General features: G+C 41.4%; 1 protein-coding gene across 1 annotated transcript; it reads right to left on the reverse strand.

Moving 5' to 3' along the window:
• Positions 1–14,021: 14,021 nt before the first annotated feature.
• LOC139367889 (transmembrane protein 86A) lies at positions 14,022–57,224 on the reverse strand. Its single transcript, XM_071106260.1, has 3 exons — positions 57,059–57,224; positions 29,505–29,769; positions 14,022–18,963 (listed from the first exon to the last, which is right to left on the reverse strand). Exons 1-3 carry the CDS (start codon positions 57,077–57,079, stop codon positions 18,536–18,538), a joined length of 714 nt encoding a protein of 237 aa, XP_070962361.1. The 5' UTR covers positions 57,080–57,224; the 3' UTR covers positions 14,022–18,535.
• Between the last annotated feature and the right edge of the window lie 14,865 nt (positions 57,225–72,089).

Here is a 72,089-nt window from a genome sequence, read left to right on the forward strand (position 1 = left end):
TTTTTGGCATTCAGGCAAAGAGTTCAATATTGGTTTCATCAGACCAGAGAATCTTGCTTCTCATGGTCTGACAGTCTTTAGGTGCCTTTTGGCAAACTCCAAGCAGGCTGTCATGTGCCTTTTACTGAGGAGTGGCTTTCGTCTGGCCACTCTACCTTAAAGGCCTGATTGGTGGAGTGCTGCAGAGATGGTTGTCCTTCTGGAAGGCCCTTCTCCCCGATTGCTCAGTTTGGCCGGGCGGACAGCTCTAGGAAGAGTCTTGGTGGTTCCAAGCTTCTTCCATTTAAGAATGATGAATGAGGCCACTGTGTTCTTGGGGACTTTCAATGCTGCAGAATTATTTTGGTACCTTTCCCCAGACCTGTGCCTCGACACAATCCTGTCTCTGAGCTCCATGGACAATTCCTTCGACCTCATGGCTTGTTTTTTTTCTCTGACATGCACTGTCAACTTTGGGACCTTATATAGACAGGTGTGTGCCTTTCCAAATCATGTCCAATTCATTTAATTTACCACAGGTGGACTCCAATCAAGTTGTAGAAAAATCTCAAGGATGATCAATGGAAACAGGATGCACCTGAGCTCAATTTCGAGTCTCATAGCCAAGGGTCTGAATACTTATGTGAATAAGGTATTTCTGTTTTATGTTTAATAAATTAACAAACATTTCTAAACCTGTTTTCGTTTTGTCATTATGGGGTATTGTGTAGATTGCTGAGGACATTTTTTTATTTAATCAATTTTGGAATAAGGCTGTAATCTAACAAAATGTGGAAAAAGTCAAGCAGTCTGAATACTTTCCGAAGGTGCTGTATATGTAAATCACTTCCTCAATTACCTCGTACCCCTGCACATTGACTTGGTACTCTCTGTATTTAGCCAAGTTACCGTTACTCATTGGGTCTTGTCATGTGTTATTGTTATTCTATTATTTCTCTTTTTTCTCTCTGCATTGTTGGGAAGGACCCCTAAATAAGCATTTGACAGATCGTCTACACCTGTCCAAAAAGCATGTGACAAATAAAATGAGGTTGATTGAGTTCTGAGCAATGCAACAGATCATATTGCAATTGTTACATCTAAACGTTAAACAGGTTCTATCTAGGCCCTTTATATGGAAACAGTACAGAGACAGATATGAAGAACAAGCAACGTTTATTAAAGCTTAAAAGATTAGGTTTGCTTGTTTGATGCAGATAAGTAACACACATTAACAAGAGTACAACAAAATGATTTCTTAGATCTGTTACTTCCACTAGGTAGCTTTCTGAAATAATGCTTTCACAGAGATTCGGCTGACCATGTTCACATTTACATAAACAATAGATATTTTAGAAATACAAATTACTTTACTTAGACAGTCACCATATCGGAGGGATGATGCAAATAAAATGCCTGGACCTCAAACCAGCAAAGCCTCTCCAAACAAACCAACTGAAATCAAAAGGACATTATTGCAGTGACTTTACATAATGAACATCTTGAATATTGTCAGAAGTGAATAAATTCACTGATGGTCAAACTCAACACATACCATTCAGAACAACCGGCCACACCGCAAACATTTCTTCAAGACAGCTTGGACACAAAATGGTTGCTCACAGAAATAATCCAATAGCACCAACACAGTACAGCCTATACACACAAATGACCTTCCAGGTACAAAGCTCTCTCCTGAACATGACCAAGGGGTGCCTTTATACATTTCCTGCATGTCCTCCCCTAATAAGGCTGCCCAAGGAAAACTACAGGCATGTCAACAAAAACACTACAGTGAATACTACAGTATACTATAGTCAAGTCTGCAAAAAACACTACAGTGAATACTACAGTATACTATAGTCAAGTCTGCAAAAAACACTACAGTGAATACTACAGTCAAGACAGCAAAAATAATAGTCAATATCAATCAATCAATCAACCAATCAAATATATTTATAAAGCCCTTTTTACATCAGCCGATGTCACAAAGTGCTATCCAGAAACTCAGCCTAAAACCCCAAACAGAAAGCAATGCAGATGTAGAAGCACGAATACTATAGTCTATAAATATACTAACACTACAGTATTTACACCATAGTACACTATTGTATTTTTCTCATGTGGAAAAGCACTGGCAAAATCATAGAGGAAAATCAGCTTCAGTCTGCTTTACACTAGCCACAGAGAGGAAATTACTTTTCAGCAAGACAATAAACTACAACACAAGGCCAAATCTAACTGTTGATTACCAAGAAGACAGTGAATGTTCCTGAGTGGCCAAGTTACAGCGTTGACATAAATCTGCTTTAAAATCTGTGGCACATTGAAAATGTGTTTGCGTGTCACAGGAGGTTGGTGGCACCTTAATTGGGGAGGCCGGGCTCAATTAAGGTATAAATACATCAAACACATGGTTTCCATGTGTTTGATTCCATTTGCGCAGTTCCAGCCATTATTATGAGTCGTCCTCCTTTCAGCAGCCTCCACTGGTGTGTGTTTCAGTCATCAAATCTCAACCAGTTGAACACTTATGGGAGATTGGAGCAGCGCCTGAGACAGCGTTTTCCCCCACCATCACCATAATCTAACGTAACAGGCGTAGAAGAAACGCCTGAAACTAGATCTCCTACATACTGGCCTTGGCCCAACGCCCTATTAAGACATTTTATGTTGGTGTATAATTTATTTGGGCAGTTACTTGTACCCATGCATTGTTTAATCATGACAATTGTCCATAGTAGAAGATACATGTTTATATTTGAAGCAGAACACACACTGGTTGAATCAAAATTGTTTCTAAGTAATTTCAATAAAATTGTGTTAGACAACCTTGGAATAGATGTTCAATTGATGTCTGTGACCAGTGGGAAGCCTTTTATCATCCAACATAACGCCACTGGTCAGAGTGGTGCATTATTGGCATTGAAGTTAAGTGGAGAACAGAAAATTCATTAGGCACCAAATTGAATAAAACTGACTCAAACAGGGAGGGACTACCTGGACTTATCCAGGTAAAATGTTTTGCTGTTTAACCCAAGATCCTGTTCTGAACATGTGAGTTTGTGGTTCCCTTAAAGGAGTCACATTGTGTTCGTGTATAGAGTCAATGAACCTCCAGATACACAACAACAAATGTGCATACAGCCAAATAATTTGAGGCAGCCATTGAGAGATCATCAAAACTTTAGAGGTGACACTAAATATTATGATCAGGTCAATGTGCATTCTATCTCCACTCAGACACAAACCAAACAAAGATAATGTTAGCTTCAATAGACAGCAAGTGATTGAGAAAGTGATAAAGGAACTCTAAACAAAAGTAGAAAAGTGCTTAGTAGGGAATAGCATATTCATAGACCTCTCCTCTCTCCAACGCCTACTCACTCATTCCATCTCATCACTCACACATCACAGCCCAAACATTGTCTGTCTCTACCACCTCCCAGATGACTCTCACCTACCTTTGTCTAAGTCTCACATAGGCAGAGAACAACAGGGTTGTTGATGGGGAAGGTAAAGTGGTGCTCTACAGCCTGCCATCTGTGGTGCGCTGGGTAGTAGTAGCTAGCTACTGTAGCAGGTAATTTTACCCATGTGTCATATTTCACCACCTAACCTGCTTGGAGATACTGTATATCTCATGTAGGGTGACCAGATGTTCTGAATTGTGTGAGACTATCCCACATTTTGGCCCTTTGTCCCGCAACCAAACAATCATGTCCCGCATTTTATCAACAAATTCAAATTTTGAAAAAAAGGTTGATTTGTCAGTCACTCATTCTGACCAGTGGAGGAAGGGGAAGACCATCCTCCTCAGTACATTTAAAAAAACATTTTTTTTATAGTGAAACATTTAAAAAGTTGTACTTTTTAGATACGACTATACTAAATATAACTATACTAAATATATTCATACAGTGTATGTCATCAAATAATTGTGCAGAAGTTGTTTGTCGTTCTCCTGTGTCCATTTAGTATTTTTTGTCTTTTTTGTATATATTTCAATTCATTTTCAATGTCTTTTTTTTTCATTTTTAGATTAAATATGCCTTCCAGCAACCCACCTCACCCAATGTGATACGGATCTGATATTTTTAGACCTGATAGCCAGAACCTCCAACAGAAGCTAGCCATTAGAAGCTAAACAGCTAATTAGCTACTAGCTATTTAGGCATTGTTTGCCACTGCTAGAAGCCTTTACCTTTTGCACATACACCAGCCACTTTTAGCCTGGATAATACTTGCCAGCCTGCCTGTATCGGACTTTTTTCTCCACTATAACACCGGATTCCTCCCGTAAGCCCTGGACCATTACCCCTGATCATCAAAGCTAGCTAGCTGCCACCAAGTGGCCAAGCTCCGAAGCTAGCTTTGAGCCAGGCCCACCTCCCGGCCTGCTCAGTGATCACTTGGCTATACAGCTGATGCCTCCTGGACTCTTCACTAACACTACTAGAATCCACTACTCCACTGAATTCTTGCATCGGATCATCGCTGCTAGCTAGCTGCTACCGAGTGGCTATAGTGGCTAACACTCTTGTCCCAAAGCTAGCACCAGTTAGCCGCGAGCCAGGCGCATCTCCCGGCTAGCAAACTAAATTACTCCAGCTACAATACCTCTTTTGCCAACTGGCCCGGACCCTTTGTCGACACGGAGCCCTGCCGTTCCATCACGACTGGTCTGCCGACGTAATTCTATCCGGCCTTTGGCGGACATCGGAGCAGACGCTTCTACTAGCCCTGGCCTGCTAACTCTTTATTTTTTTGAACGCTGTGTCTGCCGCTTGCTAGCGTAGTAACGACTACCCAGCGGTTTCCATGTCTCGTCTATTGCTGTTCACTGGACCCTATGATCACTTGGCTACATAGCTGATGCCTGCTGGACTGTTCATTAATCACGGAACTTCATTTTGTTTATTTTTGTTTATCTGTCGGCCCCAGCCTCAAACTCGGGCCCTGTGTGTAGTTAACTGACCCTCTCTGCCCATTCATCGCCATTTTACCTGCTGTTGTTGTCTTAGCTGATTAGCTGTTGTTGTCTTACCCGTTGTTGTCTTAGCTAGCTCTCCCAATGTGATTGCTTTATGCCTCACTTTATGTCTCTCTAATGTCAATATGCCTTGTATACTGTTGTTTAGGATAGTTATTATTGTTTTAGTTTACTGTGGAGCCCCTAGTCCCACTCAACATGCCTCAAATACCTCTTTTGTCCCACCTCCCACACATGCAGTGATGTGGAGGTTAACCCAGGCACTGTGTGTCCCCTTGCGCTCTTATTTGTTCACTTCTGTAACCGTAAAAGCCTTGGTTTCATGCATGTTAACATCAGAAGCCTCCTCGCTAAGTTTTTTACTCACTGCTTTAGCATACTCCGCCAACCCTGATGTCCTAGCCGTGTCTGAATTCTGGCTTAGGAAGGCCACCACAAAATCTGAGATATCCATCCCAAACTTCAACATTTTCCGTCAAGATAGAACTGCCAAAGGGGGAGGAGTTGCAATCTACTGCAGAGATAGCCTGCAAAGTTCTGTCATACTTTCCAGGTCATGCCCAAACAGTTAGAACTTCTAATTTAAAAAATTAATCTCTCCAGAAATAAGTCTCTCACTGTTGCCGCCTGTTATAGACACCCCTCAGCTCCCAGCTGTGCCCTGGACACCATATGTGAATTGATTGCCCCCCATCTATCTTCAGAGTTCCTCCTGTTAGGTGACCTAAACTGGGATATGCTTAACACCCCGGCAGTCCTACAATCTAAGCTAGATGCCCTCAATCTCACACAAATTATCAAGGAACCCACCAGGTACAGCCCTAAATCCGTAAACATGGGCATCCTCATAGATATTATCCTGACCAACTTGCCCTCCAAATTCAACTCTGCTGTTTTCAATCAGGATCTCAGCGATCACTGCCTCATTGCCTGCATCCACTATGGATCCGCGTTCAAACGGTCACCCCTCATCATTGTCAAACGCTCCCTAAAACACTTCTGCGAGCAGGCCTTTCTAATCGACCTGGCCCGGGTATCCTGGAAGGATATTGACCTCCTCCTGTCGGTAGAGCATGCCTGGTCATTCTTTAAAAGTAATTTCCTCACCATCTTAAATAAGCATGTCCCTTTCAAAAAATGTAGAACTAAGAACAGATTTTGCCCTTGGTTCACTCTAGACCTGATTTCCCTCGAACAGCACAAAAACATCCTGTCGCAGACTGCACTAGCATCGAATAGTCCCGCGATATGCAACTTTTCAGGGAAGTCAGGAACCAATACACGCAGTCAGTCAGGAGAGCAAAGGCTAGCTTTTTCAAACAGAAATTTGCGTCCTGTGGCTAACTCCAAAAGCTTTTGGGACACTGTAAAGTCCATGGAGAATAAGAGCACCACCTTCCAGCTGCCCAATGCACTGAGGCTAGGAAACACTGTCACCACCGATAAATCCACGATAATCGAGAATTTCAATAAGCATTTCTCTACAGCTGGCCATGACTTCCTACTGGCTACCCCAACCCCGCCCAACAGCTCTGCACCCCCCGCAGCTACTTCCCAAGCCTCCCCAGCTTCTCCGTCACCCAAATCCAGATAGCAGATGTTCTGAAAGAACCTGGACCCCAAAACCTGGACCCGTACAAATCAGCTGGGCCCTCTCTTTCTAAAATTATCTGCCGCCATTGTTGCAACCCCTATTACCAGTCTGTTCAACCTTTTGTATCGTCCGAGATCCCTAAAGATCGGAAAGCTGCCGCGGTCATCCCCCTTTTCAAAGGGGGTGACACTCTAGACCAAAACTGTTAAAGACCTATATCCATCCTGCTCTGCATTTCTAAAGTCTTTGAAACCAAGTTAATAAACATATCACTAACCCTTTCGGATCCCACTGTACCTTCTCCGCTATGTAATCCGGTCTCCAAGCTGGTCACAGGTGCACCTCAGCCACGCTCAACGTATTAAACGATATCATAACCGCCATCGATAAAAGACAGTACTGTGCAGCCGTCTTCATCGATCTCGCCAAGGCTTTCGACTCTGTCAATCACCGTATTCTTATCGGCAGACTCAACACCCTTGGTTTTTCAAATGACTGCCTCGCCTGGTTCACCAACTACTTCTCAGATAGAGTTCAGTGTGTCAAATCGGAGGGCCTGTTGTCCGGACCTCTGGAAGTCTCTATGGGGGTACCGCAGGGTTCAATTCTCGGGCTGACTCTTTTCTCTGTATATATCAACGAGGTCGCTCTAGCTGCGGGTGATTCCCTGATCCACCTCTATGCAGACGACACCATTCTGTACACATCTGGCCCTTCTTTGGACACTGTGTTAACAAACCTCCAAACGAGCTTGAATGCCATACAACACTCCTTCCGTGGCCTCCAATTGCTCTTAAACGCTAGTAAAACTAAATGCATGCTTTTCAACCAATCGCTGCCCGCACCCGCCTGCCCGACTAGCATCACTACTCTGGACGGTTCTGACTTAGAATATGTGGACAACTACAAATACCTAGGCGTCTGGCTAGACTGTAAACTCTCCTTCCAGACTCACATTAAGCATCTCCAATACAAAATTAAATCTAGAATCGGCTTCCTATTTCACAACAAAAACTCCTCAACCCACGGCGCCAAACATACCCTCGTAAAACTGACTATCCTACCGATCCTCGACTTCAGCGATGTCATTTACAAAATAGCCTCCAACACTCTACTCAGCAATCTGAATGCAGTCTATCACAGTGCCATCCGTTTTGACACCAAAGCCACATACACCACCCACCACTGCTACCTGTATGCTCTCGTCCTCGCTACATATTCGTCGCCAGACCCACTGACCACAGGTCATCTATAAGTCTTTGCTAGGTAAAGCTCTGCCTTATCTAAGCTCACTGGTCACGATAACAACACCCACCTGTGGCACATGCTCCAGTAGGTATATCTCACTGGTCATCCCTAAAGCCAATACCTCCTTTGGACACCTTGGACACCAAAAATTGCTGAAGTTGGAGACTTATATCTCCCTCACTAACTTTAAACATCAGCTATCTGAGAAGCTAACCGATCGATGCAGCTGTACACAGCCCATCTGTAAATAGCCCATCCAATCTACCTACCTCATCCCCATATTGCTTTTATTTACTTTTTGCTCTTTTGCACTCCAGTATTTCTACTTGCACATCATCATCTGCACATCTATCACTCCAGTGTTAATTTGATAAATTGTAATTACTTCGCTATTATGGCCTATTTATTGCCTTACCTCCTCACGCCATTTGCACACACTGTATATCAACTTTTTTTTCTATTGTGTTATTGACTGTACGTTTGTTTATTCCATGTGTAACTCTGTGTTGTTGTTTGTGTCGCAGTGCTTTGCTTTATCTTGGCCAGGTCGCAGTTGAGAATGAGAACTTGTTCTCAACTGGCCTACCTCGTTAAATAAAGGTGAAATAATTTTGATTTTAAATCAGATTCAAGCATCTGGGAAAAAAACGCATTGATAATGTAATGGACGAAGGTAGGTGTATTAAAACTGTGTAACAACGAGAAAGTAAGAAGAAACAGGGATATTATGAAGCAGCTTATCGACACCACCACATTTTTGGGCATGCATGAATTGTCTTTTAGAGAACACGAAGAGAGAGGAAGTTCCGCTACTTGCGCATTGCGATGCTTTACTTGCTTAACATATGGAACTTTCGACTGTCTTTTCTGGCATGTTGAAATCAATTCAGAATGTTTTGATGGCTTCCTTCACATCATACATTAAAAGTGAGATTTAAAGAGAGAGGTTGACGCAGAGCATTGTTTTGCGCTCGCTGAAGTAGGCTTTCCACTTTCCTTCTGTATTTATTTAGCAAAGGTCATCTATAACACAATCACTCCGGACAGACACAAGCAAAAACTCATTACATAAATGTTGCAGCAGCCTAGATAACACCTAAACATTAGATATTGGACATGCCGTATCGATGAAACGAGACGATTTTTCAGTCTGATCAACTGTAGGCACCTAATAATAGCAGCTGCCAATGCGCCCTGTCCATCTGGTCAGGGTAAACAAATTGGTAACGTTTTGTCAAGAGAAAATGTGAATGTGATCAAATTTGGTTTATTATTCAAACTTGGGCTGGCTACATATTCAGTTCAAAATGATTAACTGGAATTAAATCAATCAACATAATAGTGATGACAAATGTGAGATAATGTTTATTAGGCCTACACTTGCACAGGCCTGCATGATGCAAACATACATAAAGCAAACATGCATAAAGCAAGCTCAGCCCTGTGAGTTCTGTTGTCTCTGTGTCTGGGTAGAGGAAATCCCCCTCTGAATCTAGTCTAAATATAATTAATATGAACAATTATAAGGTTGCTGCAGTTTGACAGGGTTTTCACCCCCCCTAGGGCTTAGAGTTTTTTTCAGGAGTTTTTTAAAACCATGTAACCTAATTAGGACAACTGGTCCCATCATAGCCCATATAAAACCATTTTACAAGTGATTAATGACTGTCATACCTTATAGGGTCCAGAGTTTTCCTGGTTAGGTTAACAGATAAGGAAAAACTCCAGGCCCCACGGGGTAAAAATTGCCCTACCGCTCTGGGACCTATGGTGGCACCAGTCTGTTGCAGTTGTCAGTTATCATCAGGTATGTGGATGATCAGGGCTTTATTTAGGAACGTTTCTTGGGCTACTTTGTGTCAAGTTGGTGAGATAAGCAGTCTATGTTTGACTTTTTGAATTCTGAGATGTCTAAAATTAACTTAATTAACCTTTTTGGGATAGGGGGCGGACTGAACTGCCTTCCAAAACTGTCAAAATATTGTCTGTGAGTATAACAGAACTGATATTGCAGGCGAAACCCAGAGAAAAAATCTAACCAGGAAGTGGCTTCTATTTTGAAAACTCCATGTTCCATTGCCTCCCATTGCTCCATTGAAAGGGATATCAACCAGATTCCTTTTCCTATCGCTTCCTCAAGGTGTAAACAGTCTTCAGACATAGTTTCAGGCTTTAATTTTGAAAAATTAGCCAGAACGATAACATTGCGTCAAGTGGTCACATGAGTTTTGCTCGCGCAACAGAATTTGGACAGCTATTGTTTTTCCCTCTCCTACTGTGAAAGACATTTGCGGTTGATATATTATCGATTATATATTTTAAAAACAACCTGAGGTATGATTATAAAAAACGTTTGACATGTTTCTGTGGACATTATGGAAACTATTTGGAATTTTCGTCTGCGTTGTCGTGACCGCTCTTTCCTGTGGATTTCTCAACATAATGCGTCAAACAAACGGAGGTATTTTGGATATAAAAATAATCTTTATGGAACAAAAGGAACATTTGTTGTGTAACTGGGAGTCTCGTGTGTGAAAACATCCGAAGATCAAAGGTAAACGATTAATTTGATTGCTTTTCTGATTTTCGTGACCGAGCTACCTGATGCTAAGTGTACTTAATGTTTTGTCGTGCGATCGATAAACTTACATAAACACTTGGATTGCTTTCGCTGTAAAGCCTAATTTCAAAATCTGAGACGACAGGTGGATTAACAAAAGGCTAAGCTGTGTTTTGCAATATTGCACTTGTGATTTCATGAATATGAATATTTTTAGTAATATTATTTGACTGAGGCACTATGCTATTCAGCGGTTGCTGATGACAATTATCCCGCTTAAGGGATGGGTAGCGTCAAGAAGATAACATGAGCTGGTCAGTATGTGTAGGTAATCCTTTCTAACGCTGCTTTTTTGAAAAATATCACGTAGTAGAACTGTATAAGTGTTTCTCTCCACTTTATAGAGTACCGAGTTTTGAAATCAGTGGAATGCCTGGTGGAATTAGAGTTTGATAGCTAAAGAGATTGAGTAAATCCTGGCGTTTGATTCCAAATATGTAGAGGCAGTTGAAAAAAGAACACACAGAAGGCTGACAGAGATGGAGTAGCGTCCATCCATGTATACAGGTAGGATAGTCTAGCTAGCTACATTTTCAGATATTATACATTTCAAATAGTAAGAAAGTAATTTCAAGTTAAAAGCGTACTGTTAGCTAGCTAACGTTACATGTATGATCTGTGTAGTAATATTATTCGTATCTCAGAGCCATTTGCATGGCTAGTTATAGTCTAATGGTAACTAGCTAGCTAACATTGAACCTGGTTGGTTAGCTACCTGCAGATGCATGCAGGGTAGTAACGTTATGAGTTGGGATTGTGGTTCATTGTTTAGCTAGCTAGCTACATGTCTAAACAAAAGACTCCACTATGCAAGTAACCATTTCACTACACCTGTATCCTGTGCATGTGACAAATACACTTTTATTTGATATAGTGTGCGTTTACTAGAGACGGTAATGTGAAGAACATGACCCGCACAGAAGTCAAATTAGGATATAACGTTAGGCCAACGAGACAGTGTCCAAGTTAAAAAATTATCCGGTAGAATGCCCTGCTTTTATTTCATCACACTCACAACCGTAACCTGTTTTCTGTTGGCTCTAGTTTTTGTGTTTATACTATTTTATAACGACAAGTTTGATGTCGGACAACAATAGAATGTTCATGATGTCACTGCGAGAACTGTCAATAGACGTAGTATAAACCATCCTTTAGTCTTGAAATCTTTGGCCTCATGTAAATCCTTAAAGAGATGGGTGAGGCTAAGGCTTAAGAGGAAGTGAATGATGCTGAATGGGGGTAGACAAAGAAGTGCTCTCCAGTAGGTGTACCAAAACATTCAAGGGCCATTTACTCAAAAGTGACATTATAAGTTTATCAACTTTCAAAGCAGAATTACTTTCCCATTGTTCCTAAACTGTAGTGTATGATATGGCATTTTCTAGCTCTGAGTCTCTACTTTTATCCAATGTAAAAAACACAAGTCAAATTTTGCTACATAAGACCGAATTCGAGCCGGTCGGCCACATATTTGCTGCTACTTCACTCAATCCTGTTTTGCATTCCCCGAGACCAACCAGATATGTCCTTGGCCAAATATTCCCAGATTTTCATAAAAGAGCCACACATGTTGTCTCTCATTTCTGCATCACTAAATTTAGCATGAGGCAACAGAGTAGGATAGGTGCGCTTTAATTGCTCATTCGGTGCTGAGGACTGCAGGGATGGATCGCTCCTCCACTGAATCAATGTCTTGGAAGATCACATAATGATTCATTAGTATTCTACATAAGATGACCAAATTAGCATAGTATAACGTTCCATAAAAAAACACCACCTCATTCCGTATTTTAACACCATCTGCTCTCATTTGCTCACGAATGATTGAGATCAAATGATTGGCATGCAGACGCATTTGGGACATTTCACTGGTAAAACGTTAAGAATGATTGTTCACGATTGACAGTGATGATGCCATGGCCTATTGTGAAATTAGGTATGCCTTACTTGGTGTTTGAGGGAATTAAAAATATTAAATGTTCTTGAGATAATGCATATTCAATAGACTTCATGCATATTCTCGAATGATATTCAATAGGCTATCTATCGGTACAAACTTTGAGAAATGATGGTGTCATTTACATTGTGTGGCTGCCAAATGTTTTTATACATGTAGGCTACTGTCCCGTGAATATCCTGCAAAATCATCTCGTTGTCCCTCATCTCATGATTGTTTTGAAGTGGAAACCCTATAGAATACTTATTGTGTGGGGCCACCATGGCCACATCTGAAATGGCATCCTATTCCCTATATGGTGCAATACATTTCCAGACGCATCCTGTGTAGTGCACTACAACAAAGGGCTGACTGTACAAAGAGATGTTTTCCAGATGTCTAGAACTCTAGAGAAGTTTCTACACATAGACTTAGAACTCCAATTATGTGGTTCCACAGCTCTTTGGTTACTAGTCCATGATAGAGATCCAAGGAGATACATACGGGTTATCCTTTTAGATACCTACCAACCCAAACTGCGAAATCTTCTTAATTGGCATCAATACCCATGATTCGTTGACCCAGGTTGTGTCCCAAATGGCAAATGGTACCCTATCCCCTATATAGTGCACTATTTTTGACCAGAATCCAATGGGCAAAAGTAGTGCACTAAATAGGGAACAGGGTGCCATTTAGGATGCAGTGCTAGGTTTGTTTATAGTTTGCCTTGCTGCTATCATACATTTGCCACTCAAATAAATCCAACAAAAAAACTCCCAAAATCCAAAGAGTTACATAGTCCGACATGGGTCCTGATCAGAGTGCGAATTATAACACAACATTTCACGGGACCTCCTATTTAAAAATGTTTTAAAAAACTAATATGGGCCTAATAGTAAAGAAATGTATGCCTATTTTAACAGGAAACATGTACTACCTTTTAATGTGGCATGAACACAACCAGTCATGACGTTGTCATTAGGCCTACACTCTTATAGCTTGAATTAATTGATACATCTTGCTGGCAAATGGACATTTTGGAACAAAAGTGGCTGAAATAAGGGACGTAAAAACCAACAAGCTAACACAGTGACACGTCAGAGTTAGACGTTCATCCATGTTTCTCAAACTTCAAATTTCGAAGTTGTTCCAAGGGTCAAATTTCTAAATGTTTGGTTACTTCTCTATCATGCCTAGGTTAAGTTTAGGCATGAACTCCAACTGGTTAAGGTAAGGGTTAAGGATTGGGATAGGCTTAAAACAAAAATATAAAAAAATACTTTATATCACTGGATTTGAACATGAAACCAGAGGCAGATGCTTGTGCCTATCCACCATCCCTGTCCACAACACCTACTTGAAGGTAACAGCACTCACTGTTGTCCCTAGTGGCCAGTTTTTATGTCATCAACCAACGTCCTCAGACATGGATGGACATCGAATACTGACCTGCCTGTCATTGCCGTGGGAAACTGAGGGCTCAGTTGAAACAATGTTGCAAGTTTGATAGCTGGCTGGACCCAGTCGATACAATGTTGCAAGTTTGCTAGCGAAAGCTCAAGACAGACAGGAGAGCGGCAGACAGGCAGAGTAGTATGAATGCGGTTGAAAGAACCTGAACTGTCACTGGTTTAAACAATGACAGAGATCGTTCGTTTAAGCTTTTATTTAAAAATGTACAACTGTAACAGTACAAAATTGCATTTTAAACAAATAGGAGAATGGTTTAATTAAAGTTTGACTTTTGTTGCATTAAGGGGAGCTCATGCTTCCCCTCATTTCGAATCTTGATCTATCAGTAATCCCTTCTGCAGCTTAGACTGTCATTTTATTTAGGTTAAAAGTTGGTTGACAAAAAAAATCCAAAATTCCTGTACGTTGATGAGTTTTTGCAAATCCAATTAATCTTCTACATTGATTAAACATCATCAAAAGAAAAAACATTGCATTTCTTTGTGGAAATGTTGTAGAAACAACGTTGATTCAACCAGTTGGTGCCCAGTGGGACAGAACAGTACGATATATTTGGATACTCTATCTGTGTATCCACAAGTATTCAAATACTCCCTATACACAATATTTAAAACTATTAAAGGTCAAATAAATATGTTACAATATACTGTTTGTATGCATCTTTAAGTAGTTCCTCTACTTATTCCAGTAAACTGTCAGTTTCATATTCTGTAGCTGAATAGATATCAATAAACAACAATAGCCAACAGATAGATGTCTTCAATACCAATAGAACACATCAATTGTTACCATCCTTCTTCATGCTACATTAGACTCTGTGGGCGCTATACAACAACCACTCTCTACAGAAAAGTGTAATCAAACGAACATCCTTTAGCGGGATGCAGGGCTGAAAAAAGTCGGTATAAAAGAAATAGTGCCTACACACTCATAAGCTATACCACGTGCCTTTAATAACCACACAATGTTTATGTTTGAGAAGAGACCCCAGCTAGTACATTTGGTTCCTTGGAAGTTGTGGTAAAGTATGTTTTTGGTTTCACATTGGTTGTGGGAATTAAGTCATACGTTTCCTGACCGGTAAACGTTACGAGAACAGAAGTGAAGTGAAGGTTTATTTTGGGGTTTCAGGAGGTTCTGAGAATGTTTTACTCTGGTTCCTTGAAAGTATTCCTGGGAGGTTTCTTTAACGCTCTGAGAATGGAAATTCTAGGTTATTTCAAGGTTTTTTAATAACTTCCTTAAAACGTTCACTGGATGTGACTTTTCCTACTGGGCAGAAACTTGTTGAATCAATGATGTTTCCAAGTCATTTAAAAAAAAATGTCTATGTGATGATGTTGAATCAATTGGATTTTCAAAAAGTCAACAGAAGGGAATTTCGTTTTTTTCCCCACCAAACTTTTAACCTAAATCCAATGACATTGTGAATTGTTTTGTTGATTTTGCAATAGTTGACAAGTGGGTTACTTGCACAGATAGGACACATGGAAATACATTTCCTTATGCATTAATCATGCAAACACATTTATTTTTCATTGTGACACGGCATCAGTGAGATTCGAACCTATAATCTATCCATGGAATTAGTCCACCACACCACCAGGATGGAGCTAGCATGCCATAATTTTTACGCTTACAAATCTGTTCATTTTAGTTTATTCAAACTGACCCCATTTCAATTTAAACGAACACTCAGACCAGGTGTGGCCAATTAGTGGGCGCAGGCAACGCACCTGAACACACTTAACAAGATTGAGGATAAAGATAATTTTGGTGATGCTGAGAATGGAATGTATGTTATTAAATAACATTACTAGAACGTTCTCTGAACATTACAAAAGTTGTGGTTTCTATGAAAAGTTTTTTTTAACGTTCTCGGAACAATTTGAGAACATGACTTTAAATGGAACCAGGAGGAAACCTGTAGTAAAATGTTATGCCTGAAGTACTGAAATTCCCAACGAAGAACGTTGTTTCTTAACAAAGTTAAAAAAAAATTAACATTCCCAATGTCAAACCAGTTGGAGAACATTCCTAGAACATGACCAAAATTGAAATGAAATGTAACCATGTTTGAACTTTTAGGAAACATTCTGTTAAAGTAATGAAGTACCAAGAAAATATAATTTTCTTGTCAAGTTCCTTAAAAGTGCTGAGAATGTTCCAAACTATCCTGCACCATTCCCAGAAAGTTGTGGAAAAGTTGTATGCAAAATAAACATAGGACAATTACTCTCTCACCAAGCTCTAAGAAACATATGGTTTTCAGAACATTATGTGCTAGTTGGGAAAACGTTACCTAAAAATGGCCTGGCATTAATCAAAGGATTTTGAGAAAATATCACAAAATAGGAATACGCCGGTATGATGTACATTTAGCCAATGTTCAAGCAAAATGATAGTTCACAGCAATTCTGCCACGGCCCTAGAGGGAGCTCGACACACACCTACACGCACGCACACACAAATAACATGCAACAATGTATCTGTTTTCTAAAATGTCTTAAATACACACTGACATTTTTTCAGTCAATATGCTTCAAACAGACAGCACAATAACTCAGCAAAGATGGCCCTATAGCTGGTGCAACAGATACTATGACAGATAAGTGTCATAGCTGCATATCTATCTAGGGGGATATAACCAATTGGGATTGAGTGGTATAATTGTTCCCTTGTGCTAATGAAACCATTGGCCAGTCTTCTCTCTCTTTTTTGGCTGTGTTTGGACTCTAAGGGACCAGGGTGTCCTAGGGCTGTGTTCTTCTCTGAAGGCCCAAGCACTGCAGACAAAACAAGGACTGGCTTCAGCCAACATGTCCTTTTCGTAACACTTTATATGGCCACAGGCACACAGTTGGTAGCTGAAAATGTTCCAGCAATAAGGGCACCACCAGCCTTCTTCTAATAACCAAACCAGCAGGAGCTGGGGGTATGAAGTGTGACCTGAAGGAAGCGTGTATATGTGGTGTGTGTTTGTGCGTGTTCAGGGTAGCATAAACAGTAAAGGAGGAACACTGTGAGATGCCTTAGGTACAGAGCGTACACACACACACACACACACACACACACACACACACACACACACACACACACACACACACACACACACACACACACACACACACACACACACACACACACACACACACACACAGATCTAAGAAAAATGTTCCCCTTAGGGACCAGCCTTTTGAGTGATCAGTATGACTGTGGTAAAATACTAGAGCAGGCGCTCTCAAATGATCTCTCTCACATGCTGACCAAACCGGCCACGTTGCGTGCGCAAGTGTTGAGAGAAATAAATGTAGACATACATGTTATTCAATAATTTCATCAAAACTGCTCACGCACGTCATCTGCATAGCCAGGCACTAAAATAGAACTTGGTTTTATTTGGCGCGGCAAGTCATGCCTCTCCCATCTCCGCCTTGGTTTTTAGGATCATACAAACCCACGTGAGTGATTGAAAGATGAAGCAGGTCCACACTCCAGCCTAGTTGATGGAGGTCATGAGCCTTAATGCCGGTTGTCAACAGTCATATAAAATCCAAAGAGGAATGAATGAGGAGAGATGAATCAAAGAAAACATACTAGGTTTTCCCTTTTACCTTTTGATTCATTGTCGGAGTAGAGAACACACGATTTTGTGGGACTCAAAATGGGTACAAAATTCTACAAAGATCCAGCAGATAGAAGGACCATATGGATTTCAGTTACAATAGCAACCCAATGTTCATATCCCAGGACAAATGATTTAGCAACAGCTAGCTAGGTAAAAGTCCACAAATTCTCTCTCTCTGTGTGTGTGCGTAGACATTCACAGCAATTTTCATAGGCTCATAGACACAGGAGAGATTCTAATAGGAGTGTGGCGAGCAGAAGTACAAAAGGCAGTGTCTTAAGTGAAAGTGAAGAGACTAAAATCAGTAAAAAAAGGAGGGTGGATGTGCTCCAGACTTTGAGAACAGCACCTAAATACATGATAAGAGACAGCAGTTATGGGACACAACCTCCCCCATAACAAGTTGAGATGTGCAAACTTATTCACTATAACAACTCCCTTTTCAGAGATAAATTAAATAATGGTGATAAAATAGTTGCAAAGACAATATGCCACAGGAAACACATCCATTTGAATTTGCAATATTGGACCACATTATACTGTAAATGGGGTGGAAGGGCAGCCAATGACTGGGGGGCAGAAGGAAGATGTGCTATTATTGTAGCAGGCCATGAGAATTCACACTCATCTGTAGGTTATATAGTATGAATCCTCTAACCTAATACGCACGCACACGCACCCACACCCACACACAAACCTTGACATGGTGATCTGTATGGTCATCTGTACCAACATCCTAGGCAGTGAGGTGGGGGAGTTGTCGTGCACTACTCTCTAGTAACTAGGACGTATCTACGAGAACTGTAGGGCAGTAGTTGAGGGTTAAAAGTAGTGCACTTGTCTTCATGGTAACTAGGGTCTTTGACTGTCCCACTAGCCATGGGGCAGGCTGGTGGTAGTACACTAGTTTCCATGGTAACAAGGGTGTGCGAATGCCACGCTACAACCAAAGTAGGGGGTTTGGGGGTAACTGTCTCTGGAATATGTCCATGACAAAAACAAGGGGGATTGGCTGCCCCTATCACATCCTCTTGATCACGTGACGCGACCTCGCTCTCTCCTCTTCATGCCATCTTCCTTGCCGTCTCCACATCCTGGCACTCGACGGCGGAGAGAGCGATCAGCATCTGCGCGGCGTAGTAGGTGGCCATGATAACGGCGCGTGAGTGCGGCACAGGGAAGCAGAACTTGTTAACGGCAATAGTGAGGTCGGAGACCATGAAGAGTACAGCGCCCAGACATGCCGACATCTTGGTCCAGGTCCACAGGTCATTGGCCAACTGGAGGCCGGCCACAGCCCGCCAGCCCATGAAGCCGATCAGGGCGATATAGACCCCCACCAGGTAGGTGAAGGGGCCTGAGAGGTAGGGGTAGAGCAGGGCGTAGCTCACGGCCGAAATGGCGCCAATCACCAGGCCGGCAAGCGGGTTCAGGGGCTTCATACCGAAGGCCGAGGAGTAGAGGATGTGGGAGATGGCAAACATCAGCAAACCTGTGGAATACAGAAAATAGTATATATATAACTTACTGTTATATTGCCTTTTTTGTTATAAAATCTGAGCTTGGAGCTCCAGAGTACTGATGGTTTTCTGTTATACCTGACAATTAATTGCAGCCACCTGGTGTCCAAGGTATAAATCAATCCTTGATTAGAGGGAAATAATGTGGATCAGGCTTCGAGGCCCAGATTAGAATTTGCCTGATATAGTATATACACACACATTCAGGTACACACAGGAGGTAGGGAAATCACAAGTAGGGAAGACATTAAGCATGGGGCATGCCTAAATTGTCTAAAGTACCTTCCTCTCCTCCATCTGCGCTGATCTAAACAAACTGGATAGCTGAGAGTAGCAAGAGGGAAAGGAGACCGTATATCTGCTTCTGAAATGGCACCCTTTTCTCTGTATAATGTACTATTACAAGGGAATAGGGTGCCATTTTATATGCAACCCAGTAGAGGAAGCCACCTTCAATTGCTGAAAAGGACTGTAGGCATCAGTGGTCGAGTTCCTGCCTGACTACATTGCAGTCAGGGATGGCTCTAGAATTTTGTAATTTGGTTAGAGGACCCCCCCTTACGGCAAAACATTTTAGTGACCCCCCTCTGCAGTATACAGAAAATTAGATGATTTAAAGTAAATTTCCTGTAATCCTACCAGGGTTTGGGCTCAATTCAGAATTGAATTCAGAATGCCTCATAAATTCTAATTCAATTCTTGAATTTAAATTGAAGTAGTAACATTGCAAACATTTTATCCAAATTTGACGCAGAAAAACGAATCAATGCTTTTGTCACTTCTAGATTAGACTACTGCACTCACTCTACTATGCCGTTCGGCCATCGCTCATCCATATATTTATATGTATATATTCTTATTCATTCCTTTACACTTGTGTGTATAAGATAGTTGTTGTGAAATTGTTAGATTACTTGTTAGATATTACTGCATGGTTGGAACTAGAAGCACAAGCATTTCGCTACACTTGCATTACCATTACCATAACCATATGTGTGAGACCAATAAAATTTGATTTGATTTGAAATGAAAACTGCAAAAAATTTGAAAGAAATTACATTTGTGTCCTGAATACAAAGCATTCTGTTTGGGGCAAATCCAATACAACACATCAATCATGATGGTGGCTGTATTATGTTATGGGTATGCTTGTCATCGGCAAGAATGAAAAAGAATAGAGATAAACATATCAAAATCCTAGAGGAAAACTTTCCAACAGACACTGGGAGACAAATTCAACTTTCTGCATGACAATAACCTGAAACACAAGGCAGAATATACACTGTAGTTGCTTATCAAGACGACATGGAATGTTCCTGTTACAGTTTTGACTTAAATCAACTTGAAAATCTATGGCAAGACTTGAAAATAGCAATCTAGTGATCTAGTGATCACAGCATGAAGAATTGAAAAAATGATAATGGGCAAATGTAGCACAATCCAGGTGTGCTAAGTTCTTAGCGACTTAACCAGAAAGACTTGTAGCTGTAATCGCTGCCAAAGGTGATTCTAACATACATTGACTCAGGGGGTGTGAATACTTATGTAAATGAGATATTTCTGTATTTAATTTCCAATATATTTGCAAAAATGTCAACAACAACAAAAAAGTAATTTGTCATCATGGGGTATTGTGTTTAGATGGGTGAGAAAAGGTATACATCTAATCCATTTTGAATTCAGGCTATAACACCATTTTTTGGGGAGTAAGTCAAGGGGTATGAAAACTTTCTGAAGGCACTGAACATGCTGGCAAATGTTCTGATCAGTGCTAAAAATTAGACACTTGACAAGATGATCATGAGCAGCACTCACCTCAACGTAGCTAACATGTCCACAGCCTAATTGTAGCCTAACCAATATCCAAATGGAGATTCAGTGAAAAGAAAAATTAGACATTGATTGAGTCCCCACGCTTGTCTCAAAGCAGCGAGAAACAGCACTGAAATAGTTGAACGCTATTACTTCAAATGTATTAAAACAATTAGATGACTTTGGGAGTTTCAGTAAGCAACAAATTGATGCTTTCAATTACATTAGCCTAGTTTATTCCAATATTTTCATAATTCGGTGATATTTATTCCCACAGTAATTCTTTATGGATCCATCCAGTTGTGTTTAAGAAAACAGTGCATGTGGTGGGATATGCGAAGACATGGGTGAAGTGACATGCCTCGCAAAGTTTCTAACTGTCAGGAATGGTAATGGTAGTGGTAATGGGCGCTGCCTAGCAACCATCAAGAGCTTAAGAGCGTAGTGCGTGCCAATGCCGCCTCAGCATCATGGCTACATTTCATACTAAGCCGTAGGCAGAACTTTACCATAAACATGACTAAGTCATGACTAAGTCGGTTGGCGGAAATGTAGAGGCTTTGTCACCGGCAATACATTTCATATAAAGAAAATCCGGTAAAAAGTTGGAGGAATGCTAAAGTTGGCAGAAAAACATATTGGTTTGAAAGGTGTAGATGTAAGGCTAAAACTTCCTCCCACCAAAACAGGCAGAAATTTCAGGCTGTCTTTTCAAACAGCTGTTACAATAAAAGGACATTATCATAATTTTCACAATTTCACAGTATTATTCCAAACTCATAGTGTGGAAATATATATAAAACACAGGGAAAAAAAACACATTTGACTGTACTGGGCCTTTAAATAAGTGCATGGGACATATGAAAATTTCACATGCTCCCAAATATTAAAATGAGCCCCTGCCTCTAGCTGGGCTTGGTCTGGGCTAGCCTGTGTTGGGCTGGCATGGGATTAGTGTGGGCTAGCCTGTGCCCACCTTGCCCACTGAATACCTACATGGGGCCAATTGGGGTCCTGTTTGCTGGGTCTTTACCCTATTTGTTAAATGTGTTAAATTTGTACCTTTGAAACAAAGTCAGATATACAACGTTATATCCACCATCGGAAAAGACAATAGGCTGGCCAGTACCTCCCGCTGGAAAGTACACTGAACTAAAATAAAAACGCAACATTTAACAATGTCAAAGATTTTCCTGAGTTACAGTTCATATAAGGAAATCAGTCAATTTAATTTAAATGTAAATGTATACATTCATTAGGCCCTAAACTATGGATTTCACATGACTGGGAATACTTTTTTTTTTAAAAGGTGGGGGGGGCATGGATCAGAAAACCAGTCAGTATCTGGTGTGACCACCATTTGCCTCATGCTGTGCGACACTTCTCCTTCACATAGAGTTGATCAGGCTGTTGATTGTCGCCTGTGGAATGTTGTCCCACTCCTCTTCATTATCTATCTTCGCAGCTGACATATGGAACTGTTTTAAGATGGTCATACCATGGATCATTTAGCTATTTGTTTTTTAATTTTAGGGCCCCTTCATCTGTCCCAAACTTGTTTTATAAAATGTATTTGACAAAATATTGAATTTGGCCTTTACTACTATAGCCCATAGAAACGCATTGAATAACGCATTCATGAAATGGCAAAAAAAGAAGAGTGAAAAAACCCATAAGGAATAAGATTTTGAAGTGTCTGTCCTATATCTAGAAGATACAGTGCATTCGGGAAAGTATTCAGACCCCTTCACTATTTCCACATTTTGTTATGTTACAGCCTTATTCTAAAATTGATTAAGTAAAACATTTTCCTCATCAATATCCCAAAATGACAAAACGAAAACATTTTTGTACATTTCTTAATAAAAAATGTAAAAGATAAATATCTTATTTAAGTATTCAGACCCTTTGCTATGAGACTCGAAAGGGAGCTCAAGTGCATCCTGTTCCCATTGATCAATTGATTGGAAATTATTTGGAAAGACACACACCTGTCTATATAAAGGTCTCACAGATGATAGTGCATGTCAGAGCAAAAACCAAGCCATGAGGTCAAAGGAATTGTCCGTAGAGCTTCGAGACAGGATTGTGTCGAGGCACAGATCTGGGGAAGGGTACCAAAACATTTCTGCAGCATTGAAGGTGCCCAAGAACACAGTGGCCTCCATCATTCTTAAATGGAAGAAGTTTGGAACCACCAAGACTCTTTCGAGAGCTGGCAGCCTGGCCAAATTGAGCAATTGGGGGTGAAGGGCTTTGGTCAGGGAGGTGACCAAGAACCTAATGGTCACTCTGACAGAGCTCCAGAGTTCCTCTGTGGAGATGGGAGAACCTTCCAGAAGGACAACCATCTCTGCAGCACTCCACCAATCCGGCCTTGATGGTAGAGTGGCCAGACAGAAGCCACTCCTTAGTAAAAGGCAAATGACAGCCCGCTTGGAATTTGCCAGAAGGCACCTAAAGGACTCTTGACCATGAGAAACAAAATGCTCTGGTCTGATTAAATCAAGATTGAACTCTTTGGCCTGAATGCCAAGCTTCACATTTGGAGGAAACCAAGCACCACTCATCACCTGGCCAATAACATCCCTACGGTGAAGCATGGTGACAGCATCAGGATATGGGGATGTTTTTCAGGGGCAGGGACTGGGAGACTAGTCAGGATTGAGGGAAAGCCAAGACAACGCAGGAGTGGCTTCAGGACAAGTCTTTGAATGTCCTTGAGAGGCCCAACCTTTAATCGCTGCAAAAGGTGCTTCAACAAAGTACTGAGTAAAGGGTCTGAATACTTATGTTCATGTAATATTTGATATAATAAATGAGCAAAAATGTCTAAAAACCTGTTTTTGCTTAGTCATTATGGGGTATTGTGTGTAGATTGATGAGGGGGAAAAATTGAATCAATTTTAGAATAAGGCTGTAATGTAACAAAATGGAAAAAAGTGAAGCGGTCTGAATAGTTTCCGAATGCACTGTATAAGAAAGCTCAGGAAATTATTATTTTATTTAAAAAAATGTACACATATTGAACCACTTTATTGGGTAGGCACAAAACTTCCACCATACTTCCATTCATTTTTTTAACCGGTACCGGTTACCTTCAGATGAGTCCAGTGACACTTGTGGGAGGTCATAGACCCAAACGGAGAACACCATGGTGTTCGTGAGACTCTCCCCTTTCCTCAGTGGGTTCACATTAGTTTGTAACCCAAATCCTTTGGATGCTACAAAACACAAGTTGGCACACTGAGGGTAACCAACTTTGGACGAGTCCCCTGACACTTGTGGTGGTCGTAGAGCAAAATGGAGACCAACCTTGATGTTTGTGAGAGTGGTCATGTTTTTTTGTAGGCCAAACGGTTCGGACGCTACAGACGTTTTGGTGAGAAGGCCAAATTACAGGATGTCTCATGGTTTGACAAACACCACTAGCTCTGAAACCTTCCACCACAGATGCAGAAGTGTGTTGGATTGAGACACATCCAATTAAGAAAAACTGATATCTCTAGCTTAAACTGACTGATTTTGATGGGGATGTTTTATATGTTACTTAGATTGTCGCATCGGTGCTAAATTTCTAATTTCAGCTCATGAAAATGGGACCAACATTTCACATGTTGTGTAAAGATAAGTGAGATTTTTTTTTTTAAGAAAGTTGGTAACTCAAACTTAACGTTGAGGTGACGTACAGGTATGTGCCCAGAGGGTAATGTGCTATCTTAAGAATTATTATTGAGGGATCTCCACTTTAAAACGAAATGGGTTAACTACTGCAATTTTTATTCCAAAGGGTACGTTTAACACAGCAAATTTGACCACATTTGTATCAATGTAATCCTATTTCATCAATGATGCTATAGTGACCTATAGTTGAAGTCTGAAGTTAACATACACCTTAGCCAAATACATTTAAACTCAGTTTTTCACAATTCCTGACATTTAATACAAGTAAAAATTCCCTGTCTTAGGTCAGTTAGGATCACCACTTTATTTTAAGAATGTGAAATGTCAGAATAATGATTTATTTCAGCTTTTATTTCTTTCATCACATTCCCAGTGGGTCAGAAGCTTGCATACACTCAATTAGCATTTGGTAGCATTGCCTTTAAATTGTTTAACTTGGGTCAAATGTTTCAGGTAGCCTTCCACAAGCTTCCCATAATAAGTTGGGTGAATGTTGGCCCATTCCTCCTGACAGAGCTGGTATAACTGAGTCAGGTTTGTAGGCCTCCTTGATTGCACACGCTTTTTCAGTTCTGCCCACAAATTTTTTATAGGATTGAGTTCAGGGCTTTGTGATGGCCACTCCAATACCTTGACTTTGTTGTCCTTAAGCCATTTTGCCACAACTTTGGAACTATGTTTGAGGCCATTGTCCATTTGGAAGATCCATTTGGGACCAAGCTTTAAATTCCTGACTGATGTCTTGAGATGTTGCTTCAATATATCCACATAATTTTCTTGCCTCGTGATGCCATCTATTTTGTGAGGTGCACCAGATCCTCCTGCAGCAAAGCACCCCAACAACATGATGCTGCCACCCCCGTGCTTCACGGTTGGGATGGTGTTCTTCGGCTTGCAAGCCTCCCCCTTTTTCCTCCAAACATAACGATGGTCATTATGGCCGAACAGTTCATTTTTGTTTCATCAGACCACAGGACATTTCCCCAAAAAGTACGATCTTTGTCCCCATGTGCAGTTGCAAACCGTAGTCTGGCTTTTTATGGCGGTTTTGGAGCAGTGGCTTCTTCTTTGCTGAGCAGCCTTTTAGGTTATGTCGATATAGAACTCTCTTTAATGTGAATATAGATACTTTTGTACCTGTTTCCTCCAGCATCTTCGCAAGGTGCTTTGCTGTTGTTCTAAGATTGATTTGCACTTTTCACACCAAAGTACTTTCATCTCTAGGATACAGAACGCATCTCCTTCCTGAGCAGTATGACGGCTGCGTGTTCCCATGGTGTTTATACTTGCGTGCTATTGTTTGTACAGATGAACGTGGTACCTTCAGGCATTTGGAAATTGCTCCCAAGGATGAACCAGACTTGTGGAGGTCTATAATTGTCTTTCAGAGGCCTTGGCTGATTTCTTTTGAATTTCCCATGATGTCAAGCGAAGAGACACTAAGTGTATGTAAACTTCCGACTTCAACTTTATATAGGAGTTGCAAAAAGTAATCAACAGCTATTGTTTCAATTTAACCAAGGATTCAACTAAAAAGAGACAATACTTATAGGCTTCGGTTCATTTCAAATTGAATTCCAGTATGTCTACAAGTTGTGGAATGTGGCCATAATGCCGTTTATCAACTTCCCCCAGAGCCAGATGAACTTGTGGATACCATTTTTATCCCTCTATGTCCAGTATGAAGGCAGTTAGAGGTAGTTTTGCAACCCAATGCTAACTAGCATTAGCGCAATGAATGGAATTCTATGGTATCTGCTTGCATGCTAGCAAATACTATAGACTTCCAGTCATTATGCTAATGATATTATACACCAGCTACCAACTTCCTTCAATCTGCACGCAGAGACATAAAAATGGTATCCACGATTGCCAAAATCCCGAAGTATCCCTTTAGTAATTGATATGTTGTGTTGACGTCGCCATCTGAAAACTATCAAAAGAAAGAAAGTCACACACTCCACATATAAACTCCCAGTAATTGAATGTGTATTTACCAACGTTTGGGCATCACTGTGCCTTCTTCAAGGTAATGTCATGAATACTTGAACCAGGTTATGTAAGCAAACAGTGCAATTAGTGCAACCAATGACAATAGTGTTGTGTCATAATGATTAAGTTAATTCGAATGAATTAGTGAAACTTAAAAAATCAACTAAAAATTGTTTATGGCATATTAAATATATTAGGCTATTGTTATCATATAGAAACATAATTGAATATTGTACATACATTATTGTTTAATTCAATTTCACATATTTAATGGTTTCGTATTTCATTTCATATTTGTTACGTGTAATCTTTTGGTTCAACCTTATGAGCATCATCAACAGGGGGAACATATTAGGTGTACGCTAATAAGCTGTAGAAAGAATATATAAATTTATAAGACTTGTTCATAAAATAAATAATTGTTCATAAGAAGGACCTGAGACCAAAGTCAATATTCAGACCGCTAGGGGTCAATGTTTTTAGATAGGATATCCAGTAAGCCTCCCTTTCTAGTAGTGGGATCTCAATGTTACCTCCTTTCCTTGGTAGAGCAACATGCTCAATGCCTGTTTATTTGAGGGAGGAGATTGGAGGGTTAGCTTCAACAAAGTGAGCTGCTACTGGATAGTCAATGTTCTTACACCTGATTGAGCTGCGATGTTCAGCTATGCGTTGTTTTAATTGTCTTTTGTTTGTCCTACGTAGGCTTTTCCACATGGACAGGTGATGAGATAGATGACTCCCTTGGTCTTGCATGAGATGATACTTCTAACAGGGATTTTTCGACCTGTATGTGGGTGCCTGAAGAAATATGTTTTTATAGTGCTATTGCACTGTGCGAATGAGCCACATTTGTAGTTCCCATTTGGGATAGGTGTCAAGAGTGTCTGAGAGGGCTCAGGGGGCAGGTCAGGTCTCACCAAGCTATCTCCAATATTGCGACCACGCATATAGAACACCAGTGGGAGTTCCTTGAAGAGTTGTGCAATTTTTGTCTGATTGCAGAATATGCCAGTGCTTTTTCAGGAATGCTTTAATTTTCTCCTAACCCTTGGTGTACTTAGTGCAAAAGACAGTTGCGTTGTTTTTCTTCTTAGGTTGAGTTTTTAGTAATTCCTCTCTTGGTTTTTTAGCATTGCTGTCAAAATCTGTCTGGTGGCCACAGATTCATTTAACCCTGCATAACTGGCTATATGGTAGACCATTCTTGAGGGGAAGGGGATGCATACTATCCGTACATAGCAAGGTATTGCATGCTAGCAGATACTATAGACTTCCAGTCATTATGCTAACGCTATAATGCACTAGCTACCAACTTCCGTCAAACTGCACGCAGGCATAAAAATGGTATCCACGATTGCCAAAATCCCAAAGTCTCCCTTTAGTAATTGATATGTTGTGTTGACGTCTCCATCTGAACCAAAAATCTAACTTAAAAAATAGGACTAAGCCAGTGTCACAAATGGAACTATCCAGGTAGTTGATATATCTCCTTTCAATGCTGATATTTGGTTGTGTTGAAAATGTTGTATTGAAACACATTTCAATACAACATTCAATACAATACAACATTCAATACAACATTTTATTACAGTAAATAGCCTATTAACTTGTTTACCGCCAGTATTTATGCTGCAGTAGTTTATGTGTCGGGGGGCTAGGGTCAGTTTGTTATATCTGGAGTACTTCTCCTGTCCTATCCGGTGTCCTGTGTGAATTTAAGTATGCTTTTTCTAATTCTCTCTTTCTCTCTTTCTTTCTCTCTCTCGGAGGACCTGAGCCCTAGGACCATGCCTCAGGACTACCTGACATGATGACTCCTTGCTGTCCCCAGTCCACCTGGCCGTGCTGCTGCTCCAGTTTCAACTGTTCTGCCTGTGATTATTATTATTTGACCATGCTGGTCATTTATGAACATTTGAACATCTTGGCCATGTTCTGTTATAATCTCCACCCGGCACAGCCAGAAGAGGACTGGCCACCCCTCATAGCCTGGTTCCTCTCTAGGTTTCTTCCTAGGTTTTGGCCTTTCTAGGGAGTTTTTCCTAGCCACCGTGCTTCTACACCTGCATTGCTTGAAGTTTGGGGTTTTAGGCTGGGTTTCTGTACAGCACTTTGAGATATCAGCTGATGTACGAAGGGCTTTATAAATACATTTGATTTGATTTGACCAATTAAATGTTGGATTCACGTCTCCAACTCAACCAGAAATCAAAGTTAAAGAATAGGACTAAGCCAGTGGCACAGTCAGAACTATTTAAGCAGTAGATACATCTCCTTCAAATGTTGAAAACACAATTCAATATTACTTCAATAAAGTGAAGGTTATCCTACAAAATTAATATAACAGTATTTATTCAACCCTGAAATGAGTGGCCACATTTTGGGGTTACACTTACTATAAAGTTATATGTATTCATAGAAAATAGAAAGTGTGCATGTTAAGGACAGCAATTCAGGCCATTTGGTTGTGCTATTAGATGAAGCACAGTTGTATAAATAAACACAAATCTGACATTGTTTTTCCATTGGAATTTGGTTGTGCTTTTAGATGGTTGAAAGCATAGTGATAACATTGATCAACTGCTCAACCAAATATGACCAAATTGTCCACGTTGAAATGACGTGGTGTGTCTAGTAAGGTATCATAATGTCAGGTACGCATTCGGCTGTCTCAACCGTCCCTCTCAACTTTCCCCCTCGCCTCCGGTGAGTTTCTGCTATGTAGGTCCATATCTACTTTTAGATGTTTATGTTGTACGGAAAATTGTGTCTTGTCAGTATATCAGATATTGATTAATTACCATCTGTTTTTTTTTTTTTTGCTCAGGGCCCCCTAGCAGCCATTCGCTTATTGGCTACTTGCATGATCAACCAATGGTTGTGTGCCGACTGGACGGCAGTCGGGCATATTGCTTTATCATGTGATGTGGTTAGCTGGTAAGTTGAACATCTATCCAGGGGTTGTGAGATCTGGCAGGTGTCTGAAATCTAGTCAGGCAGGAGTGCCACCAGTATCACTCACCGTGGCTAAAGTAGCCGTCCTCCTGCCAGATGAGAAAGGCATCTCCCAGGCTAGAGAAGATGAGACCGGCCAGGATCTTGCGAGCACTGGAGTGGGCACCTAAGAAGCTGAAGCCGTGGGCCAGCATGAAGAGCCACAGGCAGAAGATGGGTAGACACTTGATGAGGGCGCTGAACCAAGAAGGGCTTGAGGTTGGTAGCCACAGGACGAAGTAGACACAGGTAGACTTGAAGAAGGGCACCAGTTTAGGGCCTTCGCTCTTTACCTGGAACACAACATAAAACCCAAGTGAATGAGTGAATGAGCAGGAGAAGCTATAGCATTCCCTTGTGAGTGAGTGAGTGATTAGCTATATCTGGTTCTCTACCCTTGTCCCGAAGTGTGTGTCTGTACTGTACACTCCCCCTCATGGATTTAAAAGGAATGGGGAGATTATCCCATAGACTGGTGTAAGGAATAAGGTGGAAACTTTTTCCAGCCATGCCTGCACCAATCCAATGCTTTTAAATGCAGGGGGAGTGAACGACTGAACACTTCTGGAGAAAGGTATTGGAATGCAGCCAGTGAGTGAGTGAGTGAGTGAGTGAGTGAGTGAGTGAGTGTTCACAGTTTGTTACACATTAATCAATCAGTTAATCAGTTGTTGTGAAGACAAATTCAACATAATCATAGCAAAAGCAGACGATTGGGAGTAATTTCAATGAAACGCTATTCATCCCCTCAGGGGGAATTAAGAAAGGCAAGTCAGGTACAAGTATCATCATGACATTCTACTACAAGGAACTGGGAATAAGGAATTCCTCTAAACAACAGAATTCCTAAAGAAGATCAACAACAAATGTAGGCCATTTTTTTGGGCTGAATAATAATGACTCTCCTGAACAATAACATCACATTTGAAGGGATCAGTTTAAGCAAGGCAAAGCACATGATTGCTAATCTTTATCACATAATGAGTAGTTATTTGGTATGGAAGGTCATGTAGATCAGTGATTCTGCACAGTCCAACAGCAATGTAGTCAATCTAGTATAACGTTACAACAGACTATACACTGTGTGTATAGCCTCCTTGTCTGAAGTGCCCTCTTCTCTCTCTCTTTTCTTCTATGGCTCGCTGATAACTGGTAAACACTTCCTACAGGTCAAAGGTAATGTGGTCATGCTTTGTTGTGAATCTGGTGTAGTGTGTCATACATTTGCAGGGGTCAAAATCTAAACTGCAGAGGTGAGGGGGTGAGGGCAACTGCAGGGTAGGGCTGTTACGGTGACCATATAACCGCAACACCTGCAGTCACGAGTCATGAAGGCAGTCAAATTCCACGTAGCCGTGTAGTCATGGTATTTAGTCTTCTCCAAGCTCTGATGCTAATGATGGTCATTAGTAGCCTACCAAACGTCCTAACTGCCTGGTATTCAGCACTCTACTGTCCATCTAAACACTCTGACATCAATGCAAATGTTATCGAAAATCAAACACTACATGAGGCCATGAGCTCATGTTGCGCAACATTTCTATCGGCTATGCAATTGCGTGAGTAAAGAGGGTGATGGCCTCTATTAAAAAGAGGAGGATCACATCAGCTTTCTAGGCCTACTGTATTTATTTCTCAACTTTACTAATATTAAGCACATTACTTCTCTTTACAACAGGAGTATTGCCTACCTGGCTGGCATGAAAATTAACCACGGGCAAAGTGTCTCCCATTCGCTATTTAAGTGCATAGATGACATGTATTTTTTTACCCTGCCCCTGTTTCGAAACAGGTGTATGATAATAGAACATTCTAAATCAAAACCAATTTCACACATTTATTATTTAGTATATCTAAGGCAAGATTAAATCAAGAATAGTCTGATGGGCGTGCTATTGTGCTATTTTGTTATTTTTTTTGCGTAACTTATTTTTTTACTTACTGTGTACATAATGTTGCTGCTACCGTCTCTTATAACTTCTGGGAATCAGAACAGCGATTACTCACCGTGGACTGGAAGAAACTTTTTCCTTTAACGAATCCGACGAAAAGGATATCCTGCTTTCACTGGAGCAGGCCCAGACCCCCGCCATTTGCATGAAGAAAAGACGCAGAAAAAGGGGCCACAGATTGGGCAGCCTTCTGAGAATCTGTAGGCAAGCGAGTAAACTCTCACTGCCATCCGTTCCTCTTGCTAACGTGCAATCATTGGAAAATAAAGTTGATGACCTACGATTAAGATTATCCTACCAACGGGACATTAAAAACTGTAACATCTTATGTTTCACCAAGATGTGGCCTAACAACGATACGGACAATATTGAGCTAGCGGGATTTTCCATGCACCCGCAGAACAGAGACGCTACCTCTGGTAAGACGAGGTGGTGTGTGTCTATTTGTCAATAACAGCTGGTGCGCAATGATTAATATTAAAGAAGTCTCAAGGTATTGCTCACCTGAGGTAGAGTACCTTATGATAAGCTGTATCCCACACTATATACCAAGAGAGTTCACATCTATATTATTCACAGCTGTCTATTTACCACCACAGAACAAAGCTGGCACTAAGACCACTCTCAACCAACTCTATAAGGCCATAAGTAAAGAAGAAAATGCTAACCCAGAAGCAGCACTCCTAGTGGTCGGAGACTTTAATGCAGGCAAACTTAAATCAGCTTTACCTAATTATTACCAGCAAGTCACATGTACAAGCAGAGAAAAAAATCCTAGACCACCTTTACTCCACACACAGAGATGCATACAAATCTCTCCCCCGCCCTCCATTTGGCAAATCTGACCATAATTCTATCCTCCTGATTCTGCTTACAAGCAGAAACGAAAGCAGGAAGTACCAGTGACTCGCTCAATACGGAAGTGGACAGATGAAGCGGATGCTACACCACCTGGTACGGAAACTGCTTGGCATCTGACCGTAAGGCGCAACAGAGGGTAGTGCAAACGGCCCAGTACTTCACTGGGGCCAAGCTTCCTGCCATCCAGAACCTATATAATATGCGGTGTCAGAGGAAAGCCCATAAAATTGTCAGAGACTCCAGTCACCCAGACTGTTTTCTCTGCTACCGCACGGCAAGCGGTACCGGAGTGCCAAGTCTAGGACCAAAAAGCTCCTCAACAGCTTCTACCCCCAAACCATAAGACTGCAGAACAATTAATAACCGGACAATTTACACTGACCCCCCCCCCCCCTCCTCCTCCTCCTCCCTTAAGTACACTGCTGCTACTCGCTGTTAATTATCTATGCATAGTCACTACATGTACAAATTACCTCAACTAACCTGTACCCCCGCACACTGACTTGGTACCGGTGCCCCCTGTATATAGCCTCGTTATTGTTATTGTGTTACTTTTTATGAATACTTTTTATTTTAGCCTACTTGGTAAATATTTTCTTAACTCTTCTTGAAGTGCACTGTTGGTTAAGGGCTTGTAAGTAAGCATTTCACTGTAAAGTCTACACTTGTATTTGGCGCATGTGACAAAATGAAGTTTAATTTGATTTGAAAACAAATTTCACACTATTATTTAGTATATATATATATATATATATATATATATATATATACAGTGCCTTGCGAAAGTATTCGGCCCCCTTGAACTTTGCGACCTTTTGCCACATTTCAGGCTTCAAACATAAAGATATAAAACTGTATTTTTTTGTGAAGAATCAACAACAAGTGGGACACAATCATAAAGTGGAACGACATTTATTGGATATTTCAAACTTTTTTAACAAATCAAAAACTGAAAAATTGGGCGTGCAAAATTATTCAGCCCCTTTACTTTCAGTGCAGCAAACTCTCTCCAGAAGTTCAGTGAGGATCTCTGAATGATCCAATGTTGACCTAAATGACTAATGATGATAAATACAATCCACCTGTGTGTAATCAAGTCTCCGTATAAATGCACCTGCACTGTGATAGTCTCAGAGGTCCGTTAAAAGCGCACAGAGCATCATGAAGAACAAGGAACACACCAGGCAGGTCCGAGATACTGTTGTGAAGAAGTTTAAAGCCGGATTTGGATACAAAAAGATTTCCCAAGCTTTAAACATCCCAAGGAGCACTGTGCAAGCGATAATATTGAAATGGAAGGAGTATCAGACCACTGCAAATCTACCAAGACCTGGCCGTCCCTCTAAACTTTCAGCTCATACAAGGAGAAGACTGATCAGAGATGCAGCCAAGAGGCCCATGATCACTCTGGATGAACTGCAGAGATCTACAGCTGAGGTGGGAGACTCTGTCCATAGGACAACAATCAGTCGTATATTGCACACATCTGGCCTTTATGGAAGAGTGGCAAGAAGAAAGCCATTTCTTAAAGATATCCATAAAAAGTGTTGTTTAAAGTTTGCCACAAGCCACCTGGGAGACACACCAAACATGTGGAAGAAGGTGCTCTGGTCAGATGAAACCAAAATTGAACTTTTTGGCAACAATGCAAAACTTTATGTTTGGCGTAAAAGCAACACAGCTGAACACACCATCCCCACTGTCAAACATGGTGGTGGCAGCATCATGGTTTGGGCCTGCTTTTCTTCAGCAGGGACAGGGAAGATGGTTAAAATTGATGGGAAGATGGATGGAGCCAAATACAGGACCATTCTGGAAGAAAACCTGATGGAGTCTGCAAAAGACCTGAGACTGGGACGGAGATTTGTCTTCCAACAAGACAAAGATCCAAAACATAAAGCAAAATCTACAATGGAATGGTTCAAAAATAAACATATCCAGGTGTTAGAATGGCCAAGTCAAAGTCCAGACCTGAATCCAATCGAGAATCTGTGGAAAGAACTGAAAACTGCTGTTCACAAATGCTCTCCATCCAACCTCACTGAGCTCGAGCTGTTTTGCAAGGAGGAATGGGAAAAAATGTCAGTCTCTCGATGTGCAAAACTGATAGAGACATACCCCAAGCGACTTACAGCTGTAATCTCAGCAAAAGGTGGTGCTACAAAGTATTAACTTAAGGGGGCTGAATAATTTTGCACGCCCAATTTTTCAGTTTTTGATTTGTTAAAAAAGTTTGAAATATCCAATAAATGTCGTTCCACTTCATGATTGTGTCCCACTTGTTGTTGATTCTTCACAAAAAAATACAGTTTTATATCTTTATGTTTGAAGCCTGAAATGTGGCAAAAGGTCGCAAAGTTCAAGGGGGCCGAATACTTTCGCAAGGCACTGTATATGGCAAGATTAAATCAATAACAGTCTGATGGTGATAATATTAGCCTATCACGCAAGCCAAGAAACAATGCCTTTTTTGCGACTTTTTCTAATCATAGTGTCACACATCATGTAGCCTAGCCCATAGGCCTATATGTTTTGATAAGGTTTGTATTACAACTAAGGTGGCCAAATAACTTCTCAAAATGAAGCATATTAATCCACTTTACAAGGAGTGTAGAGCCTAACTGGCATACATAAGTAGCGCAATAGTTTCAAGTTTGGGGAAGATCATTTTTCACCATCAAAATGCATATTTACAATAAAAGCATTACATGCATAATTGCATTTGCGGTCACTTTTGATAATGGTGTTTTACTGCCTTGTGCACATTGCTGTGCTTATAATGCAAAGAAAAAGCCTAATATACAAAAAGTAAAATGTGGACAGTTCTTCCAATATCTTCAATTTACACATCGGAAGCCTGTGAAAAAACCCGATCACATGATGGAGAGCCATGTGAGTGAGAGGTGCTTCGGAGCACACAGCACTCAGGGAGAAGGGAATTATAATTATTATATTTAGCCCAAACGCACAACTGTCACTGGCCGCAAAAGCCATGGATTTTTTTAAGGAGCATTACGGCCACACAAAGGAGATGCCGTTGGGAAATTTGAGGCATTATCAATTGCTTGTCAAATTGTGAATGAGAAACTGATGAAGTGTGTACAGCCTGAGCAAAAAAAAAAACAAAGCAGAGCTCATGCCTTTCAAGTAACTTTTTTCAAATGATCATTAGAGTTGCATCATGCAGCCTGACAATGTATAAATCTTTTCACATGTACCAACAAACATTCTACAGTGGTCCATGCAGCTTACGCTGAAACCGGTGTGTACGCTCAAACCGGTGTGATTAGAACGCTTATTTAAAAAGTGTAGTTTTGATTGATGCAACAATCAGCATTTGAGACGGCCACACTTTTTTTTTTACAGAAAAATTTTGCACAAACACAGCCCTTACAAAGTTATGTCCAGAATGTGACCAGTTTATTTTTGGATGCAGTGTTCAGACTTTCACAGAAGTAGCCACAGCATAACATAGTCATCCAAACCAGAAAATGTAGGCTACAGTAGTCCTAACTGAGGAAAGATTGCCGTAACACAAGCAATCATATTTTTAGAACTCTCGGCTGACAGAAACTACAATATGAATTAGCTAATAGATATTACTATTTAGAATTAATCACATCATGGGTGAGCTCATCATTGATCAAAATAATTGAGTAAAACACTTTCTAGAAATCGAAAGTAATCCGACGATAGGTAGGTGGTGCGCCCCACCATGTTTGTTTTTTCGCATCAACGAAAGATAATAAGATGAGACAAGATGAGTTTGGTCTATTATAGTATGCATGTTGAAGAGGGTGTGTCGTCTACGATCATTCACTTCCCTTCATTCACTTCCAGAAGTACAGCTTGTACACACAGGTCTGAGAGATGTTTGGTCTGGCAGATGTTTACGTGACATCCAGAATGCATTGTATAATGTCAACAAACATGGCGCCACACATACACATAGCTGGCAAATAGCTTAGCATTAGCTCATTATAATCAGTACAAACTTAAAAAAACGTATTTTACACACATCATATGTGTCCATTACAATCTATGCAATAATCGGAATGCATTATTTGTCACCAGTACTTGAAAACATGTGAATAAAACTGTAAATACATTATGCTCCATACTGTATGCGCCTACAGTAGAAACGACAACACGATATACAGAAAATAAGGAACTTACTTTGATAGGAACGCACAAAGTTATTATTTGTAAGGAAAACAACAAGACAATGTGAGTGCCAGCCAGAAGATTTTCCAATTCGTGCAAGACAGCGCAAATATCTGCATACTTGATCTGCGCAAACATTGGTGAAGTGCGTGGGCTCTCCTCGAAGAGAGAAGTTTGTCCGGCTCAGTAAAGCCTCAAACTTAAATTGTAAGCAACGCTAAAATGGCCTCCTTCTATGTGAATTAGAATTCAAACTGTTGCTTGAAAATACTTGTTAGAAAATCATTTGAAATTGACACGTTGAAACATAGCCTATAGATAATTAGCAGGCAGCACGTGTTTACTGTCCTGTGCGTAATAATCACATTTTGGAACAGTGAGTGCATTCTGACATCACGTGCATAAAACAACTCACACTGGTAGAGATATTTGGAACTCAAGTATGAAAAGCTTACAAATCTAAACATATAGCCCGATGTTTGTAGAACAACTAAAGTTACATTAATAACTCTAAATTAAGTATATAGTAACCGCTCAACACAGAACAGCCATATGTGTGCACTCCCTCAAATCGCTTGGAGAAAATACCCTTTCTATTTCATTCAGCTTTGTTCAATTGTATTCTTAATAATATAAAATAATGCCACAGAATTCTAAGCATATCTTGTCTGCTAAATGAACTAGCCATAAGGCATAGCCAGATCAGGACCTAACGTAAGGACAACTCAGAGTATGCTATTCTGTTCTTCTGAAATAGACGACATGTTTCTTTAGACCGGTCTAAATAATGGATTTATTGTGAAGGTGTAAGCTATATTACGTGGATTTATTAGACTTTTTAAAATGTAGATGTCCCAATGGTCTGCATCAGTGGCTTGTAGGCTATGTGTTGAAGCCAGGAGATGCTAAATGTTTTTATGTTAATTAACGCCCAATTACCATGAGACCGCCAGTTATTTGCTTGACAATCACCGGCTGACAAAATGTTGTGACCGCCACAGCCCCTACGGCAGGGATAAGGATGGAGGTGGGGTGAGGCTGGAGGGGTGAGGGAGGAGAATGGGTGAGGAAGAAGGGTTATCTGTAAAGTCAGAACAATGTAGTCTTATTTCAGGTCAAATGTATGTCAATGTTCTCCTTTTACTTTGGGGTCTTTTTTTATGTTGCATTGCATTTCTGGTCTTCCTCTAGTCCTGACAAAGCCAAAAAGCGGAACCGTCAGCAGTTTTGGCAGCTGAGGTTTTTGTACATTAATCAATTAAATCTTTCATAAAAAAATGGATGTGCATTTTCTCTGTAGATTCTATCAATTGGCATGAGAATAAGGTGAATTAGTGTCACGGACAGTTTTGACAGGTGAACCAAAAGATAGTAAAAGAATAGGGAGGAAATGTGCTGTGTGCTGTTAACCCTGATGTTCACGTGCTCTCTGACCCATATGAAAGTCAGATGGACACAAACCACTTGTGCTTGCACGGAACATGAAAGCAGAAGTGGGGAAGATGCTTCCAAACAATGGTGCCTTCTCTCTCACACTTCTCCCCCAACCTTCAGTCCGTCTGTCACCCCTCTCACAGAAAGAGAGAGAGAGAGGGGGGGTAGAAAATAAGTGCGATAGAAAGGTCAGTTTTGGTATATGAAGAAAACTGGAAAGATATCTATACAGTACCAGTCAAAAGTTGACATCTACTCATTCCAAGGTTTTTCTTTATTTTTACTAAACAGTTTTAAACAAATCAAAATAAATGTAATCTTTGAGATACTTCAAAGTAGCCACCCTTTGCCTTGATGACAGCTTTGCACACTCTTGGCATTCTCTCAGCCAGCTTCATTAGGTAGCGTCCCTCCCAACGCCATAGGTAAGGAGAGAGGGTGCGGGAGGATGGAACAACCAGAACCCGATCTAGACGTCCAAGAGTAGCCAGCATGCCCCCAGAATATGCCGATTTGGCTCTCGCTTTCTGTAAAAAGGTGAAAAAAAAAAAAAAAAAAAAGGTGACTCACATTCGGCCCTCCATTTCACCCGTCTCCTCGAGTTTCTTTTTTGTGAAGAAGGATGGAGGTTTGCGCCTGTGCATTGATTATCGAGGTCTCAATAAAATCACAGAGAGGTACAGTTACCTCTTACCTCTTATCGCACAGGGCGCGCTTTTTCACTAAACTGGATCTCAGGAGTGTGTACAACCTGGTGCGTATCCGGAAGGGAGACGAGTGGAAGATGGCATTTAGTACCACCTCGGGGCATTATGAGTACCTCATCATGCCGTATGGGTTGATGAATGCTCCATCAGTCTTCCAATCTTTTGTAGATGAGATTTTCAGAGACCTGCATGGGCAGGGTGTAGTGGTGTATATTGATGACATTCTGATATACTCTGCTACACGCGCCGAGAATGTGTCCCGGGTGCGCAGAGTGCTTGGTCGGTCACCTGTTGGCGCGGCTGAGAAATGCTTGTTCTTCCAACAGTCCGTCTCCTTCCTAGGGCAGCGGATTTCCACGTCAGGAGTGGAGATGGAGAGCGACAGCATTGCAACCGTGCGTAATTTTGGCCAACTCCCACCACGGTAAAGGGGGTGCAGCGATTCTTAGGGTTTGCCAACTACTACCGGAGGTTTATCCGGGGTTTTGGTCAGGTTGCTGCTCCCATTACCTCACTGCTAAAGGGGGGCCTGTTGCGCTAGCAGTGGTCAGCTGAGGCGAACAGGGCTTTTAGGCACCTGAAGGCTCAGTTTACCTCGGTTCCTGTGTTGGCTCATCCGGATCCATCTTTGCCGTTCATAGTGGAGGTGGACGATTCCGAAACTGGGATAGGAGCTGTGCTCTCTCAGCGCTTGGGTGCGCCACTGAAGCTCCGCCCCTGTGCCTTCTTTTCGAAGAAGCTCAGCCCGGCGGAACAAAACTATGATGTGGGGGACCGGGAGCTGTTAGCTGTCGTCAAGGCTTTGAAGGCGTGGAGATATTGGCTTGAGGGGGCTAAACACCCTTTTCTCATCTGGACTGACCATCGCAATCTGGAGTACATCCGGGAAGCGAGGAGACTGAATCCTCGCTAGGCAAGGTGGGCCATGTTTTTCACCCATTTTGTGTTTACCCGCTCTTACAGACCAGGCTCCAAGAACGTGAAGGCAGACGCACTGTCCCGGCTGTATGACACAGAGGAGCGGTCCATGGATCCCACTCCCATACTCTCAGCCTCTTGTTTGGTGGCGCCGGTAGTGTGGGAGCTGGACGCCGACATTGAGCGGACGTCACATGCAGACCCTCTCCCCCTCAGTGTCCAGCTGGCCGTCTGTATGTTCCGTCTGCTGTCCGCGACCGACTGATCTATTGGGCCCACACGTCACCCTCCTCTGGTCATCCTGGGATAGGTCGGACGGTGCGCTGTCTTGATGGGAAGTACTGGTGGCCCACTTTAGCTAAGGACGTGAGGGTTTGTATCCTCCTGCTCAGTGTGTGCTCAGTGCAAGGCTCCTAGACACCTGCCCAGAGGTAAGTTACAACCCTTACCCGTTCCACAACGGCCGTGGTCGCACCTGTCAGTGGATTTTCTAACCGATCTTCCACCTTCACATGGTAACACCACGATCCTGGTCGTTGTGGATCGTTTTTCTAAGTCCTGTCCTCTCCTTCCTTTGCCTGGTCTCCCTACGACCTTACAAACTGCAGAGGCCCTGTTTACACACGTCTTCTATGGGGTGCCTGAGGATATAGTGGATATAGTGTGACAAATTTTTATGGGGATTTCTTTATGCAACTTATATTGACACACCGGTGCGCCAATCGACTCTACGGGGTTAAAAACAAACAACAAAGCCTTGCTTAATCAACCCCTGACCTGTGCTGCAGCTAGCAAAGATATCCGTAAGAATTAAAAGGTGAGGCGAACATACTTTTGGTCATGTAGTGTATGTCAACACCTACTCTTCGAACACCTCATTCCAAAATCATGGGCATTAATATAGAGTTGGTGCACCCTTTGCTGTTATAACAGCCTCCACTCTTCTGGGAAGGCTTTCCACAAGATGTTGGAACATTGCTGCGGGGACTTGCTTCCATTCAGCCACGAGAGCATTAGTGAGGTCAGGCACTGATGTTGGGCGATTAGGCCTGGCTTGCAGTCTACGTTCAAATGTTTTATTTATTTTTTATTTAACTTTTATTTGACAGTGTTCCAATTCATCACAAAGGTGTTCGATGGGGTTGAGGTCAGGGTTCTGTGCAGGCCAGTCAAGTTCTTCCACACCAATCTCGACACACCATTTCTGTATGGACCTTGTTTTGTGCATGTTGAAACAGGAAAGGGCCTTTCCCAAACTGTTGAAAGCATAGAATCGTATAGAATGTCAATGTATGCTGTAAGTGTTAAGATTTCCCTTCACTGGAAATAAGGGGCCTAGCCCAAACCATGAAAAACAACCCGAGAGCATTATTCCTCCACCAAACGTTACAGTTGGCACTATGCATTTGGCCAGGTAGCATTTTCTTGGCATCCGCCAAACCCAGATTAGTCTGTCGGAATCCCAGATGGTGAAGCGTTATTCATCACTCCAGAGAACGCGTTTCCACTGCTCCAGAGTCCAATGGCGGCGAGCTTTACACCAATCCAGCCGACACTTGGCAATGCGCATGGGGATCTTAGGCTTCTGTGCGGCTGCTCAGCCATGGAAACCCATTTCATTAAGCTCCCGACGAACAGTTATTTTGCTGACGTTGCTTCCAGAGGCAGTTTGGAACTTGGTAGTGAGTGTGGCAACTGAGGACAGGCGATTTTTACACGCTACACGCTTCAGCATTCGCCGGTCCCATTCTGTGAGCTTGTGTGGCATACCACTTCGCTGCAGAGCCATTGTTGCTCGTAGACGTTTCCACTTCACAATAACAGCACTTACAGTTGACCAGGGCAGTTCCAGTAGGGCAGAAATTTGACGCACTGACTTGTTGGAAAGATGGCATCCTATGACGCTCTTCAGTAAGGCCATTCTACTGTCAATGTTTTCTATGGCGATTGCATGGCTGTGTGCTCAATTTTATACACCGGTCAGCAACGGGTGAGGCTGAAATAGCCGAATCCACTCATTTGAAGTTGTGTCCACATACTTTTGTATATTTTGTGTAGATAACAGTACAGTGCCCCATGTTCTCATTGTGCTGATATTATGTTTAAACGTGAAGCAACTGAAAGGGAAACTCCCGTCAAACAATTGCTCTGAGAATTATTGCTTAAACACAGCATGAAAAGGGCAGGAGGGTCAACCCTTCAACCACATGGCCTCTGCTTCACACACACATATATTTTATTTTCTCATCTTTCACCAATCCAACCTTTTGGGTAAGCTGACTAATAATACTGGGCACAGGGCCGGAGCTACATATGAGGATATTGAGGTCCGAAACTCAAAAATGTTTCTAATAATAAAAAATAAAATTTTATAACAAATATTTATTTTGTACACAATAAAGAACTCAATTACGGGTGAACATCAGCTCAGAACCCTCATATTCTTGATCTGACTGAGATCTAATTGTTATTTTATTGTGTTCCTTTGTATAATTTTTTTTAACTTTAGTTTATTTAGTAAATATTTGATTAACTCTATTTCTTGAACTGCATTGTTGGTTAAAGGGTTTGTAAGTAAGCATTTCACGGTAAGGTCTACTACACCTGTTGTATTCGGCGCGTGTAACAAATAAAATTGTATTTGATTTTAATGTTTTTTTTGTGAGGAGATGGTATCTACAGTATGTATGCTGTGTTCCATTAATCAAGGAAAGTTATGCTTTTTACACCGACAATTGAGGTTAGGATTTGGGTGGGCTATGTCTTCCTCGTGCTCGAACATCCTCAGAACTTGGAAAACAAGGAAGAATGAAGAAACTAAATTAGGAAAGAACGGTTGGAGGCCTCTGTAATCTGTTATGTCACTGTTATGATAATGTTATGAAGGCCTTTTGATGGAGAGTGTAAGTGACATGCTACTGAATGTTTCATCTACTGAATGCTTACCCTCTCAAATGTTTACCATCTGGCTATCTGCCTTAACCTCATACATGTCTCCTTTCAAAGCTCAGTTTCTTAGCCTTTTCTTCCTCCCGGGTGGCTTGCTAGCCCTGTCAAGTTTATAACGGCATGTCTCAAAATATATCTGTCTCTTTTTTATTTCTCACACTTGGTTCTCTCCAGCCTTACTGTATCATAAGAAGCATTTTATGAATGCATGTCTCCTTTTCAAATGGCCTACTTTCAATGTTTCAATATATCTGTCTTTCTCGTCCAACATTCAGTAGCACGTCACTTAAACTCCATCAAAAGGCCTTCATAACATTATCATAACAGTGACATAACAGATTACAGAGGCCTCCTTCTCTTCCACGCATGGATATTTTCTCTGTCCCATGAAGTTTAAAACAGCAGGTGGTTAGATCAACCCAGACAACACTAACAAATGAATCTACATCCTCTTCTTATTTCATGGTTGGCACACTTAGTAGCATCTGTCAAAATGTTGAATTGACGGACTCCTTTCAGTATTCTGTTAATCTGTCTTTCTTTCTCAGACGGCTACCGAGCCATACTTGAGAGTTTGTAGCGGAATGTGTCAAAACATTGCATTGATTGTCTCATTTCAATCGGCCTTTCTTTCTCACAGACAGCTACTGAAGCATGTGTCAAAATGTAGCATAAAATGACTCACTTCATTTTGGCTCTGCCACCAGTGTGTGCCTGAGGGAGACTGAAAGAGATGCAAGAGACCAAATGGCACACTATTCCCTATATAATACATTACTTTTGCCTGGAGCCCTATGTGCCTTGGTTAAAGGTAGTGCACTATATAGGGAGTAGGGTGGCATTGGGGACGCAGCCTGAGACTAAGGGAGTCTGAAGATAACATTCGTCAGTAGTGACTAACAGTCCTGTTTGAAAGACAGTTGTTGCCCAGCAGAGTTGACATAGCCTAGCCTATAAAAGTATGCATTTTTACATTTACATTTTGGTCACTAAGCAGACACTCTTAGAGTGCCTTCAGAAAGTATTCAAACTCTTGACTTTTTCCACATTTTGTTTTGTTAAAGCCTGAATTTAAATTGGATTATATTTCAATTTTTTTTGTCACTATCCTACACAATGTCAAAGTGGAATTATGTTTTTGGACATTTTTACAAATTAATCAATAATGGAAAGCTGAAATGTCTTGAGCAAATAAGCATTCAACCCCTTTTGTTATGGCAAGCCTAAATAAGTTCAGGAGTAAATATATGATTAAATCGAATATCGTGATATTTGACTGAAAATATATTGTGAAGTGCAAGACGATATATGGTGATGGTCAAGACTATAATCTATTTGAATTTTACAAATCAAAACTGTGCAGTTTTATCAGGTAGGATGTATCAATATTATAAATGAAGTCGCAGTATTTGAAGTAGCATATCGTAGGTCTGCCCAAATGTCACCCAACCCTAACACACTGTGTGCAATAATTCTGTTTAACATGATTTTTAAATGACTACCTAATCCCTGTAACCCACACATACCATTATCTGTACATTCCCGCAGTCAAGCAGTGAATTTCAAACACAGATTCAACCACAAAGACCAGGGTGCTTTTCCAATGCCTTGCAAAGAAGGGCAGCTATTGGTAAAACAAAAAAAGCAGACATTGAATATCCCTTTGAGCATGGCATCTGTTTCTTGTCTGTGTGTGGTCTCTTGTTTTGGATTATGTTATATTTATTTTTTAAAACACTCACTCCCTGAAGTTGCTTCCCAACTCTTAGCGCACATCGTTACACACTGGGAGATGAATTCACCTTTCAGCAGGACAATAACCTAAAACACGAGGCCAAAACTACACTGGAGTTGTTTACCAAGACAGTGAATGTTCCTGAGTGGCCAAGTTACAGTTTTGACTTAAATCTAATTGGAAATCTATGGCAAGACCTGAAAATGGTTGTCTAGCAATGATCAACAACCGATTTGATAGTGCTTGAAGAATTTTGAAAAGAATAATGGTAAATGTTGCACAATCCAGGTGTGGAAAGTTCTTAAAGACTTACCCAGAAAGGTGCTTAAGCAAAGTATCGACTATGGTGTGAATACTTACGTAAATAGATATTTCTGTATATCATTTTCAATACATTTCTAAAACCATGTTTCCACTTGGTCATTATGGGGTATTGTGTGTAGATCAACTGGCGTAGCAGCAAGACGTGTTTGTTTTGTCCCGTGTTTTGACCCGTGTAAAAATGCAGCTTTTTCATTTTTCTGTATACATTTCAATCTCTTTTTCCATTTTCAAATTAAATATACCTTCCTGCAACCCGCCTCACCCAACGCGCTACAGAACTGCTATTTTTCTATACCTTATAACTGGAATCTCCATCAGAAGCTATCCTTCAGAAGCTAGCCAGCTAATTATCTCAATACTGTATATAGCCTGTTTTTTTACTCTACTAGCTATTTAGTCATTGTAGACACTGCTAGCAGTCTTTACCTTTAGCACAGACACCAGCTGCTGTAGCCCGGAGGGTCCAGATAATATCTGCCAGTCTGCATAGCGCGATATCAGCCCTGAGCATATCAGACTGCTTTTTTCCCCCACTACTTCCTGCCGCAAGCTCTGGACCATTACCCCAGATCATCGCGGCTAGCTAGCTGCTACCGAGTGGCTATCATGGCTAATGCCCCTGTCCAGAAGGAACCACCAGTTAGCCTCGAGCTAGGCCCATTCCTCCGGCTAGCAAACGAAATACACCAACTACAACACCTCTCTTGTCAATTGGCCTGCACACTTTGTCGACACGGAGCTCCACTGATCTATCACGACTGGTCTGCTGACGTATTTCGGCCGATGTGCCATCAACCGGTCACTGCGTCGTTGATGTCGGTGAGGACCCAGCTAACTCTCTGAGCACCGTGTCTCCCGCTCGCCTAGCGTAGTGACGACTGCCGAGTGGCTCCATGTTTCATCCATTGCTGCTTATTGGACCCTATGATCCCACGGCTACACAGCTGATGCCTACTGGACTGTTCATTAACACAGGGACATCATTTTGTTTATCTGTCGGCCCCAGCCTCAAACTCAGGCCCTGTGCGTAACTAACTGACCCCTCTCTGCCCATTCATCACCATTTACCCATTGTTGTTGTCTTAGCTGTTTACCCGTTGTTGTCTTAGCCGTTTACTCGTTGTTGTCTTAGCCCTCCCAATCAACACCTGTGATTGCTTAATGTCTTCTTCAAATGTCAATATGCCTTGTATACTGTTGTTTAGGGTAACTCTCATTGTTTTGTTTTACTGCGGAGCCCCTAGTCCTGTTCTGCATGCCTCGGTTAGCTCCCTTGCCCACCCCCTACACATGCGGCGACCGCACCTAGTTTAACTGCCGTTTCTAGAGATGCAGCCTCTCTCATCGTCACTCAATGCCTAGGTATAACTCCACTGTACTCGCACCCTACCACGCCATTGTCTGTGCATTACGCACTGAATCTATCCTACCATGCCCAGAAGTCTGCTCCTTTTACTCTCTGTTCTGAAAGCACTAGACGACCAGTTCTTATAGCCTTTAGCCGTACCCTCATCCTACTCCTCCTCTGTTCCTCTGGTGATGTAGAGGTTAACCCAGGCCCTGTGTCCCCCCAGGCGCTTCCATTTGTTGACTTCTGTAACCGTAAAAGCTTTCGGTTCATGCATGTTAACATCAGAAGCCTCCTCCTTAAATTTGCTTTATTCACTGCTTTAGCACACTCTGCCAACCCTGATGTCCTAGCTGTGTCTGAATCCTGGCTTAGGAAGGTCACCAAAAGTCTGAAATTTCCATCCCCAATTACAACATTTTCTGTCAAGCTAGAACTGCCAAAGGGGGAGGAGTTGCAATCTACTGTAGAGACAGCCTGCAGAGTTCTGTCCCACTATCCAGGTCTATGCCCAAACAGTTTGAGCTTCTACTTTTAAAAATCCATCTCACCAGAAATAAGTCTCTCACTGTTGCCGCTTGTTATAGACTCCCCTCAGCTCCCAGCTGTGCCCTGGACACCATATGTGAATTGATTTTGATTCATTTATTTTTTATTTCACCTTTATTTAACCAGGTGGCTAGTTGAGAACAAGTTCTCATTTACAACTGCGACCTGGCCAAAATAAAGTAAAGCAGTTCGACACATACAACAACGCAGAGTTACAAATGGAATGAACAAACATACAGTCAATAATACAGTAGAAAAGGTCTATATACAGTGTGTGCAAATTAGGTAGAATAAGGGAGGTAAGGCAATAAATAGGCCATGGTGGCGAAGTAATTACAATATAGCAATTAAACACTGAAATGGTAGATGTGCAGAAGATGAATGTGCAAGTAGAGATACTGGGGTGCAAAGGAGCAAGATAAATAAATAAATAATTACAGTATGGGGATGAGGTAGTTGGATAGGCTATTTACAGATGGCTATGTACAGGTGCAATGATATGTGAGCTGCTCTGACAGCTGGTGCTGAAAGCTAGTGAGGGAGATATAGGTCTCCAGCTTCAGTGATGCTTGCAGTTCATTCCAGTCATTGGCAGCAGAGAACTGGAAGGAAAGGAGGCCAAAGGAAGAATTGGCTTTGGGGGTGACTAGTGAGATATACCTGTGTGTTACGGGTGGGTGCTGCTATGGTGACCAGTAAGCTGAGATAAGGCGGGGCTTTACCTAGCAGAGACTTGTAGATGACCTGGAGCCAGTGGGTTTGGCGACGAGTATGAAGCGAGGGCCAGCCACCGAGAGCGTACAGGTCGCAGTGGTGGGTAGTATATGATGCTTTGGTGACAGAATGGATGGCACTGTGATAGACTGCATCCAATTTGCTGAGTAGAGTGTTGGAGGCTATGTTGTAAATTACATCTCCGAAGTCAAGGATCGGTAGGATGGTCAGTTTTACAAGGGTATGTTTGGCAGCATGAATGAAGGAACACCCACGCGTAGCACGCACTCCAGCAGGTATATTTCACTGGTCATCCCCAAAGCCAACATCACCTTTGGCCGCCTTTCCTTCCGGTTCTCTGCTGCCAATAAACCGAATGAATTGCAAAAATCACTGGAAGTTGGAGACATATCTCCCTCGCTAACTTCAAGCATCGGCTGTTAGAGCAGCTTACCGATCGCTGCAGCTGTACACAGCCCATCTGTAAATAGCCCATCCAACCAACTACCTAACTCGTTCCCATATTTGTTTTTTGTTTTTTCTGCTCTTTTGCACACCAGAATTTCTACACGCATATCCTCATCTGCACATCTATCACTCCAGTGTTAATTGCTAAATTGTAATTACTTCAACACTATGGCCTTACCACCTTACTTAATTTGCACACACAGTATACAGATTTTCTATTGTGTTATTAACTATACGTTTGTTTATCCCATGTGTAACTCTGTGTTGTTTTTGTTGCACTGCTTTGCTTTATTTTGGTCAGGTCGCAGTTGTAAATGAGAACTTTTTCTCAACTGGCCTACCAGCTTAAATAAAGGTGAAATTTTAAAAAACAATTTTGAAGTCAAGGGGTATGAATACTTTCTGAAGGCATTGTGTCCAGAGCGACTTACAGACATTCAACTAAGGTAGAGAACACAAACACAATAAAGGTATTTCTTCATTTGGGATGCAAATGATGTGAACCACCGTACCATCATCCCTCCGTTTTTATGATCGAAATGCAAACAAAAGCCGTTTCCCGATACAACATTGAAAGCATCTTACTGCATGGTTTATTGGTAATCTAGACCAGCTCTTGTTTCCCACTGAAGAATCATACGGTTAATGAAAAACAGGAATAGGCTTGAGATTTGAGATACAGTATTTATGCCGCATGAAAGTGTAGTGGCACATTTGTTGTGCTGGGAGACCCATCAAAAGCTCTTCAAATGTTCTTGTGACCAACCAAATTAACACCAAAACCAATGTCTCTACCTTCAGAATTCAACCTAAGAGTAAGCTTGCTGAAACCCACCATTTGGGAAAACACAATACTTTTGTGATGTGAAAGCAATGTTTCAAGCTCAGCAAGATAGTACAAACTAATCTGGGTCCAGTTTACCACTTTTACACCGAGACCCAAAAGGAATCAGCATTGGCTCCGGATCCATTATAAGGAAATACTACAACCGCGTGCATGTTGGTGCAGTCGTAATAAAGTCCCATCATGCCATCTTAGCATTCTGGTTCATCTGGCACTATGGTGATGAGTATCAGAAACATGACACACACACACACTCTCTTTTTTCATCATACTCATCTTGGCAAAGGGACGACAGAGGTACAAATATGGCCAGTGGGTCATATTACTACCATGTTTATTATGATACCCTATACTGAATTAGATCTTTCCATAACACAGTGCACATCCAGGGGTCACATTAGTATGAGAGCAGGGAGACAACACTATAATATAAAATGCTCTGCTTTCAGCAACCAAAAGACAAAAACATTGAAAGTGATTCCAAAGAAAATACTGTATATGTAATTATAATAAGTTACTTGTATGCATTGTGTAGCCTAACAACACTTTTAAATACTTGTAATACACATAATATAACTTGTTACCGTATTAACACTTGACTAGTATTGCACTGTTCATAGGTGCAAAGAAAAGAGAGGGATGGCGCTGCATGGCGCCGGAGGAGATGGCTGCCGTTTTACCAATTATTTTGTACATAATGTTTCTGTCACCGTCTCTTTTGACCGAAAAGAGCTTCTGGATCTCAGGACAGCGATTACTCACTTCGTACTGGATTTCTTCTTGAATGTGTCGTACACAAAGGATTTACTTCAGACACCCGACAAGGCCCAAATCCCCGTCATTTGCATGAAGAAGAAACAGAGATATTGGGGACGTAGGACGGGGTGCCTTGTAAGGATCCGACGGCGAGTGCGTAATCAATTCTTGGACCGACTCTCTTCTCTGTATACATCAATGATGTCGCTCTTGCTGCTGGTGAGTCTCTGATCCACCTCTACGCAGACGACACCATTCTGTATACATCTGGCCCTTCTTTGGACACTGTGTTAACAACCCTCCAGGCAAGCTTCAATGCCATACAACTCTCCTTCCGTGGCCTCCAATTGCTCTTAAATACAAGTAAAACTAAATGCATGCTCTTCAACCGATTGCTGCCTGCACCTGCCCGCCTGTCCAACATCACTACTCTGGACGGCTCTGACTTAGAATACGTGAAATACTACAAATACCTAGGTGTTTGATTAGACTGTAAACTCTCCTTCCAGACCCATATCAAACATCTCCAATCCAAAGTTAAATCTAGAATTGGCTTCCTATTTCGCAACAAAGCATCCTTCCCTCATACTGCCAAACATACCCTTGTAAAACGGACCATCCTACCAATCCTCGACTCCGGCAATGTCATTTTCAAAATAGCCTCCAATACCCTACTAAACAAATTGGATGCAGTCTATCACAGTGCAATCCGTTTTGTCACCAAAGCCCCATATACTAACCACCATTGCGACCTGTACGCTCTCGTTGGCTGGCCCTCGCTTCATACTCGTCGCCAAACCCACTGGCTCCATGTCATCTACAAGACCCTGCTAGGTAAAGTCCCCCCTTATCTCAGCTCGCTGGTCACCATAGCATCACCCACCTGTAGCACGCGCTCCAGCAGGTATATCTCTTTGGTCACCCCCAAAACCAATTCTTTCTTTGGCCGCCTCTCCTTCCAGTTCTCTGCTGCCAATGACTGGAATGAACTACAAAAATCTCTGAAACTGGAAACACTTATCTCCCTCACTAGCTTTAAGCACCAACTGTCAGAGCAGCTCACATATTACTGCACCTGTACATAGCCCACCTATAATTTAGCCCAAACAACCAACTCTTTCCCTACTGTATTTATTTTATTTTGCTCCTTTGCACCCCATTATTTTTATTTCTACTTTGCACATTCTTCCACTGCAAATCTACCATTCCAATGTTTTACTTGCTATATTGTATTTACTTTGCCACCATGGCCTTTTTTTTTGCCTTTACCTCATTTGCTCACATCGCATATAGACTTGTTTATACTGTATTATTGACAGTATGTTTGTTTTACTCCATGTGTAACTCTGTGTCGTTGTATGTGTCGAACTGCTTTGCTTTATCTTGGCCAGGTCGTAATTGTAAATGACAACTTGTTCTCAACTTGCCTACCTGGCTAAATAAAGTTGAAATAAATAAAAAATAATAAAAAATACTATTTTATTTGTATTGCTGTTACAATAATGTGTAATAACACTTTACACACTTGTAATACACTTCATGTAATACGTTACTGTTTTATCACTTAGACTAGTATAGCACAGTTAATAGGTTCACAGAAAGGGGTATTCACTTAAACCACTTAAACCGTTGGACTCATCAAGACAAATAACATTTTGACAAGAGGAGGATCTCACCCGTATGCCAAATGGCCACGGGGAAAGGGCGGAGAAGGGCAGCGATACACTACATTCTATCTCTCCTGGCATAACAACAGGTTCACAATCAGTGCCTGCTTTGGTGCTTGGCCCGTAATTTATAGGCGTTAAGGACAGCATGAGGTAAGGGTAGCTGATCCTAGATCATTCATAAAGGGCAAGATGAGCAGGAGCATTGGGTTCCTTCTTTGACAGAGTTGTTTTTGTTCAGGGAAAGTATGCAGCCTCGGCCTACCACACAGAGACCAATCAAGGTGCATTAATTGAGGAATAAACTGAATGCGCAAGAAACAGCTGCCATTTGAGGAAAATGGAAGTTCAACAACAAGGCTTTAATGCCAAATGAGGCACTATCAGGGTCCTTCAGTAAGACTTTAAGTCTGTTCATCTAGTCATCTTATATGCTAAAGCAGGTAATGCTATTCTATCTGCCCACCACCCCAAGATGAGACTGGGAGTGGGGGAGTAGGCCTAACCACACACACACACTGCTAATACAATGATACTGTACATGAGGAGTGTAGCAGTAGCATGGCAGTATAGCATGTAGTGACTAGATATTTTAAAATGAAACTTAGGGGTTAGGGGAATATTGTTGTTTAATTAATTCTCTACAATAACAATCATATAAAATCAAATGTTATTGGTCACATACATATGGTTAGCAGATGTTATTGAAAGTGTAGTGAAATGCTTGTTCTTTTTGTTCCGACAGTGCAGCAATATCTAACAAGTAATCTAACAATTCCACAAAAACTACCTAATACACACAAATCCAAGTAAAGGGATGGAATAAGAATATGTACATATAAATAAATCGAAGAGGAATGACCGACCGGCATAGGCAAGATGCAATAGATGGTATAAAATACAGTATATACAGTGGGGCAAAAAAGTATTTAGTCAGCCACCAATTGTGCAAGTTCTCCCACTTAAAAAGATGAGAGCGGCCTGTAATTTTCATCATAGGTACACTTCAACTATGACAGACAAAATGAGAAAAAAAATCCAGAAAATAACATTGTAGGAATTTTAATGAATTCATTTGCAAATTATAGTGGAAAATAAGTATTTGGTCACCTACAAACAAGCACGATTTCTGGCTCTCACAGGCCTGTAACTTCTTCTATAAGAGGCTCCTCTGTCCTCCACTCATTACCTGTATTAATGGCACCTGTTTGAATTTGTTATCAGTATAAAAGACACCTGTCCACAACCTCAAACAGTCACACTCCAAACTCCACTATGGCCAAGACCAAAGAGCTGTCAAAGGACACCAGAAACAAAATTGTAGACCTGCACCAGGCTGGGAAGACTGAATCTGCAATAGGTAAGCAGCTTGGTTTGAAGAAATCAACTGTGGGCGCAATTATTAGGAAATGGAAGACATACAAGACCACTGATAATCTCCCTCGATCTGGGGCTCCACGCAAGATCTCACCCCGTGGAGTCAAAATGATCACAAGAACGGTGAGCAAAAATCCCAGAACCACACGGGGGGACCTAGTGAATGACCTGCAGAGAGCTGGGACCAAAGTAACAAAGCCTACCATCAGTAACACACTACGCCGCCAGGGACTCAAATCCTGCAGTGCCAGACGTTTCCCCCTGCTTAAGCCAGTACATGTCCAGGCCCGTCTGAAGTTTGCTAGAGAGCATTTGGATGATCCAGAAGATGATTGGGAGAATGTCATATGGTCAGATGAAACCAAAATATAACTTTTTGGTAAAAACTCAACTCGTCGTGTTTGGAGGACAAAGAATGCTGAGTTGCATCCAAAGAACACCATAACTACTGTGAAGCATGGGGGTGAAAACATCATGCTTTGGGGCTGTTTTTCTGCAAAGGGACCAGGACGACTGATCCGTGTAAAGGAAAGAATGAATGGGGCCATGTATCGTGAGATTTTGAGTGAAAACCTACTTCCATCAGCAAGGGCATTGAAGATGAAACGTGGCTGGGTCTTTCAGCATGACAATGATTCCAAACACACCGCCCGGGCAACGAAGGAGTGGCTTCGTAAGAAGCATTTCAAGGTCCTGGAGTGGTCTAGCCAGTCTCCAGATCTCAACCCCATAGAAAATATTTGGAGGGAGTTGAAAGTCCGTGTTGCCCAGCAACAGCCCCAAAACATCACTGCTCTAGAGGAGATCTGCATGGAGGAATGGGCCAAAATACCAGCAACAGTGTGTGAAAACCTTGTGAAGGCTTACAGAAAATGTTTGACCTCTGTCATTGCCAACAAATGGTATATAACAAAGTATTGAGATAAACTGTTATTGACCAAATACTTATTTTCCACAATAATTTGCCAATAAATTCATTAAAAATACTACAATGTGATTTTCTGGATTTTTTTTCTCGTTTTGTCTGTCATAGTTGAAGTGTACCTATGATGAAAATTACAGGCCTCTCATCTTTTTAAGTGGGAGAACTTGCACAATTGGTGGCTGACTAAATACTTTTTTGCCCCACTGTACATATGGGATGAGTAATGCAAGATGTGTAAACATCATTATTAAAGTGGCATTAATCAAGTGACTAGTGATCCATTGTATGTAGTCTTTATGTAGGCAGCAGCCTCTCTGTGTTAGTGATGGCTCAATATCAATTATATGAAATCAGCTTGTTCCTTTCAACTGTTTTTAAATGCAGACGATTCAGCTCTTTTGGTCTCTCACAAAGTATGGTTGAGAGCCAGCTTAGTGCAGAACTGATGAGTATCAGTAACTGGCTGTCAGACAACATGCTGTTTCTTCATTTGGGGAAAATAGATTACATTTTATTTGGATCTAATTTCAGGCTAGGTAGATCACCAGGCTTTAGAGTCGCGGTTGGTGACACAGAGGTTACAGCCAAGAACTGTGTTAAATACTTAGGCTGTGAACTAGACAGGTTCCTCACAGGGGAGAGTATGGGGCAGAAAGTGATTGCCAAAGTCAACTAAGAAGTGCAATTTCTGGCCAGAAAAGCCACATTTGTACATAAAGGAACTTGAAAACACTTGCAGCAGTTAGTGCAACCTCACTTTGACTGTGTGCACGACCTGGTACAGTAGTTCCCCAAGTTCATCAAGAACAAGCTACAGACATCTCAAAATAAAATGTCATGGGTCATTCTGAATCTTAGCCCTCTGGAAACCTAGTCAGTTGTCCAACTGAATGTATTCAACTGAAATGTGTCTTCCTCATTTAACCCAACCCCTCTGAATCTGTGAGGTGTGGGAGGCTGCCTTAAATCGGCATCCACAAGTTCAGCGCCCAGGGAAAAGTGGGTTAACTGCCTTGCTCAGGGGCAGAACAACAGATTTGTACCTTTTCAGCTCGGCCCTTCTCAGTTCAGTGAACTACAGTGACTATCAGTTAATAAAAGGGTAATTTAGCTGTAGCTGGGAGCTGGGATTGGCCCATAAAATCGTGTATGTTAGTCCCCCAGTATCTAAAGAACTATCTTACTACTGTCCTTCCTACGCCATGAGAGGCGGTGCCAGAGATTTTGAGCCACCTCGATTCAAGAGCGGTACTGGCCAGAGCACGTTTTTATATACGGCAGTGGTGGAGTGGAACAAACTCCCGGCTGAGATAAAAGCTGTTTTTGCAAGTCTTAGGTTCAAACACTCCTGCAAGGCTTGGTTAATGTTGAGATAGCCTCCTAGCCAAGTATAAATACACTCTGCGCTAGTGGAGTGATTTGTTAGATGTGTATATTAGCTTTTTTGTATATATCTTAATATGTGGACATTTTATATTATTGAATGTATGGCACAGAGTGCCCAGGTCCATTGTTTTGACCTGCTGCCACTTGCCTCCATTGTGGATGTCCCCATTGAAATGCATGACATAATTTTCAATGGCGCAGTCCACAACACTACGTTGGGGGTGCAGCATTAGGCTTTCGTGCATTCTCTTTACAGCATGTGTTCAATATTTTCTAATTGTGTGTTGCTTTACCATGCGGTGGTACAAACGGAAGTACACACAGACTCAAACTAGCTAGCTTTTAGCAAGTTGAAAAGCAAATTACATGTGCGTCAAATACGGAAAACGCAGGCTAGACATGCGGCAAAAAAACTCATATGCATCTGGTGGACATCTGACAGGATGTGAACGAGGCTTGAGCCAGCTAAAGGTAGCCACTAAACTAATAGTGACCAGTATAGGCTTGACCCGCTAGCGATTGCAGTTAGCTTAGCGTTAGCGTATACCGTTTTACTCTAAAAATAATACTCTGTAATATATAACACTTGGGTTGGGAGATGGACCTTAGACCATATAAACGGAGTAGAAAATAAAGCACATTATTACCTTCGAGGAACTATAAATCAATCAATTTAAACCAGAATATTAGCTAGCACCCTTTTGTCTTATTTTATTCCATGGGCTAGCCTGTTTAAGCAGCAAACCCAGGCATCTCCAAGGCAAGATTGCTAACAGTTTTCACTCAATCAATTTACACATTTTAACTGTACAATTTCAACATAAAAGGTACTCAGATTTCGACTAAAATTGTCTATAGATAATGTGCTTGTGTAAAAGGCATACTTCTTTTAACAGAATAATGAAAAAGGAGGCAGGAGGAAATGTTTAACGTTCACAGTTTCTCCTTTGAGTGTTGAGGGGAGACACAAAACGCTGTTCTCGTGCCCCTACCACGCCCACTGCTGGTGGCAACAGGCATAAACAATTCCCAATTGAAATCCTTGGGAGGACTCAGCCCAAATAAGTGTATTACAACAATATCAAAATATCAAAAACGTGAGATTTATGTATGGTTCTTAAATTACATTTTCATTTTAGTGATTGAGCAGACGCTAATTTCCAGAGCGACTTACATTATTGCATTCCTCTTAAAATAGCTAGGTGAGACAACAGCATATCACCATCGTAGAAGGCATCTTTTACCTCGACAAAGTAGGTATCGGTAAAGCCAGTGATAGTAGGAAAAAAGACAAGCACATTTTAAAAAATTATATATATGCCATGCAAAACAAATAATAATTCTGTAATACATTTTGAAAGCAATACATGCATTGAACAAAACAAATATGTTCCGAACACATTTTGCAGGATGAAAATACATAGGCCTATCAATATAATATATAATTTATAATTTTTGGTATGGTGCTGTGACATTTATATAGGCTATTAAAATATATGACAATATTATTTCAAATGTATGTCACTTTATATGAGTTAAATATATATATATATATATATATATATATATATATATATATATATATATGTCACGTTTTTTTCGTATGTGCACACAAGCCCTTGTCAACAGAATATATTTAAATATATTTACAGTAATTATAAGGTTTACTGAAATAGGGATTTAGAAGGAAAGCTGAGAGGCTCGGTAGAGTGGTGAAAAGGTATAGCAAAGCCACAATGGGACAGCTCTTCAGTGCATCCGTCACTGGAGGGTACAGGAAAAAAAGACAAAAAGTTCAGTCACATGATAGGTTTCGGTTTTGGAACAGTTTAGAAAGGACCAAGACAAAGAAAAATTCGAGACAAAAAAAAATACGATCGCGCATGTCTGTCGAAAAATATTCATGGCCTTATTAGGCTATTTAAGTTTATGCTTAGAAAAATGATGATTTGCCTCTACAATCAAGGCAGATTTGTTTTGAAGTGGTAGCTACTACAACAACTGATCATCACATCGTCAAAGAGATACCGCATAGCATCAATAGACCACCGCCAATGAATTGCGTCTGGTCTAGTATTACCGAAACCCTAAAATGCATGCAGAGTTCATTGTATGGGATCATTATCAACCTCTGCAAATCCATAGAGGCAGAATGAATAACGAACGTTTTGTGGGTGACAATCGCGAAATAAACACGGACATGCTTTCATGATCACGTGCTGTACTGTAGGCCTATTTAGGGTAAACTCCGTTCTATGTGCGCCTGTGGTATTATAATGCCCGTCATTGGAGGAAAAACGAAATTGACAAGACAGGCCTATAGCCTACCCGTCACACCGACAAGCAAGACATACAGTCCCTGTAGAGCTAACGAGCCTTCCTTTATCTCTATTAGCCCTTCAAATCAACGCTGTGACAATGATAAAAACTGAATATATTCTTAATGGCACATTTTGATTTAAATGCCCATATTTCTACGTGTGACGTCAAATAGCCAAACTTACCACTGTCACTGGCGAAACCATCTCTCAATCGATCACTATAGTATATATTCGCAAAGCAACTGGAGATTGCGACACTGAGCTGCGGCCGTTTTCCCGCACTGTACGGTTCACTAAAATTGCTGTAGTCTTTGTGATGCGTATTGTTTTGGTCCCTTTTCGGGGCAGACTGGCATAAGGGGAGGAGGCAAACCGACCATAATTGTAGGTGGAGATAGACTTTAGGCACCGATAGGGTGCCGTTAAAATATCCGACCAATTAACAGACAGGAACAAAAAAATGAGGCAAGGTTAAGAGAATTTAACGCCCCTTTTAATACGAGGTCTTTTGACTGCTGTTTACCTATCGAAGCAGATGGCCTGTATTTACATCTAGTCTAATTACACATTTCACTTTGTTACACTGTATCTCTGTACATTTACATTGTGGTAACATTGTTCCATTGTAGACTATGATGAACAACACACTCGTCCTTTTGTCTCGCGCGCTGTGCATCAAACTATTTTTAAACAGTCTTTTCTGCATTAGTAACCAAGTGGGAACTGGGACTTTACCACCATTGTAGCGCCATTGAGACCACCTGTATTTTGAAGTGGTCAATTAAGTTTTTCTACTATTTCTATGAGTTGGCAGACAAGTTGAAAGGGTACATAGCTAGTGACAGCTAGTGTGTTGTTTGAACAGGTTTAAAGCCAAGTGGTTGGTGATTGGTGACGCATGCTATATTTTATGTGCATGGATAGGTATTTTACATATCAGCTAACTACATCATATGTTATAGCAACCCGGTGCCGAGCATTGATCCCGTATTACACGAATTCAAGCTATTCTGTTTTACGGAAATGTTGTTCTGAAATCTGTTGACTGTGGTCATACATTAGCTTGCTAGCCACACCGCACCTCTTAGAAGCCAGCAACAATAAGCAAGACTTAGCAATAATTAAGGTCGTGAGTGCGGAAATTTTCCTTCAGAATAAAAGTCCTGTAATGAATATGGTGAAAATTATACGAGCGGGATTTTCCTTCAGAATAAAAGTCTTGTAATGAATATGGTAGAAATTATACAAATGGCAATGTTCAAAATTCGTAAGATTTTATGAAGCAATGTTAGCTGACTTAGAATTTTGTTTAACAACATCAAAAAAGGAAATAAGTTAAAAGGCTTGATAATATTATAGCATTGACAATATTGTTAACAGCATAAAAGGGAAACTTCACCGCTAGACATTATTTGTGTTGTGTTTTTCCAGTTTGCCTACATAATTATGAGTAATGAGAGGGTGTTTCAGACATAATTATGCAGTGTAGCAGTATTGTTTTTATTTTTGGGCTGGGAGAGTTCAACCAATGGCGTCATTGGTTGATTGAGCCTGCAGTCTGATCTTAAAAGGAATGGAGTTATGTTTTCTAGCAATTATTGTGGCTTTTGTGTTTTGCATATTGCACACTCACTTGAGTAGATATGGTTGTCCTTGTTCAATAAAGCCATTGGACTTGTCTCAACGATGTTCCTATCTGCCACGACATTGCAGGATATCTAGGTTGACTCATTTTCCCTAGCTTTCTAAAGACAACAGCCTGATGAGAGCCATACTTCCTTGTTCCCACCCTCGAACACAGGTGTTTCAAAACAGGGGTGGTACAAGTTTACAGGTTCACTGTCTATCCAAGACTGCTAAATAATTAGCTACAATGGCTGTTTATGATGATTCCTGTTTCCAAGAAGAGCTGGGTGACATTTTTTATTTATTTATGTTCTTTTAGATAGGAACATAAAACCATATTTATTTGAGCTGGAATACACTGAAGAGACAGCGAGAAAAATTATTTGCGAGACCAGCAAGCAGCAGTGGCAGCCGAGACCAGCTGGGCCAGGCCTCAGGGGGAGAAATGACAAATGAGTAAGTTGTTTTGCTGTCAGCAGCTAGCTAGCAAGATAATCTCTCTTTTAACCGAGACAGTGTTGTTCAGTACAGTACCATTTGGGGATCGATTCCGCCATAACGGGGCTTGCAAGAACCTCTACAAGCCAAGTTTAGATAACTGTGTTTTTTGCTATACCTAAAAGTTACTTTAGTATAACGTTATAGCTAGCTAACTAGCCAAGCTAGCCTCAGTGCTTCTCATTAGGAGCAAAACTGTATAAATGTTTTGATGATGATGGTGGATAGTAAAGGAATTACTTTGGCTTGATGACTCATATTAGTCTTAGAGTAACTATACCCGTGTGTTGTAGTTAGCTAGCTAGGGAGCGGTCGAAATTGACTCAATTGTTACCGAGATGAAAATGGGGGAGGGTCATGCTTTTTCAATTTCAGTCAGGGAGGGTTTAGTATTTAAAAATGTAGTCCAGGGGAGGGTCATGTAATTTTGTTTATCCATTAAATGTAATATTGCTCAGTGTTTCAGAATTAGTTATTATTATGTCTCATCTGTGCCCGATGCTCCCCCTCATGCCTGATTCTCTGCTGGACGCGCAAAATATCAACTACGTCTAGTGTGGTCTCAATCAAATGATCCATAGCCTATACTATTGGCTATAGACCTAGGATATACAAAGAGCATGCTTGGAGAAGCACAAGGCAAAGCTACTCCCCCCTCCAAAAAAAAGGTCATATCTGTGCATGCGATCTAGGCCTACTGATGTCCTCTTTAGTTTTAGAGGGAGAGTGCGATGATGAGAGGGATGTAAGCTTGATGGCACAGAGAGAGAGGGTCGCCTCGCTACTAATCCTGAGGAAACTATGCAGTATTTTATTTTTTTATGTATTATTTCTTACATTGTTAGCCCAGAAAATCTTAAGTGTTATTACATACAGCCGGGAAGAACTATTGGATATCAGAGCGACATCAACTTACCAACATTACGACCAGGAATACGACTTTCCCGAAGTGGATCCTTTGTTCGCACCACCACCCAGAGCATTTGATCTGATTCCAGAGGCCAACCCAAAACAATGTCGCCACAGAAGAGGTAGATGGAGTGTGATTCTGGTCAGACTTCAGAGGGGTGCACACCACCCACCGCTTCCGAGTATATTACTCGCCAATGTCCAGTCTCTAGATAGCAAGGTAGGTGAAATTATGGCAAGGGTTGCTTTCTAGATGGACATCAGGGATTGTAACATACTCTGTTTCACAGAAACATGGCTCTCTCGGGATATATTGTCGTAGTCGGTACAGCCACCGGGATTCTTTATGCGTTGCGCCAACAGAAATAAACATCTCTCTGGGAAGAAGGGTGTGGGTGTGTGCTTCATGATTAACAATTCATGGTGTAATCGAAACAACATATAGGAACTCAAGTCCTTTTGTTCACCTGACCTAGAATTCCTCAAAATCAAATGCTAACCATATCTCCCAAGATAATTCTCGTCGGTTATTGTCACAGCTGTGTATTTCCCCCCTCAAGCCGATACCACGACGGCCCTCAAGGAACTTCACTGGACTCTATGCAAACTGGAAACCATATTTCATGAGGCTGCAATTAACAAATAACAAATTTAACAAATTTAACAAATTTTAACAAAGCAAATTTGAGAACAGGGCTACCTAATTTCTACCAGCATCTTGATTGTAGCATTTGTGCGGGCAATACACTGGATCACTGCTACTCTAATTTCCGTGATGCATACAATGCCCTCCCCCGCCCTGCCTTCGGAAAATCTGACCACGACTCCATTTTGCTCCTCCCGTCCTATAGGCAGAAACTCAAACAGGATGTACCCATGACAATTCAACGCTGGTCTGACCAATTGGAATACACGCTTCAAGATTGTTTTGATCACGCGGACTGGGATATGTTCCGGGAAGCCACAGAGAATAATATCGATTTATACATTGATTCGGTGAGTGAGTTTAAGGAAACGCATTGGAGATATTGAACCCACTGTGACTATTAAAACCTACCCTAACCAGAAAGATGGAAAGATGGCGGCATTCGCTCAAAACTGAAAGTGCAAACCACCGCATTTAACCATGGGAAGATGACTGGAAATATGACCCAATACAAACATGTTAGTTGTTCCCTCCGCAAGGCAATCAAACAAGCAAAATGACGGTATAAGGACAAAGTGGAGTCGTAATTCAACGGCTCAGACACGAGATGTATGGGGCAGGGTTTACAGGCAATCAAGGACAACAAAAAGAAAACCTGCCACGTCTCAGACACCGACATCTTGCTTCCAGACAAAATAAACACCTTCTTTGCCTGCTTTGAGGATAATACAGTGCCACCGATGTGGGCCCACTACCAAGGACTGCAGGCTCTCGCTCTCCTTCTCGGTGGCCGATGTGAGTAAGACATTTAAACATGCTAACCCTTGCAAGGCTGCCGGCCCAGACGACATCCCTAGCCGTGTCCTCAGAGCATGCGCAAACCAGATGGCTGGTGTGTCTACGGACATATTCAATCTCTCCCCACATGCAAGATGGCCACCATTGTACCCAGGCAAAGGTAACTGAACTAAATTAATATTGCCCCGTTGCACTTACTTCTGTCATCATGAAGTGCTTTGAGAGGCTAGTCATGGACACCGGGTAGCCTCAGAGAATAATATTGATTTATACATTGATTCGGTGAGTGAGTTTATAAGGAAGCGCATTGGAGATATTGAACCCACTGTGACTATTAAAACCTACCCTAACAAGAAACCGTGGATAGATGGTGGCATTCGCGCAAAACTGAAAGTGCATCAAGGACAACAATCACCTCCACCTTAGGATGCTGACAACAAGGGCTTTGTGTTCGATCCTATTTCTTCCTATTCAAGAAAGAGGTAGGCCTAGACATTAAAGTCTACTAAATTAAAGTCTACTATCCATATATTTTGTCAGTGAGGAGCTTGTTGTGTTTGAATTGAGTGGGTATGTGAGGGTATTGTTGCTTGTATGAAAGAAAATGGCTGGAAGCATAGGCTTACCCCTTGTTAGCTTAAGAATTTGAAAAACAAATGCATGGACCTGATTATATGCTGTAAAGCGAAGTATAACAACGCTTTAGTCCACAATGCTTTATGCTGGATACAAGCTGTAAAATGCTGGGGAAAACATGCATATGGGATATCATTGGTTTGTCTCTATGACATTCAGAGGCTTGAGTTTACACCTTCTACAGTGCCTTCGGAAAGTAATCAGAACCTTGGACTTTTTTCACATTTTGTTACATTACAGCTTCATTCAAAAATGGATTAAATAGTTTTTTTCTTTCATCAGTCTACACACAATACCCCATAATGACAAAGCAAAAACAGGTTTTTAGAAATTGTTACTAATTTCAAAATAAAACCTAAAATATCACATTTACATACGTATTCAGACCCTTTACTCAGTACTTTGTTGAAGCACCTTTAGCAGCGATGACAGCCTAAAGTGCTAGGCACACCTGTATTTGGGGAGTTTCTCCCATTCTTTTCTGCAGATTCTCTCATGATCTGTCAGGTTGGATGGGGAGCGTTGCTGCACAGATATTGTCAGGTCTCTCCAGAGATGTTCGATTGGGTTCAAGTCCGGGCTCTGGCTGGGCCGCTCAAGGACATTCAGAGACTTGTCCTAAAACTCCTGCGTTGTTTTGGCTGTGTGCTTAGTGTCGTTGTCCTGTTGGAAGGTGAACCTTCGTCACAGTCTGAGGTCCTGAGCACTCTGGAGCAGGTTTTCATCAATGATCTCTGTACTTTGCGCCATTCATCTTTCCCTTGATCCTGACTAGTCTACCAGTTCCTGTCGCTGAAAAACATCCCCACTGCATGATGCGGCCACCATCATGCTTCCACGTAGGGATGGTGCCAGGTGTCCTCCAGATGTGACGCTTGGCATTCAGGTCAAAGAGTTCAATCTTGGTTTCATCAGACCAGAGAATCTTGTTAATCCTGGTCTGAGAGTCTTTAGGTGATTTTCGGAAAATTCCAAGCGGGCTGTCATGTGCCTTTTACTGAGGGGTGGCTTCCGTTTGGTCGCACTACCATAAAGGACTGATTAGTGGGGTGCTGCGGAGATGGTTGTCCTTCTGGAAGGTTCTCCCATCTCCACAGAGGAACTCTAGAGCTCTGTCAGTGACCACCGGGTTCTTAGTTACCTCCTTGACCAAGGCTTTTCTCCCCGATTGCTCAGTTTGGCCGTGAGGCCAGGTCTAGGAAGAGTCTTGGTGGTTCCAAACTTCTTCCATTTTAACCTTCAATGTAGCAGAAATGTTTTGGTACCCTTCCCCAAATCTGTACCTCGACATAATCAATCCTGTCTCGGAGCTCTACGGACAATTCCTTCGACCTCGTGGCTTGGTTTTTTCTCTGACATGCATTTAGTCTCATAGCAAAGGGTCTAAATACTTATGTAAATAAGGTATTTTGTATATATATATATATATATATATATATATATATATATAACCTTGAAGCATCGTTACCTATCGCTCCACAAAAGCTGCGGCCCTTGCAGAGCAAGGAAAACAACTACTTCAAGGTCTCGGGGCCAATGACATCACCAATTGAAACTGTCGTGTCTTTGGCGTCATTAAACTGAAGACTTATTTATCAAATAACTCTCTGTAATTATTATTATGAGATTAAACTGATTAATCATGTAACTGTAATTGACTAGGAAGTCGGGGCACCAAGGAAAATATTCAGATAATAAAGTTATAATTTTCCTAACATAACTTTCAGATATTTGTCTTTGAATTAATGAATTTTTTTGCCTCACGTTAGTCTCATTCCAAACGTCGTAAATTGTTGGTTATCTGCACGAACCCAGTCTTCACTATGAGTTTTTTATTTTACCTTTATTTAACTAGGCAAGTCAGTTAAGAACAAACTCTTATTTTCAATGATGGCCTAGGAACGGGGGGCAGAACGACAGATTTGTACCTTGTCAGCTCGGGGATTTGACCTTGCAACCTTCCGGTTACTAGCCCAAAGCTCTAACCTACCCTGCCACCCCAGGTGTGGGTAAGTCATCCATACATCATACATTGTCTTAAAATAATGTACAAGGAAATGATAGCGGAGTTTCCCTAGTGGGATAAACTGGCATGGCGGCTCTTATTTTCAATGACGGCCTAGGAACGGGGGGTTAACCGCCTGTTCAGGGGCAGAACAACAGATTTGTACCTTGACAGCTCCGGGATTTGACCTTCCAACCTTCCGGTTACTAGCCCAACGCTCTAACCACTAAGCTACCCTGCCGCCACAGGTGTGGGTAAGTCATCCATACATCAATTGTCTTAAAATAATGTATTTACTAACTAAGTAATTCACAGAAATGCATAACAAACAGTAGATAGTTACAAGGAAATGATAGCGGAGTTTCCCTAGTGGGATAAACCGGCATGGTGGCTTGGTGTACAAAAGGGAAGTGGGGGTCGACTGAGATAAGACAACACACAGTTGATAATTATAACAATTGAAATGCAAATCCTTTGCACATGAACTCTCACTCATTCGGGAATAACTGCAATCAATATATACATTTATGCTCAGTGTGTCGTCGGGATCTCTGTTGAAAAGTTTGTTTCTGTTGGAGAGTCTGTCTCTCTCTCTCTCTCTCTGTCGTGCTTAGAATGGATAGTTCAGAGTGACATTCATTCATGTCGTTATAGATAGATGTTTCGGCAGTTGTCAGTCTTCGCGTTCAATGATACCGAATTCCTAGCTGCAGACTAGTAATTAATATCAAAGACTTGTTCTTATTCTGTCGGTATCGATAGTCTAAGAGTTTAACCACGTGGAACGTACAATACGAGAGGATGGATTGGGAGCAGGACGCGAGTGAAAGCGGAGAGACTTAATGTTGCTACCAGTAGTATAGTTGACGACCAGTTGTGAAGTGAGCCAAATGCAGGCAATCAACAAGGGTAATCGGATAGGATTTCCAGAGAGAGGTATGGCGAGGGAAATCCAAAATAGATAAATTCCCAAAGTGATAATCCAGGGAACCAGGAGGCCAGCTATCAGAGGAAGAATCCAGGCAGTTGAAGGTGACCAGAGCAGCGCAGTCCAGACTCAGATATAGCTAGCACTCATAAGCCAAGGTTGTAAAAGTCACACCTCTAGTAGGCCTAAAAGTGGACAAAAACAACAGGCCGAAAAGTAGAGAAAAACAAACACAACTTTGATGTGTTCGTTTTTCGTTAAAGAGTCAACACTGTTACTAAACAGGTACCAGGCAGAAGTTTCAGTCAAGCATGCCGCCAGCAGATACTCTTACCCAGAAATGACACCACTGACTCACGAATGACATACCACATGCACTTTCCTGCAGTGGTCTGGGAATCCACAACCTTCTGGCTACTTTGCAATGTAATTTTTAGGCTACAAAACAAAGAACAGTTTCTAAAACTGCATATCTAAGGATCTTGTCTGTCCTAGGAGTGAGGGTAAATTATCTCTGTATGTGTAGTTCCCACCGTGAAGCATGGAGGAGGAGGTGTGATGGTGTGGGGGTGCTTTGCTGGTGACACTGTCAGTGATCTATTTAGAATTCAAGGCACACTTAACCAGCATGGCTACCACAGCATTCTGCAGCGATAAGCCATCCCATCTGGTTTGGGCTTAGTTGTACTATCATTTGTTTTTCAAAAGGACAATGAGCCAACACACCTCCAGGCTGTGTGAGGGCTATTTGACCAAGAAGGAGAGCAATTTAGTGCTGCATCAGACGACCTGGCCTCCACAACCCCCCCGACCTCAACCCAATTGAGATGGTTTGGGATGAGTTGGACCACAGAGTGAAGGAAAAGCAGCCAACAAGTGCATATGTGGGAAATCCTTCAAGACTGTTGGAAAATAAAATGGTCTGACGGGGATGTGGACATACCCGGTACACAAATCCCACAAGAAAGAAATGATCTCACTCCAATAAATCTTTATAGAAAGTTAGCAAAAATAGATATGATCTTGCTACCATGGAAAGGAAAATACCTGTCTATTTGTGGAATGTCACGTTCTGACCTTTATTTCCTTTGTTTTGTCTTTATTTAGCATGGTCAGGGCGTGAGTTGGGGTGGGCAGTCTATGTTTGTGTTTCTATGTTTTTTCTATTTCTGTGTTTGGCCTGATATGGTTCTCAATCAGAGGCAGCTGTTTATCGTTGTTCCTGATTGAGAACCATATTTAGGTAGCCTGGGTTTCACTGTTGGTTTGTGGGTGTGTGTTTCCGTGTGTGTGTTTGTCGCCACGCGGTACTGGTTCGGTTTGGTTAATGTTCACATTTATTGTTTTGTGTCTCATGGTGTTCAGTGCTTTTTTTTATTAAATTCGTCATGAACACTTACCACGCCGCATCTTGGTTTGATCCTTACTCCTCTTCAGACGAAGAGGAGATCTGCCGTTACATGGAAAAATCACCCTGATTATCTTTTTAGTCATTTCACAGTTTACCTATTTATGGTTTTGCCTACACCTAGTGACCTGCTTTTTAAATTATATGAACAAAAAAAAAAATCAATTTTATTTGGAATGGCAAGCCAGACAAAATTAAAGGGCCTATTTATATAACGAATATGAATTCGGAGGGCAGAAATGATTCAATATTAAAGCATTAGACCTCTCACTAAAGGCATCAGTCATACAAAAGTTATACTTAAATCCAAACGGGTTCTCTAGTAAATTGGTAAGAATGTCTCTCCCCATGTTCAAGAAAGGCCTTTTACCCTTTATTCAGGTTACAACTGCTCACTTTTGGGTTGTTTGAAAGGGAAGTAATCTCCAAAATATTATTATTTTTTAAACAAGCCTTAGAAAGTTGGTTGCAATTTCAGTTTAATCGACCTGAAAAGAAAGAACAAATAATACAACAAATATTGTGGTTAAACTCAAATATACTAATTGAAAAAAATATTTTTTTTTTTTGATGAAATGTTTAAAAAGGTATTTTTTGGAATGATATCATAAATAGGACTGGTGGAGTTATATCACACCCACATATGGAAATGTCTGCTCTACCCAACCAACTAATTGCAGCATTACCACAGAAATGGAAGAGGCAAGTAGAAGGGGATAAAAAGTAAGGAACTTGTCTGTCGGCCCTGCATTAAAGAACATAAAGAACAATGTGATAAATGAAAATTTCATTTGAGGACCAAAAAATTTACAGCTGTGCCATATAAATTGCTAAATATTTGGGAAGAGATTTTCAATGTACCCATTCCATGGCACATGGTTTATGAATTGACACGCAAAACAATGCCGGATTCAAAACTTAAAATGTTTCTATTTAAATGACTATACAAAATTCTTGCAACCAATAGAATGTTATATGTATATGGGGGATACAATCTTCCCAGCTCTGCAGATTTTGCTGTGAGGAGGCAGAGTCATTAGATTATTTATTTTGGTACTGTCCAAATGTAACTTGTTTTTGGTCACAGATCCAGGAATGGCTGAAGACTTGCAACATTTGCCTAAAACTAACTCTGCAGATAGCAATACTGGGTGATTTGAAAAGCCATAGTCAATCAATCAATAATATAATAATTATTTTAGCAACAATTTGTATCTTTAATTTACAATCTGTAGAAGCTATGAGAATAGAAAGGTTCAGTACTTTTGTGAAGCATCACCGCACAGTTGAAAAATATATGGCAAATAGAAATCCAAAATGGATGGGATGGGATAGATGGATGGGTTGAATGGAGCTGAAGGGTGGGACTAATATCAAGATAACCAATGTAAAGCATATGGGGTCTGTAAAATGTATATAGTTTCAGAAATGTTGTGAAATAGCACAGTTATAAATCAAACTGGATGGACATCAAAAATAGAGGAAGGACTAAAAACAAACTAAATATAACTATTGTAAAATACACTGCTCAAAAAATAAAGGGAACACTAAAATAACACATCCTATATCTGAATAAATGAAATATTCTTATTAAATACTTTTTTCTTTACATAGTTGAATGTGCTGACAACAAAATCACACAAAAATGTTCAATGGAAATCAAATTTATCAACCCATGGAGGTCTGGATTTGGAGTCACACTCAAAATTAAAGTGGAAAATCACACTACAGGCTGATCCAACTACAGGCTGGTCCTAAAATAAGTCAAAATGAGGCTCAGTAGTGTGTGTGGCCTCCACGTGCCTGTATGACCTCCCTCCAACTCCTGGACAGTCTGTGGTGCAACGTGGCGTTGGTGGATGGAGCGAGACATGATGTCCCAGATGTCCTCAATTGGATTCAGGTCTGGGGAACAGACGGGCCAGTCCATAGCATCAATGCCTTCCTCTTGCAGGAACTGCTGACACACTCCAGCCACATGAGATCTAGCATTGTCTTGCATGAGGAGGAACCCAGGGTCAACTGCACCAGCATATGGTCTCACAAGGGGTCTGAAGATCTCATCTCGGTACCTAATGGCAGTCAGGCTACTTCTGGCGAGCACATGGAGGGCTGTGCGGCCCCCCAAAGAAATGCCACCCCACACCATGACTGACCCACAGCCAAACCGTTAATGCTGGAGGATGTTGCAGGCAGCAGAACGTTCTCCACGGCGTCTGCAGACTCTGTCACCTCTGTCACATGTGCTCAGTGTGAACCTGCTTTCATCTGTGAAGAGCATAGGGCACCAGTGGCGAATTTGCCAATCTTGGTGTTCCCTGCCAAATGCCAAATGTCCTGCACGGTGTTGGGCTGTTATTTGTTTGAGCATTTGAGCAGTGTAGTTTGTGTCTGTAAAATGTGTATAAGATATATAAACTGAAGGTAGAACCTTAAGTGTTTATTGGTTTACTCTAATTGGGGAAGGGTGGTACACGGACAAGTTCTGGCCTGGTTTAGATCTTATCTGTCGGAAAGATATCAGTTTGTCTCTGTGAATGGTTTGTCCTCTGATAAATCAACTGTAAATTTCGGGGTTCCTCAAGGTTCCGTTTTAGGACCACTATTGTTTTCACTATATATTTTACCTCTTGGGGATGACATTCGAAAACATAATGTTAACTTTCACTGCTATGCGGATGACACACAGCTGTACATTTCAATGAAACATGGTGAAGCCCCAAAATTGCCCTCGCTAGAAGCATGTGTTGCAGACATAAGGAAGTGGATGGCTGCAAACTTTCTACTTTTAAACTCGGACAAAACAGAGGTGCTTCTTCTAGGTCCCAAGAAACAAAGAGATCTTCTGTTGAATCTGACAATTAATCTTAATTGTTGTACAGTCGTCTCAAATAAAACTGAAGGACCTCTGCGTTACTCTGGACCCTGATCTCTCTTTTGAAGAACATATCAAGACTGTTTCAAGGACAGCTTTTTTCCATCTACGTGACATTGCAAAAATCAGAAACTTTCTATTCAAAAATGATGCAGAAAAATTCATCCATGCTTTTGTCTCTTCTAGGTTAGACTACTGCAATGCTCTACTTTCCGGCTACCCGGATAAAGCACTAAATAAACTTCAGTTAGTGCTAAATATGGCTGCTAGAATCCTGACTAGAACCCAAAAATTTGATCATATTACTCCAGTGCTAGCCTCCCTACACTGGCTTCCTGTCAAGGCAAGGGCTGATTTAAATGTTTTACTCCTAACCTACAAAGCATTACATGGGCTTGCTCGTACCTATCTCTCTGATTTGCTCCTGCCGTACATACCTACACGTATTCTATGGTCACAAGACGCAGGCCTCCTAATTGTCCCTAGAATTTCTAAGCAAACAGCTGGAGGCAGGGCTTTCTCCTATAGAGCTCAATTTTTATGGAATGGTCTGCCTACCCATGTGAGAGACGCAAACTCGGTCTCAACCTTTAAGTCTTTACTGAAGACTCATCTCTTCAGTGGGTCATATGATTGAGTGTAGTCTGGCCCAGGAGTGTGAAGGTGAACGGAAAGGCTCTGGAGCAACGAACCGCCCTTGCTGTCTCTGCCTGGCCGGTTCCCCTCTTTCCACTGGGATTCTCTGCCTCTAACCCTATTACAGGGGTTGAGTCACTGGCTTACTAGGGCTCTTTCATACCGTCCCTAGGAGGGGTGCATCACTTGAGTGGGTTGAGTCACTGATGTGATCTTCCTGTCTGGGTTGGCGCCCCCCCTTGGGTTGTGCCGTGGCGGAGATATTTGTGGGCTATACTCGGCCTTGTCTCAGGATGGTAAGTTGGTGGTTGAAGATATCCCTCTAGTGGTGTGGGGGCTGTGCTTTGGCAAAGTGGGTGGGGTTATATCCTTCCTGTTTGGCCCTGTCCGGGGGTGTCCTCGGATGGGGCCACAGTGTCTCCTGACCCCTCCTGACTCAGCCTCCAGTATTTATGCTGCAGTAGTTTATGTGTCGGGGGGCTAGGGTCAGTTTTTTTATATATCTGGAGTACTTCTCCTGTCCTATCCGGTGTCCTGTGTGAATTTAAGTATGCTTTTTCTAATTCTCTCTTTCTCTCTTTCTTTCTCTCTCTCGGAGGACCTGAGCCCTAGGACCATGCCTCAGGACTACCTGACATGATGACTCCTTGCTGTCCCCAGTCCATCTGGCCGTGCTGCTGCTCCAGTTTCAACTGCTCTACCTGTGATTATTATTATATGACCATGCTGGTCATTTATGAACATTTGAACATCTTGGCCATGTTCTGTTATAATCTCCACCCAGGACAGCCAGAAGAGGACTGGCCAACCCACATAGCCTGGTTCCTCTCTAGGTTTCTTCCTAGGTTTTGGCCTTTCTAGGGAGTTTTTCCTAGCCACCGTGCTTCTACACCTGCATTGCTTGCTGTTTGGGGTTTTAGGCTGGGTTTCTGTACAGCACTTTGAGATATCAGCTGATGTACGAAGGACTATATAAATACATTTGATTTTATTTGGATTTTTCTAGGATTTGCGGGGAATAATAATACATTCTGAAAAAAGTATGTATGTATTTATGTATGTATTTATGTATGAATGTATGTACAGTTGAGGTCGGCAGTTTACATAAACTTAGGTTGAAGTAATTTAAAACTCGTTTTTCAACCACTCCACAAATTTCTTGTTAATAACTATAGTTTTGGCAAGTCGGTTAGGACATCTACTTTGTGCATGACACAAGTAATTTTTCCAACAATTGTTTACAGGCAGATTATTTCACTTTTCACATTTTAGTCAATTGGAGGTGTACCTGTGGCCGACCTTCAAGGCCTACCTTCAAACTCAGTGCCTCTTTGCTTGACAAAGAGGCACTTTCTTCAATGGAAGAAGTTTGGGACCACCAAGACTCTTCCTAGACCTGGCCATCCAGTCAAACTGAGCAATCGTGGGAGATAAGGCCTTGGTCAGGGTGGTGATCAAGAATCCGATGGTCACTCTGATAGACCTCCAGAGTTCCTCTGTGGAGGACAACCATTTCTGCAGCACTCCACCAATCAGGCCTTTATTATGGGAGAGTGGCCAGACGGAAGCTACTCCTAAGAAAAGGGCACTGGACAGCCTGCTTGGAGTTTGCCAAAAGGCACCTAAATTAATCTTAGACCATGAGAAACAAGATTCTCTGGTCTGATGAAACCAAGATTGAACTCTTTGGCTTGAATGTGAAACGTCACGTTTGGAGGAAACCTGGCACCGTCCCTACGGTGAAGCATGGTAGTGGCAGCATCATGCTGTGGGGATGCTTTTCAGCGGCAGGGACTGGGAGACTAGTCAGGATTGAGGGAAAGATAAATGGAGCAAAGCACAGAGAGATCCTTGATGAAAACTTGCTCCAGATCGCTCAGGACCTCAGACTGGTGGTTTACCTTCCAACAGGACAACGCCCTAAGCACACAGCCAAGACAACACAGAAGTGACTTTGGGACAAGTCAAAAACGACTTCATCCATTTTAGAGTAAGCCTGTAACGTAGCAAAATGTGGAAAAATTGAAGAGGTCTGAAGATTTTCCAAATGCACTGTACATATTTCACCTTACACAATGTCCACAATGGGTGCCCATTTTACTCAGGAGCACTTCTAACCCCAAGGTCATCTTTGCCATTATTGTGGACCTTTAAGAGTGGGAAATCAGCTTTTTATCCAAATATTTGCATAATAGATAGATTATATTTACATGTGCATAGGTAATCCCTATGACATGCATTGACTCCAA

This window comes from Oncorhynchus clarkii, chromosome 2 (assembly GCF_045791955.1).
Source record: "Oncorhynchus clarkii lewisi isolate Uvic-CL-2024 chromosome 2, UVic_Ocla_1.0, whole genome shotgun sequence".
In the NCBI taxonomy this organism is placed as follows: domain Eukaryota; kingdom Metazoa; phylum Chordata; class Actinopteri; order Salmoniformes; family Salmonidae; genus Oncorhynchus; species Oncorhynchus clarkii.

Bases quoted from the DNA above. Each gene is read 5' to 3' on its own strand.
- LOC139367889 (XM_071106260.1), bottom strand. From the start codon at position 57,079: ATGGTTTCGCCAGTGACAGTG. The intron at 29,770-57,058 runs GTAAGTTTGGCT...GTTGTGTTCCAG, and splicing joins TGGTTTCGCCAGTGACAGTG to GTAAAGAGCGAAGGCCCTAA. The intron at 18,964-29,504 runs GTGAGTGATACT...TGTATTCCACAG, and splicing joins GGACGGCTACTTTAGCCACG to GTTTGCTGATGTTTGCCATC.